This window comes from Glycine soja, chromosome 19 (genome assembly GCF_004193775.1).
Source record: "Glycine soja cultivar W05 chromosome 19, ASM419377v2, whole genome shotgun sequence".
Lineage (NCBI taxonomy): Eukaryota > Viridiplantae > Streptophyta > Magnoliopsida > Fabales > Fabaceae > Glycine > Glycine soja.
The window spans coordinates 28,235,227-28,307,315 of NC_041020.1; the positions used below are offsets into that span (position 1 = coordinate 28,235,227).

The 72,089-nt window shown below is 38.6% G+C and overlaps 2 protein-coding genes and 1 non-coding gene across 3 annotated transcripts; 2 read left to right on the top strand and 1 right to left on the bottom strand.

The window, feature by feature from the left end:
• The first annotated feature begins 7,357 nt into the window (after positions 1 to 7,357).
• LOC114400992 lies at positions 7,358 to 7,464 on the top strand. The gene has a single exon (XR_003664109.1). It is a non-coding gene; the product is annotated as a small nucleolar RNA R71 (small nucleolar RNA).
• A 33,087-nt stretch (positions 7,465 to 40,551) lies between these two features.
• On the bottom strand, positions 40,552 to 41,783 carry LOC114398686. The gene is made up of 3 exons (XM_028360854.1): positions 41,438 to 41,783; positions 40,960 to 41,291; positions 40,552 to 40,863 (listed from the first exon to the last, which is right to left on the bottom strand). Exons 1-3 carry the CDS (start codon positions 41,781 to 41,783, stop codon positions 40,552 to 40,554), a joined length of 990 nt encoding a protein of 329 aa, XP_028216655.1.
• Positions 41,784 to 55,720: 13,937 nt separating this feature from the next.
• On the top strand, positions 55,721 to 56,663 carry LOC114399580. The gene has a single exon (XM_028361778.1). It carries the CDS (start codon positions 55,924 to 55,926, stop codon positions 56,302 to 56,304), a length of 381 nt encoding a protein of 126 aa, XP_028217579.1. The 5' UTR covers positions 55,721 to 55,923; the 3' UTR covers positions 56,305 to 56,663.
• Positions 56,664 to 72,089: the final 15,426 nt, after the last annotated feature.

A 72,089-nucleotide genomic window follows, 5' to 3' on the forward strand; every position in this document is an offset into this window, starting at 1 on the left:
AACTTAGATGGTGATTGTTAACAACTTATCATTTAATTATGAAGAGTCTAGTTGACAATACTAATATGAAATTCCCGGGTGATTGGATGAGTTTGTGGAAACTCAAGATCCCTAAAAAATAAAGCACTTTATGTGGAAGGTGCTTCATGGTTGTCTATCTTGCTGGGAATGTTTACAACATAAAGGTGTCCAATGTCCAATAACGTGTGCTTATGTCCCTTCAATATTGTACAATGTTCATGACATTCTTTGTGATTTTGATTTCGATTTGATTTTTTTTTTTTTGGAAAACACAAATTGATTGTTTAAGATGTGATAACTCATGCAACCTCATCCTATTTTTTTGCAAATCTCATTGGGGACTCCCTTAGAGTGTATGTTCTGTTTGATTTAGTCACTTTCCAATTTTGGAGTGACGGCGATGGAGCCATTTGACATTTAATCAATCAATTGAAATATTAATCCTAGGGTTTTCCCCCTCTTTTCTTTTTTGTTTAAAACATCGATTACTCTACACAACAAGAGAAATATAAGGTTTTGGGACCAATCGCTTTCCCCATTGAGTGATGGCAATGGATTGTTACACTTTGGTATATGACCAAGTGAAACTTTCTTGATTTAGGGTCATAGAGTAATGCCATGGGTCTGTTGGCTCCACTGAAACTTGATGACATAAGTTGATCTTGAAAGAATTTATCTAGTGAAGGCTACCCTTGGATTCCAAAGAAATCCCAAAGGAGTCTGCATGAGAGACTAACATCATATACACCCTATTATTATAACTGTCCTTGGGCTTTTCCCATGAGCTTTTGGTTGAATGAGTTTTCTTCTCAAATGTGTAAGTGCGAACCTCAGGGGATTCTCCTTTTCTTTATATATATTGGGCTTGATCCACATGAGCTATATTGGGCTTGTAACGTGGTCAGGGGTAAGAGGGCTATGAAAGAAAGGATTAGACAGGCTCAAAGAATGTTTGAGGGTTATATTGAGTAAGAACCTTGAGAGCATTGCTTGTACCTTTGGGTTGGGCTCTATTCCTTTTGTCTTATTCATTAATTTCCCATTGCACTTTCGTGCCTTTCTTACAAAATTTGGAGATCAGCTCAAGAATGAAAAGTGATAAAGCCTCACAAGATATACACTTTATCTCTCAAGTGTCTGGGCTACTATTTACCCTCAAAGCACCCATGAAAACAAACACTACATAAACTTGGCAAGATTCTAAAATTGACAATCAACCCATAAACACAAGCACATGAGGATCAAAAGGTCTTTTAAGGTTGTAATGGGGCCAAGGATAAGGTATGGAAAAATATGGAATAAGTGGCTAAATCCCAAAGGAATAGAGGAGCAATGGGGAATAAGTGCATAATAAGAAAAAAAAAATAAGAAAATAAAAAGAAGTAAAGATAAAATTTAAACATAAAGAGTAGAACCAAGAGTCTCATCATTCTTTTGCCATTTAAGATCTTATTCACTCAACTTTATTGCTTTTCTTTTTCATTTTCGAATTTTTTTTTTTTTTTACTTTATATCCTTTGAGAAACAGCATTTCATTCTGCATGTCCAACATTTAACCAATATACAATGTACATCAAGTATGGCCCAAAATACATCATGAAGTATAGCCAACAAAACAAGTTATCCAATGAAACAAAAACCCCCCCACACTTATTCCCAAAACAATTCCAAAGCTCCAAAATTCCTTAAGGATATGGTGATATCATGGTTTTTCACTTAAGGCTTGTAGTGAGCTTCAAAACAAGGAAAGGGAAACAAGGCTCAAAAGGGCTATCAAAGGAATTAATTCAAGGTAAGTCCATTTGGCTAGAAGCTTATAAGAACAAAATTTCCTCAATCATTTCCAAATATGCATGTGAATTAGGACGCATCAACAAGAATCAAGCCAAGGCTATTGTGCAAGCAATCAATGGGGCAAAACACACCAAATGATTATGATGATGGATGGCTCAAATTCTCACAAAGGTAAACTCATCACTTTCAAATTGAGCTTTCAAAACTATCATGACATGTAGAGGAGAATCAAGGATTTCAAGTCACAAAATGTCAAAAACTTTTATTTTCAAAACAATTACCCATTTCTTGAACATATCCTATAATTCAAAGAAAAAACATGCAAAGTCGTACATGCACACAAAATTGACCCAAAATATTAAACTAACAATCCGACGAAACTAACAACATTAACAAATTATCAAAACCAACAAAACTAGCAAAACCAAAGAACACTCCCCCCCCCCCCATACTTAAACAACACATTGTACTCAATGTAGCACAATTAAAAAGATTAAAAATAATTAAATCATCAAATAGAATCGGACAAGTGTAGTAAAAGCAAAGAAGGAGATAGGAAAAGAAAAACTCCCTAAGTCATGGTGGAGGAAGAGTAGGGTGGAGTAAGGAAGTCTCTTCCACCACTACGTCCACTAGAGAAGGGTTCGTGAGGAATGGCTTAAGTCGATGTCCGTTGACCTTGAAGCTCTTGTTTGTGGAGTCACTTTTGATCTCAACTGTACCATAAGGAAAAACATTAGTAACAACAAAAGGACCAATCCACTTAGACCTCAACTTACCACTCATGAGTCCAAGCCTAGAATTATACTATAACACTTTTTGCCCAACCATGAAGTCTTTTTTAACTATCATGCTATCGTGGAACTTCTTGGTCTTTTCTTTGTAGAACTTGGCATTCTCATAGGCTTCTAGGCGGATTTCATCTAACTCACTCAGTTGCAACTTCCTTTCCTCACCAGCTTGATCCATAGAGAAGTTGCAAATCTTCACTGCCCAGTATGCTTTGTGCTCAATTTCCACTGGAAGATGACATGCCTTCCCAAAGACAACCCGATAAGGAGACATTCCTATGGGTGCTTTGTAGGCAGTCCGATGTGCCCAGAGAGCATCATCAAGCCTGGTACTCCAATCTTTCCTGCTTGGCTGCACAATCTTCTCTAGAATTCTCTTGATTTCCCTATTAGAAATTTCTACCTATCCATTGGTCTGGGGGTGGTATGGTGTGGATACCCTGTGTACCACCCCGTACTTTTTAAGCAGGGCATGCATTGTTCTGTTGCAAAAATGGGTTCCTTGATCACTAACAATTGCTTTAGGTACTCCAAACCTGCAGAACAGATTAGACCTGACAAAATCTGCAACAACTTTAGCATCATTAGTTCTAGTGGGTTTGGCTTCCACCCATTTTGAAACATAGTCAACTGCAAGGAGAATGTAAACATAACCAAAAGAGACAGGAAAAGGGCCCATGAAATCTATACCCCAGACATCAAACACCTCACAGAATAGCATAGGTTGCTGAGGCATTTGTTGTCGCCATGTAAGTGTATTTCCTGCTCTCTGACACTGCTCACAAGTGCTGCAGATCTTCCACGCATCTTTAAAGATGGTGGGCCAATAAAAACCACAATCAAGCACTTTGCGAGCTGTCCTTTGAACACCCAGATGACCTCCCGCTGCGGAAGAATGACAGAACTGTAGGACTGAGTCAGTCTCATGATCTGAAATGCACCGTCTAATGACCTGATCAATGCACAATTTCCACAAGTAGAGGTCATCCCAAATAAAATGCTTAGCATCACTTTTAATTTTATCTTTTTGGGCCTTAGATGCTAAGGGAGGAAAAACAGAAGCAACTAAATAATTGACAATGTTAGCAAACCAGGGAGTAGAAAGAGAGTCAGAAATACTATACAGTATATACAAATGATCATCCGGGAAATCATCCCGAATAGGTGAATCTGCATCAGATACGCGTTCGATCCAACTCAAATGATCAGCAACTAGATTTTGTGCTCCGCTCCTATCACGGATCTCCAAGTCAAACTCTTGGAGCCAGAGCATCCATCGGCTCAACCTAGGCTTAGAATCAGCCTTCTTCAACAAGTACTTTAGAGCTGCATGGTCAGTATAAACAATAATGCGGGTACCAAGCAAATAAGATCGAAAATTTTCAAGAGCAAAAACTATGGCTAGAAGCTCTTTCTCAGTAATAGTATAATTCGCTTGGGCAGCATCTAAAGTCCTAGAAGCATAATATATTACCCTGGGCAATTTATCAATTTTCTGAGCAAGGACAGCCCCCAATGCATAATTTGATGCATCACACATAAGCTCGAAAGGGGCTGTCCAATCGGGTGCCTGGATGATGGGGGTGGTAGTTAGCGCTCTTTTGAGGCAATCAAAAGCCTCTTTGCATCTGTCATTAAAGTCAAACTCCACCTCCTTTTGCAACAAGTTGGACAATGGAAGAGCTACTTTGCTAAAATCCCTTATAAAGCGCCTATAGAATCCTGCATGACCAAGAAAAGATCGCACCTCTCGCACACAAGAGGGGTAAGGCAATTGTGAAATAACAGAAATTTTTGCAGGATCTACTTCAATACCCTTATTGGAAATAATGTGGCCTAAAACTATACCTTGCTCAACCATAAAATGACATTTTTCAAAATTTAGAACAAGGTTAGTTTCAATGCATCTATTCAAAACTTTTTCCAAACTATTCAAACAACCATCAAAAGAGGATCCATATACAGTGAAATCATCCATAAACACCTCTATGCAATTTTCTAAAAAATCACTGAAAATACTAATCATGCACCGCTGGAAGGTACCAGGGGCATTGCACAGGCCGAAAGGCATCCTCCTATAGGCAAAAGTGCCGAAGGGGCAGGTGAATGTGGTCTTTTCCTGATCCTCAGGAGCAATAGTAATTTGCATATAACCAGAAAAACCATCAAGGAAACAGTAGTGAGATTTACCTGCCAGGCGTTCAAGCATCTGATCAATGAATGGCAGGGGAAAATGGTCCTTTTTGGTAACCTGGTTCAGCCTCATGTAGTCAATGCAGACTCTCCAACTGTTCTGCACCCGAGTAGGAATCAACTCTTCCTTCTCATTTTTTATCACTGTGAGGCCGGTCTTCTTCGGGACTACCTGGACGGGACTCACCCATTGGCTATCGGAGATAGGATAAATGATTCCAGCTTGCAAAAGCTTGGTTATCTCCTTCTTCACTACATCAAGAATCACCGGGTTGAGTCTTCTCTGTGGCTGTCTTACTGGTTTAGCTCCATCCTCTAAATTTATTCGATGCATACATGTGGATGGGCTAATACCAGGAATGTTCGCCAGGGTCCAGCCTATAGCCTTCTTATGCTTCTTGAGAACTAACAACAACTTCTCCTCTTGCTCATCAGCAAGGGAGGCAGATATAATCACTGGAAAACTCTTGCTATCATCCAAGTAAGCGTATTTTAAATTTGATGGCAGAGGCTTCAATTCTGGTGTGGTCGGCTGGACAGTGGTAGAAGGAGATGGTTTCTCAGCCTTTACCTCATAAAGAAAGTCAGAGGTATGTGTACTTCCTGAAACATGGTTAGTCCTATCTAACTTTATAAAATCAATCTCGAGAGGTAAAACACCACCACCAGACATGCAATCAATATTACTCTCATATTCACTCTCAGCATCAAATTCAGACATATGATCAAGTACAATTTCAGACTCAATGCATGAAGAGTGAGAGGCATGCAGATTAGAATAAAGATCAGTCATGTATTCATCAACAACATGGTCAATTATTTCAGCACGAAATACAGAAAGATCTTCAGATGGGTATTTCATAGCATCCAGAATATTAAAATGAACAGTTATATCACCAAACTCCATGGATAGTGTGCCTGCATAAACATCTATCTTAGTTCTAGCAGTTTTCATAAAGGGTCTGCCTAGAATGATGGGAACTGATCCTTGAGAAAATCCATCTTCCATATTCAAAATATAAAAATCAACAGGGAAAATCAGTTCACCAACTCTAACTAAGACATCTTCTATGAAACCAACAGGGTAGGCAACACTTATATTAGCTAAATGAATTACCACATCAGTTGACTGTAAGGGACCCAGAGATAGAGAATTAAAAATAGACAGAGGCATAACACTAACAGAAGCTCCTAAGTCTAGCATGGCATTGTCAAACTTACTATTCCCTATAATTCAAGGTATGCTGAATGTACCTGGATCTTTGCATTTTTCAGGAATTTGAGGAATAGATTTACCAATCAATGCGGAGACATTTCTGCCCATGCTAATCCGTTCACTTCCTTTAAGCTTCCACTTATTAGTGCACAGCTCCTTCAAGAATTTGGCATATCTTGGAATTTGCTTTATTGCATCCAACATTGGTATGTTTACCTCTACTTTTCTAAACGTTTCCAAGATCTCTTTCTCTGCCTCTTCCATTTTTTTGTTGAAAACTGCTCTTGGAGGGAATGGAAGAGGGGGAATGTGCTGCTTCTGCAAATCAGAATTACCTGTGGAAGAGGATTCACCTGCACATAAATTGTTAGGTAAATTTTTGTCATCACCTTTTTCTGGAGTAGAGTGAAGTTTGGTAGGTTCATTTGCAGATGAGGAAGGTTTTACGGGTTGAGGTCCTTGACACTGCTTTCCCGACCTCAATGAAATGGCACTGACATTTTTGGGATTTTGGACAGCTTGAGAAGGTAGCTTGTAAGAATTCTGGGACTGTTGTTGATTCAATTGGGTAGCCAATTGTCCCATCTGATTGGTTAAGCTCTGAATGGAGGCTCTGGTCTCTTGCTGAAACTGCATGTTTTGCATAGTCATTTGCCTCACAAGTTCTTCAAGGGAAGGTTGTGGAGGGGCCTCAACTGTTGGCTGTTTCTGGGGTTGTTGTTGTTGTTGGATTGGTGGAGGAATGTATGGTCTGCTTGGGCCAGCAGCATTTTGGAAGGAAGGAGCAGGCTGCTGTTGTTGTTGCTGAGGGCTGAACCATCTGAGGTTAGGGTGATTCCTCCATCCAGGGTTGTATCTGTTGCTGGAGAGGTCATAATTATTCTGCTGTGGTTGATTTTGCTGCTGAGGTTGAGGAGGTCTATTGTAAATATTTGCAGCATAAGCTTCAGGCTGCTCAATTGCTCCAGGTTGCTGCATGGAAGGGCAAAGGTCTATATGGTGGTCAGCAGAGGAGCACAAACCACAAACCCTTGCGACAGGTACAGATTTCTGATTCAAGGCCAGCTGGGTTACCAAGTTAACCAATGCATCTAGTTTTCCTTCAAGCTTCTTAGTTTCAGATGATGCAGATGGGCTTGTAGCTACCTCATGCACTCCTCTAATGACTATGGCATCATTTCTGGCGCTAAACTGTTGGGAGTTGGAAGCCATCTTCTCAATTAAATTTTTGGCTTCAGCAGGAGTCATGTCTCCAAGGGCTCCACCACTGGCAGCATCTATCATACTTCTCTCCATATTGTTGAGTCCTTCATAAAAATATTGGAGAAGAAGCTGCTCCGAAATCTGATGGTGAGGGCAACTGGCACATAGTTTCTTAAATCGCTCCCAGTACTCATACAGGCTCTCTCCACTGAGTTGTCTAATACATGAGATATCTTTCCTGATGGCTATGGTCCTGGAAGCAGGGAAAAAATTTTCTAAGAATACTCTCTTAAGGTCATCCCAGCTCGTGATGGACCTTGGAGCAAGGTAATACAGCCAGTCCTTTGCCACTCCCTCTAATGAATGAGGAAAAGCCTTCAGAAATATGTGATCCTCCTGGACATCTGGGGGTTTCATGGTGGAGCAGACAATATGAAATTCCTTCAAATGTTTGTGCGGTTCTTCACCTGCAAGGCCATGAAACTTTGGAAGCAAATGAATCAGTCTAGTTTTAAGAACATATGGGACATCCTCATCAGGGTATTGGATGCACAAGCTTTCGTAGGTGAAATCAGGTGCAGCCATTTCCCTTAGAGTCCTCTCACGGGGTGGAGGTTGTGCCATGTTCTCAGAATGTGCAAAATCAGAATGCTCAAAATTATAATGCTCAAGATCAGGATGTTCAAAATCACCAATAACAGAATGCACAGATTCACCAGTTATGGAATGCTCAGAATGATCAAAAGGTATAAAATGATGCCTAACTAATCTATGAAATGTCCTATCTATCTCAAGATCAAAGGGTTGTAAGTCAGATGGATTGCCTCTAGTCATACACTACATTCAGCATGCACACAACTAGTTGCCTTATCATGTGAATAAAGGTGTAGGTTTGAACTACAGCTACCCTCAAATGATATCCAAATGACTTGAAATTTTGTGAGAAACCTTATAAAATGATGAGAAGATAGCACAAAAAATTTCAGACAAAAATTCAAAGTCTAACTATGAAAGCTAAAAATGGTAAGTTAAGAAAAATAAGTGAATAAAACTTGAAAAATAAAAAACTTTTGACAGAATCGCTTCTTTTGGACGATGGAGACCTCAGCCGGCCTATGGCCGACTACCACGGCGTGGGAAATTTTTTTCTACCCCAAATGCATATATAATAATTGCGATTCTGATAACCGGAGCAAAAGTTATGGCCGTTTGAAGTTTTGACAAACACAAAATTTGCTAGTTTTTTGGAACTTTCAAATCTAACCAAACTAAAGGCTCTAGATATTTTTCCCACAAAATATGGATTAAAAGAAGTTACCACAAAAAAATTCAGCCAAAAATAACAACCCTAGCTACTAAAACAAAAAATCTCAAATAATTCAGCATGGGTGGTCGCTAAATTCCGTCTCTAATTGATTTCTACTACTACTCTGTTTTGCCGCAAGCACTCAAGACTAGCAAAACACCCAAGACTGAAACAGGGGAAACGCTTAATGGGAAAACTGAAACAGAACACACATTAAACAAAATACCAGGACACTAAACAACACTAACACACATACTAACACAATACTAACAATTTAAACATAAAACACGAAAGGATTAAACACACAGCACTAGCTAGCTATTATGAACCTTTGGACACTGCTCCCCGGCAATGGCGCCAAATTTGATCGAGGCCGTACCCGAATCAAATAAACATGAAAATGCAGTAACTAGGAAGTGATCCTAGGTCGTTTCCCAACGAGCAGTGACAAACCAAATGTTCATAATATACTTGTAGTAACAGTAACGATTGGGTGGGGTTTGTTTGTTTTGTGATTAAAGAGCAAAACAAGTAAACTGGAATACGAAACTACTAATATTAAAAATGGGTTGTTCCCTCTGATTCAGAAGTCATTCTCTTATCCTGGGTTATGGAGAATTTGTCCCTAACAGTCAACCACTTAATCCAACCCTATTTCAATTTACTAAGCGAAAATCAACTTAGGGTTTTCAATACGTGATTAGGCACCACATACACCAGTTAGCCCTTCGTCCATTAAGCATGAACGCAAGTTAGGCTCAGAGGCAATTAATCGAACACGAAGTGTGCACTGATTAATATTCACGAATTTGGGATAACTGGTGAAGGGAAAACCGCCAGGAAACCACATTACAAGCAAAACCTCAAAGAGAGTTGGGCTTCGTCCTCAAAAGGAAACAACACCAGAAAATCTAGCCTTCCATGGATTCAAACAGAAAATGAAAATGAAACATGAAGCAGAAACGTAAATGAATAGAAACGTAAATGAACAAAAACGTAAATGAACAGAAATGTAGATGAAACAGAAACGTAAATGAGCGTAGAAGAAGAAGCAAGAAAGAAATTGTAATTAGAAACAGAAAACGTAAAATTGCATTACGTGAACAGTAGCATTAAGTAGAAAAACGAAAACCCTAAAACAAAAGCTCTCAATAATGAATAGCATAATAGAATGCCTTGCACGAATCCCAAGGCTGCTATTTAAAAAGAGTCACTCAAAGTCACTGGGCCCTATTACAATACTCTGGCCCAAAACGAAATAAACACTGAACAACATAAAATAAAATTGCGAAATTTCCTAATTAACTAAGGTAAGCGCTGCTTAATTTGCCCTCTTCAAGTCCATAACCAAAATCCGGATTAAGCCCAATGTTTCATTAATTCCTGAAATTAGATTAAAAACATCAAATTAGCTAAATGAGCCCAAATAATAAAACTGCCTGATTAATTGACAATTAAGACCAATCAGTAATTAAAATGGTGCAAAAAGGGTTTAGAAAATAGAAGAAAATGATGGCACATCAATCCACATGAGCTATATTGGGCTTGTAATGTGGTCAGGGGTAAGAGGGCTATGAAAGAAAGGATTAGACAGGCTCAAAGAATGTTTGAGGGTTATATTGAGTAAGAACCTCGAGAGCATTGCTTGTACCTTTGGGTTGGGCTCTATTCCTTTTGTCTTATTCATTAATTTCCCATTGCACTTTCGTGCCTTTCTTACAAAATTTGGAGATCTTTCGTCTCTCTTTTTATTTCTTTACTCGCCTTTGGCGAATTTTATTTTCTTTTTCTTTACTCACCTTTACTCACTGGTTTAGCGGTGGTTCTTACTTGGGGTTCTTATTTTATTTTTGTTTTTAGAAAACAACTATGCTTTGGGTCGAAGGGGGTAGCAAAGGATAAACTAGTGTTTGGGATGTTGAAACATAGCCATGTGTCATTTCAAATCTTGACTTAGATCCTTTTCTAGTTTGGATTTTGGGACCAAACCTTAACAACACGCCCTTGATTGCTCTTTTTCTTTTTTGTATCACCCTAATTTTTGCTTAGGCTGCCCTTTCGGGTTTTCAACCTACCGGGTGAGAACTTTTGATCTGCCCCTAGGTTCTCTTGAGGCTCATGCATGGTGCCTCTCATTGCCCCAGTATAGGGCCTTGAGGTATCTATTGTTGTCTTTTGTCACGACCTTGTAGCAAGGAAAAATGAAAGAAACTATGTAGATTCTCGAAAATGAAATTTCAAGGACGAGAAGCATTTAAAGGATTTTTCAATTGACATATTAAGCCGAATGACTCTTGTTCTTGACAACTCACTTTTTTCTCAAAAAGACAAACTTTCAGGAATGATAAAATGAATGTCGGTACCTTTTTATTTGAAACATAGTCAATAAAACATTTTTTTGTTCTTTTTTTTTAACTCTTTTTTTAGTTTTGAATTTTACTTGTCATTTTACAGCACCCTCATCAAACGTGTAGAACGAGTAATTTCTGATTGAACGGTCTTAGAAGTCAAAACTCAAGAGCGCAGATCGCTTGAGCAAACAAACCAACAACGTACACTCACATTCCAGTGGAAGTCAAATAAGCAAAGATGTAATTGTGAGAGGATGAGAGACAAGGATGTCAAATTTATCCATATTATTAGAATTGTAACTGTGGTTTACAATAATGGCATAAACTTGAAAATCCTAATGAGTCATTAGAGACATCTAACAACGACCTTCAAATTTCCCCATGTATAATGTTGCTTGCCAACGTCAGAATTTACGAGTGATTCTCCTCAAATTCAGCCAGCCTGCATCAATTAGACCTTGCACCTTATGTTTTAGGGTCCTACAATGCTCAATGGAATGCCTTAGAACTCCTCCATGGTAAGCACATGTTGCATTGGAGTCGTATCCTCAGAAAAATGGAGGTTGAGGAACCTTGGCTGGGGTTATGGCTACCATTGAATTATTGAGTAGATATGGGAGCAAGTTAGCATAGGACACCGGAATTGGGGTGAATTCTACAGGCTTTTTCGCTGGAATATCCCCTCCCTGGTTGGTGTTTGGGTTTGTGTTAAGGGTGGTGTTTGGCATTGGATGTGCGGCAGACAGGCTTTGTGGTTGATTTAAGGATGGCCTTTGTGGATGGTTGGGTGTTGCATAATGAAAAGGGTTGATATTAGCTGAGTAATGACATTGTTGAGCTGGTGGGAAATTTGGCCATGTAGGAATGGCAGCCACAGCATGGGTTGCTTCCTTATTCTCATCCTCTCTATTTGCCCCAGGCTTCCCATTCATCAAAGCAGGATGATCAAATTTTCCTCTTTTCAGAACCACTTCGATCCTTTCGCCGGTGAAAACTAAATTTGCAAAGCTTGAAGGCTTATAGCCCACCATCTTTTCAAAGTAGAACACTGGTAATGTGTCTACTATCATTGTTATCATCTCCTTCTCCATCATTGGGGGCGCCACTTGAGCTGCCAGATCCCTCCACCTTTGGGCGTATTCTTTGAAAGATTCGTGTCCCTTTTTGCACATATTTTGTAGTTGTATTCTATCCGGAACCATATCAGAATTGTATTGTTACTTCCTAACGAAGGCAACCATTAGGCCCTTCCAAGAATGGACTCGGGAAGATTCCAGATTAGTGTACCAGGTGAAGGCTGCCCCAGTGAGACTTTCCTGGAAGAAATGCATGATCAGCGTTTCATCTTTTGCGATGCCCCCATTTTCCTGTAGTACACCTTTCGATGATTCTTGGGGAAATTTGTCTGATGCAATCATACCTCGCAAAGGCATTGGATAAAAGACTCCAAGTAGATTGGGTCAGAGATCCAAGGGAAGGCCCTAGGGTTGTCATGAGCCTTAGGGTAGATTTTGAGCTCATGGGCTAAGTATGAGCCCACTTATCTTTATAAATATTAGAATAAGTTTTTCCTTTGTTTGGGCCTTGTATTTTGGCCATTCTAGTAGTATAGGATTTTAGCCTTGTTTTTCAAGGCATTTTTGATGCAATCCTACCCCGCAAGGGCATTGGATAGAAAACTCCAAGTAGATTGGGCTAGAGATGCAAGAGAAGGCCCTAGGGTTCTTATGAGCCTTAGGGTAGATTTCGGGCCCATGGGCTAAGTACGAGCCCACTTATCTTTGTAAATATTAGATTAAGGTTTCATTATTTTTGGGCCTTGTATTTAGGGCTCCATAATGTAGGTAGGGTACCCTAGAAATATAGGATTTTGCAGCCCTTGTATTTTAGGGCACCTAGACTAGTTTTTGTATTAGGGGTAGCTTTGTAATTTCACATGCACTAAGTGGATGTTTGATGTGTGTGGTTGGAAATAAATTTAATTGAATTGGTAGAAGCCCAATCCAATTAAATTTTAGAGGGGGAGGTGAGCATTTGCTTACTACACCCCATTGCCACATCATATAGTCACACTTTGTGCATGTCCTTCATGCTTTTCATGCCTCATGACACCTAAGCACACTTAGTGGAGAATCTTGGAATTGATCTTGGATTAGTGGGCTGAACCATAACTAAAATTCACTAATCATAATTAGTGAAATTTTGGCTCCAAAGTTTGGCTCCACAAATTCAATTTCAAATTCAAGTGAAATTTGAATTTCCCTCCAATTTTGTGTGACACTTAGGCTATAAATAGAGGTCATGTGTGTGCATTTTTTTCAACTTTGATCATTTGAATATTAAACTTCAGATTTCAAAGCTCATTTGGAGCACAAAATTTCGTGCTCTTCTCTCCCTCTCCCTTCATTCATCTCCTTCTTCCTCCAAGCTCTTATCCATGGCCTCCTATGGTGGTGAGCTTCTTCTAGACTCATCTTCTCCTTGAAGTGGCGTCTCCTCTCTCTCTTCCTTCTCCATTCCGCTGCCATTCATCTTCCAAGAAGCAAAGGAATCCAATGAAGCTTGCATCAATTTTGAGTAGTCTTTGTAGTAGGAACTTTTTTGTTTTTTCATGTATTTTGTCATGGGGGTGAGCTTAGCTATTATAGGGGGTGTGTAGCTAAGCTCTAGCTTCTCATCTCAAGGAGGTGAGCTTAGCTATTAGAAAGTTGTGTAGCTAAGCTCTAGCTTCTTTAGGAATCTTCTCAAGGAGGTGAGCTTAGTTATGAGAGTGGTGTGTGTAGCTAAGCTCTAGCTTCCTAAGGAAGTTTTCTCAAAGAAGCTTCTCAAGGAAGTTTTCTCAAAAAAGCTTCTCAAGGAAGCTACCTAGTCTATAAATAGAAGCATGTGTAACACTTGTTGTAACTTTGATGAATGAGAGTCTTGTGAGACACAACTCAAAGTTCAACTTCTCTCCATTTTTCTTCCTTCAATTTCGTGCTCCCCCCTCTCTCTTTCACTCCCTCTTTCTTTTCCTTCATTGAATCATCTTCTCCAAGCTTCTTATCCAAGGCTCATCTTGGTGGTGAAGCTCCTTCTTCAATGGCTTATTCCCTAGTGGATGACGCCTCCTCTCACCTCTTCTCCTTTGTCTTCCGCTGCATCTCCATGGTGGAAAATCACCATTAAAGGACCTCATTGAAGCTCAAAGATCCAACCTCCATAGAAGCCCCACAAGCAAGCTTCCATCATTTTCCCTTTGTATTTATCGAAGTCCAATACCTTGAACTTCGGAGGAATGACCATGTCGAGTACTAGGCACAAATCTTCCATGTCAGCTAAAGGCATAATCTCTGCCTCCTTCAACAGCCCTTAGCCTTTCCTCTATCTGATCCAACTTTCCCTTTTTTCCGCCATAGTAGAAGGGACTCTCCCCGCCGCAAAATGCAAGGGTTGTGATTGTGGGTGAAATTGAGGGCCCTCCAAAGTGTTTGGCAGGGGTACACCACCAACTACTTGTCCCTTAGTGGCGTATCCAAGGCAAGGCTCGAAGTCGGCTAGATTGTGGTGGGGTATTTCATGTGCCTCCCTCATGGGTTGAGAGACATGTGCATGATCAAATTGAGGTTGTTGGCTTTCAACGAGTATAGGAGTGGAGTTATTGACATTCTCATCGGGAGAGTGCACCACATTTGGTGGTGTATAGTTAGGAGGCAAGCCATATGGCGAGAAAGGTGTGCTTGTTTTGAATTTGCACAAAATGGGGGCAGCCCGTAGTTCCCAATTCTTTGCCTCCCTGACCTACCATATCTGAGGTTGGATGAATTATTTAGTTAAGGCCAGATGGGGCAATCGGGTCCATTTCAGCAACGGCACTGGGAGCGGCAACTGCAGCCACATTGACCTCCATCATCTTCTTCATGCTCATCATGACCTCCATCATTGTGGCTATTTGCTCTTTCAGGGCCTCCATGTCAGTCTTCATCTGTTCTTGCACCTCATCTATTTCACCCATTACTCTAGCTCTAGCACGCGTTCGGTAAGGGTGCTGTAAAACGCATTCTTTCCTTTTGATAACAATTATTACAATTCTGATTTCAAGGAAAGAATGCAATGAGCAATGCAACCAATGAAAAACATGAATGTATGTGACTGATGCATCATCGAAGTATTGCAAATTTTATGCAGGACATAGGGTTGAATCATTTTAGATTTTCATTAAAACAACATGTTCTACCACATCTTGTCAAAGTGAAACTGGAAAGAACACATGGACATCAACATTCCTTAATTTTTGTAAATTGGCACAATTACGAGTTGGCAGTAGACAAAGAAACGGTGTAACTCGATCCATCTTTTGTCCCAACTTTCGCAATCTGATTACTTCCACACTTGACCTTGACTTGATGAACCTTTCCTTAAAAAACATGTGCTTGGTTCAACCCCATAATCCAAGGAATAGCAATTTTGATCGCCAATACTTCGACCACATCTCATAAAAATGAAAGACTCAGGCATATTTATGTTATGCATGGCAAATGCACTTATGATATTGACATGAGATACCCTAGGAACCACCATTTCCTAGTTAACCATGCATTAGGTACAACATTCACATATTTATGTTATGCATGGCAAATGCACTTATGATATTGACATGGTTGGTTTATAGCCATCATCATGGTACCCAACACATGTAACTAAGAATGTGGCATAAACTTTCATTCTTCTTTGTGCCTTTCTTTTTGTTCTTCTTTTGTTTACGTTTTTTTGTTTTGTATCTTTTTTTTTTGTAGAGGAAAATGCAAGGATCATGCATGACATGCGAATGATGGAAGTAGAATATATGTAGTTGGCCGAACAAAAGCATGCTAAATGAAAGCGTATGATAATGCAGTGATTTATGAAAATGCAATGCACGAATATGATGCAGGTATGATATGACCATTATGATGCTGTGAAGAGATGCATGGTGCAATCAAGGAATATGTCAGAGTAAGTTTGCTATGTGCCCCCTAATTGAGGAACCTAATGGAAAGGATCCAAAAGTCCACTTCTAGTGATAATTCCCAAGGGTGGTTTCATGTAACCTTACTGGCTTCTAGAGATATCATCCTTTTAAGTAATACATTGTGGTGATAGGGACTATCAGCGACAATGCATCACTAAAAAAGGAAAACTCTAGATGAGGCTTCACTGTCATCAAGCGAGTCAGAGACCCAGCATGAACACAGATCGACCTCCACTCCTTATGGCTCATATAGACCCAGGTGTAGGGCCTAACATCTCAATGTGTGTGAGAGGTGTAAGTGTCATATGTGTGTAGAAAAAGTATTTCTAGCTATGAATGTAATCGATAGACAAACACACACCAAAAAGAACAACATAGCAAAGATTATATACACATATGGACAAACAAAAGATAAAAGGGGAAAGGGAAAATAAATAAAGGAGAAGTCATGACAAAAATGTTGCACACTGATCGAAAGGCTTAACTCTCTACTGAAATGAAGAAGTTTATGAGTTAGTTTTATTTGGTTTTGGCTCATTAATCTTCAATCCTTTTTTAGAGATAACTTGCGGCACGAATGACTAGTTAAAACTTACTTTACATTGATGAAAAGAGTTTATGACACAAACAATCGGTCAAAACTTATTTAAACAGTGATTAAGTGAGATTACAACACAAACGATAGGTCAAATTTTATTTTAATGGTGATTAAACGAGATTACGGTATGAACGATCGGTCGAAACTCGCTTTAAACAAAGAAAAATATCACCGATGATCGAAGAAGGAGATGAAGATGCATAAATAAAGGGGAATCCCTAAGGGTCCATAAGTCAAGTTCAAATCCTTAAAAGCAAACACTAACTAGATGAAGAACGAAGAACGATGAAGAAAGACAGAATGGCCGAAGAACGAACGGCGAACGATGTAGGAATCGATCACAGATGCGATTCGAAAGCGTTTCGGCCTTGTTTTCTCTTCTTTTTTCCTCTTTTCTCTTCTTTCTTCTTCTTTCTGGACCTCTGAACTTCAGAGAACTTCAGGGACCCTTTACTTCAGCCTTCCAACACCTATTTATAGCTAAATGCATTTAGGCTGAAGGTAGCTCACCCAAGCGAGCTGATAACTTCATTTTGAAGCAACTTGCTCGCCCAGGCGAGATGGTTACTTCATCATGAAGTTATCTAGGTGGCTTAGGGGCTGAAAAATTCCCCTAAAGTTACCTTTTTGCCCTCCTTTTGAGTAATTTGCACATTTCCTTCTGAAACATCGAAAAATCTTACGGAATGCGCGACAATTAGTGTTAAGCAGCTCAATTCGGCTAGCAAGAATCCAAATGTTTGCAAATCATCATCCCCAGACAAAATTAGGGTATGACAGCTGGTAATTGATTACATGACTCTTGTAATTGATTACACAGATCAAAATTAAAAAAAATTTGTGCCTTTGGTTCATTAATTCAAAATTTTCAATATGCCATTTTCACAAACTCTCTGGTAATTGATTACACAAACTTGGTAATCGATTACCAATTCGAAAAGATATTTCTGAACTTATTTTAACTTTAATAAAAGAATTTTGATAGTAAAGATTTTGAGGCCAAACTATAGTAATCAAATTGAGATTCTTTTAACAAATTTACTGAGTTTTTATCTTAGATTTTCTTGATCTTGTTCTTTGACTTGATTCAATCCATGCTCATCAAGTAAACTTTTTGCATCATCAAAACCTACATGATATACATTCACATTTAAATATAATTATCTAGAATAGTATTTTTTAAAAAATAATTAATCTTTAAATGAAACCAAGTTTATCTAGATTGAATAAAATGAAAATGAAACCAAGCTTAGGTAAACATCGTCAAAAATTGTTTTCCTTAAAGGAGAAAGTGACATGTCTTCACTTATTGTGATGACTTTAGGATCACTAAGGCTTTCAAATACTATCCCTTCGTCTGATGGAATAATCTCAGCATCACAATACACAAGAACGGATACACTCTCCATGATTTAGGAAATAAGGTGAATATCAGGCAAAGGAGTTGAGTGTCATGAAACCTCTACTGCTATATATATTAGATGATCTACCGCTCTCTCGTGACTCATACCAACGACTGAGATCACATCAACAATATTAACAGTTTAGATTGAGTCTTAATTAATTACATTTGGTTTGCACAATTTGTAAAAAGCAATGTTCAGTCAAATTGTCTTGTAGAAAGCATTGTCTAATCACATCATCTCAAAACAAGCAATGTGAGATCAAATCGTATAGGGAAAAGCAATATGGGGTCAAATCATCTCGAAGAAATGAATGTTTAGTTAACTCGTATTAGAAAAATGCAGTGCTTAGTCAATTAATTAATTATTCATTCAATTAATAAGGACAAACTGAAAATCATCATAGTAGGACATAATTAACAAGGGCAAGCATTTAATGTCATCTTTGTCCACTAGTTCCACATCTGGGAGGTTTCCTATTTCTCGTCGACTATCGACGTACTCGTCCATGTTCTTGTGGTTCAAGTTGTTCATCGAGAACAATAGATTGCTTTTCCTAAACGAAGTCATTAGTGGAAGAACCGCCGACAATACTTTGGTGAAAGGATGCTAATGAAGGTATGAGCATACTTTGTATGTATGCATAAGCAAACTCTACTGTTCAAAGATTTGTACCCATGAGGTTTGTCATAAAGTCTTCTTCACCAGCACTGAAGAACTATGAATTATACCCACAATCTTCTTGATGATGATGAGGTTATGGCATGAATTCACATGATTGAGCATGTGATTGTAGTCCTTCATCATGGATGCTAGCAATGACTGTTGGGATTTATTATGGAGGATATTCTTCTGTTTCCATGTGTAAACCTAAACGAGATGTGACAACAATGTTTAGATAAGTTGCAAACTGTGTTAGATATATTTTTGAATTTGCTTGGTACCAATTCATGTAGTGACTCATATGTTCAATCTTTCTTAGAATGGGTTGGCCAATTAACACATATTTGTGTCTTTCCTTCCAAATTATAGTCCACCGTTGATGTTCCTCTGCCCAATTTGTGTCACTATGTCCTCTCATGTCAGTATGATGGACTTTGTCAAGATTATATGGTGGATTTGATATGTCTTGACAAAGTACAAATTGGAGCATGACCTTATTAGTTTGATGCCATACTTCACTGGAAAACATATTAAAGCTACACAAGCACTCTATATTTTGAAATTCTTGTTTGCATTTTCTGGTAGAAATGACTAAAAACCTCTATAAGGCATCCAATGAGACTAAAAAAATAGTAATTTTAAAAATAATATAATTGACGTTGTAATAAATAAAACAAAAACAAATGGTTTAACCTCCTTGTTACATATGGTGTCGACTTTTGACTTGTAGCCTATCACATCACCGTGTGGGATTCTAGAAAATCATAGCCCTTTGTCACTCAATCTAGTGAAATGTAACATGTTAGTGTCAAATACATTACCAAAAATGGATTTTGTTTGAGTGAAAAAATTTTGTTTACCTAGTTGCAAGTGGATATGACGGCTGGCACTCGACCATTGATTGAATAAATGATATGTGAGACCATGCCCAAGACTGTAACAACATTATACATCCTCCCATTTTTTGGATGTGAGATAAATAGCCATATACATTTCTCTATACAAATGTGCTAAACATGTCAAACCCTAGTTGTACCAGCTATCCTAATCAACATTTGCTAACAGGAGTGGATACATTAAGTGAACTTTGTTTCCTGACTTGTTTAGCATCAACAACCATAAATCAACCCTAAAATGTATGCCTTACAACGGGCTGCTAATTGTTGTGGTAAGGGTTCTGTTGGGAGAGTCAACATGTTTTCTTTTAACCATTTTAGTTTAAGCTTTGATCCCACCAATGCATTCTTTGGGGGAACAACACCTATATATTTTGCACACATTTGTTCCCAATCATAATATGTTGCACTAGTAACTAGTCTTCCATTAACGCATAAATCAAGTTGAAGAGCAACACTTTCCAAGGTGATTCTGCATTCACCAACAGGAAGATGAAACATGTGTGACTCAGGTCTCTACCTTTGAATTAAAGAATTCAATAAAGCATTGTCGATTTTAACTTGTCCAAGCTTTGCAACATTTGAAAACCCAGCTTGAACCAACAAAGATTCAATTTTGGTGCCTGGAGAAGGCATAAACTTAGCATATGATTGAATTACATTGTCTATTACCTGCAGAAATCAAAATAATAACATCATTATTTGTGAATCATAACATAATTAATATCCAACTAAACAAAATGTATTACATACCTCTCCAAACCTATGAAGGTGTTGTTTCCAAAGAAGCAAGTGTTGATTCCATGGTTTAGGCTTTGGTCCTAACGTCAAGAAGAAGTTAAAGAGGGATACATGAGAATGAGAGAAAGTGAGTCTGTGAGTTTGTGTATATGATCGCAATACATGCATTGTATTTATAGAAAAAAATCTAACAGTAACATAATTCATTTGGTGGGATCTAGGCTGTTGATTATTTCGGTAGGATCTTGACCGTTCAACGTGCGTTGCTCTAATTGGTGATATCTAGGCTGTTCATTTTGCCAGTGGGATCTTGGTCGTTCAACATGTGTTGCTCCAATCGGTGATATCTTGGTCGTTCATTTTGTCGATGGGATGTTGGCCATTCTCTTTGAAGTGTATGTGACAAGCCATTAAACATTGTAAATATGGTATGCATTGGGGTAGTTTGATCTATCACCTCAATTAGAAACATTACTGCTACCCTAAGCCCTAACCCTAAGCCTTAAACCATGACTTCATAATCAATCCATCAGATTGTGTATTATGATGGCGCCATTATAACAACTAAACATGGTTGAACATTTTTAAGCGGTTCACCAAAGATCGTTCAACTTGACAATAAAATGTCATTTGATGCCTTGAAGCAAGCTATTAGAAACAAGATTAGTCTACCAAATGGAAAAGTGGTCAAGGATATACATTTTTTATTACCTATATCATTTGTTGGTGATTGTGGCCAGTACAGGGCATGCATGCTGCATGATGATGAGGACGTAATGACTATATTTTTTATGTTTGGAGAAATCTCCAACTCACATGCCTCGACTTATATATTATCACTGCAGACACACCCACACAAACATGTACGCATCCACCACTAATTTCTACCAGCTCTTTGAATTTAGAGGGTTTGGATGAATACCTCGATTAAGCAATGAACCTTGAATCAAGTTTTGAAGAAAACCACCCAACTTATTTGATTGATATTTTATTATTTAATATTTTGTAGTCATCATGCGTGTTTTCCACTGTTCTATTTTGGAGTTGTCGTAATGTGTGTTTTAATGCCCAAAGTTTGAAGTATGGATTGAAATCTTGAAGTGTTAGTAATTTTTTCTTGTTTTTAGTCACTTCGTTAATGCGTTTAAGGGTCAAATCGAGACCCAAAAGTTGTCTTAATGGCTTCATTGACATGAAAACTATGGGAATGAAACATTATTTTAACCAAAATAGTTGATACAAATAACAATCTAAGTGCCAAAAGTTGCCCTCATGGACTGAAATCTTCAAGTCTTAGTAATTTTTTCTTGTTTTTGCCGTATTTCTCGACCTCCGTCCATATGTTTGTTGCACAAACCCTAGTATATTAATTGGACCATGGACACTAGCCCTAACCCTAACACTAGGTCAAAGGCACTTTTTCTTAAGGCAATGGATAAGAGACACTTTTGCTTTAAGATAGTGCATCATAGACATTTTTGCTTTAAGACAGTGCGTTAGAGAGACTTTTGCTTTATGCCAATATGTCAGAGAGACTTTTGCTTTACGCTAGCATGTCATAGACACTTTTGCTTTATGTTAGTGTGTCAAAGGCACTTTTTCTTTACATTAGGGAATCTAATGCTTCAAACCCTAACCCTAGCCCTAACCCTAGGTCACAAACCCTTAACTCTAACCTCGAATCTATTATTAAGAGGAGAGAAAACTTCTTTTCTATGATCTTTCTTCTTTTTTGCTTTTTCTCTCACTCACGGGTTCATAGGTTTATCCTCATTTATTCACGTTAGGGAATCCAATGCTTCAAATTCTCATTTACTCACGTATGGGAATCCAATGCTTCAAACCCTAATCCTAACCCTCAATCTAAACCCTTAACCTTAACCCCTATATATAGAAGTCATATTCACCTTCATTTGACACATCCGCACAACACTTTCTTCCAACTTTGCAAACACAAAACCTCTGTCACATTTCTTTCTCTGTTCTTTCTCTATTACATAACATGTCTTCCTCATCTGTCAAATGGTTAGTGTACTACAATGGTCGAATAATCAAAATAAATGAAGGGGATATGTTTTAATGCCCGCATCCATTGCTATTTCAAACAAAGCGAGGCCTCACACTTGATGCCTTGAAAAGAAAAATCCATGAAAGGCTTTGTTTTCATCCACTAGACCAAGTATATAATATTTCATTCCAATACCCACAAGTAGTGGGCCCAAAATGCTCAAGTTTATAGCAATAAAACTTGTTGACGACGAAGATGTCAAAGGTATGATTTTTGCTCAAGTGATATTCTTCAATGATGTAAATTGTAAGCAAACATCCAACTACATACACTTCCTACCCATTATTCACACACGTCCGCTGCAACCCTCAATATTATCCTCAGTCCCATTATTCACACACTTCCACTGTAACCTAAGACATTTTTGCTTTAACTCAACCACAACAAAATTTATTTGAACCAAACATATCTTCTTTAACTCAACTTCTTTCCACACCATTTTCCACCAATTTATTAGACTCACAAACATTTGTAAATACTGAGGATCAACCTCACCCATACTTGATTGCCCCTACAGTAGAGCCTACCTCATCAACCCAACCAAACGAGCTTGAGTTATAGCAGAGTCTGACTTACCTAACAAAGAACTTAGTCCCTTTAGTGACGATGAAGGAAAAGTTTTATACAATCAACCCCAAAAGGAAGATCATGAGGAATAAGCTAAGCTTGTTTCACCAATAACAATTGTACCAGCATACTACAAACCACCACACACGCAAAATTTTGAAGAATCTAATTTTCAAGATTTTGAATACGACCATAGCTTGTATCACAGAGAAGTCCAACATCCGGTGGGGACTCTCTTTGAAGGGATGTGTTTTATGACAAAACAAGAAGTACAACATGCTTTGCAGCAGTATCATGTCATCAAAAGAGTTAACTACAAGACACAACTATTAAACCCAACAAAGCTAATTGTCATTTGTGATGACGATAGTTGTGCTTGGAGGTGTAGGGCATCATACATCCTTGCAAGTAAGTAGTGGGAAATAAGAAAGCTCTGTGAACCCCATACATATTCAAATCCATGAATCTCACAAGATCATGCAAAACTGTCATATTTGCTCATCAGTAAAAGCATCCACAACTTGATTGAAAATGATCCATCAACTTCAGTGCCAACCTTGATAGCACAGATCAAAAGCCCTGAAGGATACACCACCACATATCGCAAAGCATGGTTGGCAAAAAAATTCCATTGGAAACATTTATGGTAACTGGGAAGATCATACCACAATTTATCGAGATTGTTGCAAGTTATGCAACAATTTCTTCCTGGTATGGTCGTGGAGAAGGAAACACTGCCAAAGCCACCACAAGGAGGTCAAGCAATAGAGGGTTTCGTGATGTTTCATCATCTTTTTTGGAGTTTCGGGCCGTGTATCAATGGTTTTCAATATTACAAGCTCGTAGTTTAGGTCGATGGAACATAGTTATACGGTAAGTACAAAGGGACCCTCCTTGTGGTAGTTGCACAAGATGACAACAATAAAATTCTTCCAATAGTCTTTGTTGTTTTTGAGACTAAAATAGTAGGAGCATAACTCTTCTTCCTCCAAAATTTAAAAAGGCATGCCACCTCAACATGGTTTGTGTTTGATTTCAGACAGACACGAATCAATAAAAAGTATCTACTCAAGACGTGATGGTGGGTGGATGACACAGAATTTTGTGCACGTTTTTTGAATTTGACACATTGCACAAAATTACATGAAGAGGTTCAATGGAAATTCCATAAAAAAATAATTATCAATATGGGTGAGTGCCAAACTTTTTTCTCTTCATATTAAATATCAATTCATTTTGTATTGTTCACAATATTGAAATTGTATGTTTATAACTACTCAACATATGCAAGGACAAAGCCTACGTTCAATCACTACTACAACATTCTGAGGGAGGAAGCAGATGATAATCAAGCAATTAATTGGCTCAACGAGATTCCACGAGAAAAATGAACTTTCACATAGGATGTTGGTTGATGATAGGGACACATGACCACCAATCTTGCTAAGTCGATTAATTCAGCACTTAAGAAATCAAGAAATTTGTCAATAAGTGTGCTAGTAAAATCAATATATCTAAGGTGTAATGCATTGTTCAACAAAAGAGAAAGAGAAGTTGCAATAATGCTTGCATTTGTCCTAGTTTATACACAAGTACTGAACAAATACATCAAAGATGCACAGAGAAAGGCAAACACACACTGTTCTTGAGTTCGACCGACACGACACATAGTTCTTGGTCCAAAAGACAATAAACTCAAGAGAGTTTCGACTCGTTGGAGATTTCATGGTCATGTTGGATGAAAGGCGGTGTGACTATGACAAATTCCAAAATTTGCACATGCCTTGTTCTCATGTTGTTGTTGCTTGTAAGCATGCTCACCATGAGTACAGGAACTACATACATCACGTGTATACATTGGAAAATGTCTCCAACGTATACAAATGATTGTTTGGAGAATTACACAACGAAGTGTATTGGTCATCGTGTCATGAGCCAATGAGCTGCCCTGACCCAGACAAGAAATTCTAAGGGTTGACTGGTCTCCTCTCGTATCCACATCAAAATGAATATCCAAGAACCGGGCCAACCAAAGCGATGTTCTATGTGTCACATCCTAGGTCGTTCAAAGAAAAATTTCCCCCACCGTGTAAGCTCAAGCCAACAACATTAAATTTATGTCACACTCTTTGTATTTAAAAGATTTGTTGTATTGTTTCAAATTTAAATATTTTAGTTCAATTCAACTTGTTGTTATATTTTTTATCTTTTATTCATTTTATTCATTCTCCTTTTCTTTTTATTATCATTTCTATTTTTTCCACTTATTTTTAATAAGCTAAATGTTTTTATTTAATTAAAATTTCAAAATAAAATAAAAATATATTTTGTCATCAACTTAAATATTTTTCTAATTTAAAAAATGACTTTTAAAATTTTATTCAATTTTATTCTCTTCTTAGTAATTCAAAACATTTGATAGGAAAAATGAACATTCATGATGATATTATTAGATATCTAGGGAGAGAGAGAAAATAATTATAAAAAATATAAGTTTGATAGGATTTATGATATGATAAAAAAAGAAACATGCCAAAAATAAAATATATTAATAAGTACGTAAAAAAATGCAAGAATTGTGTTTGGTCTATTATCTGTTATAGATTTTATTTTTAGGTTTGATTTAATCTATTTAAAAGTTTAATTGAGTCTATTAATCTATTTAAAGATCTATTTTATATTAAAGTTTTTACATAATTCTAATTTTTATTTATATTGGATAATAGACTCATCTTAAAATGCAGTAGAAATATCATTTAAAAATTATTTTTTAACAACAATTTCTTATTTTAAATCAATTTTATTTCATTTTAAACTACAAATAAGATTAAAAGAAATAACAAAAATAATACGAAGTGTTCTTAAACTACAAATTATTTTCAATTTAAACATAAACATAGATAATTAAAAAGGATAAAATAAAAACAATTTAAAAAAAAATTAAAAAATAAATAACAAAAAATAAAAAAAAAACCGCCTTATGATTTCAAAATATTATTAGAAAAAATAAATCACACAATATGAAATTGATTCTATAACAGGAAACCGATTTCTTAAGGCATAATGTAAGAAAATAAAAAATAAAACCTTTGTTTAAAAATCGATTTCTCATGAATCAATTGATTTCTAAATTAAGGCAAAAAAATTATTCATGTTAAGAAATCGATAACATGAATAGTAATTTATATCATTCAGGTAATTAATTTTTTTCTTTTTTTATTTGCATAAATAGTTATTTTATTTGTATTATTTATGTGAAAAATTTGAGATCGAGAAATTTATTACACAAGAAAATTTAGATACACTCACCAACCTTTTTCACGTTGCATTGAATACACTCAACAGCTTTTCTAGACTCACATCAGCTCGCGTGGCCAGTTCCAATCCACTACTGCGCTTTCACCCTGTCATGATCACGCTTCACATTAGAAAACCAACTACTCACAAAAGCAAATCATCCCAAAAGGGGATATTAAACAATGACACGTTATCTCTCTCATAATTCTCTTCTCTTTGGTTATGTTTTGTCCTAATGAATGGTTTTAATATGAAAACCCCACCATGTCTGCCCTCCGAATGGTTCCTCTAAGCAAGCTTCTTTTCCAAAGGCTAAGACATGAAGAGAGGTGGGATGATGAAAGGAAAAGGATGCAAAGGAACTGGTTTCAGGTTCAGAAGGGTTCCCATGAGGAGAATGTTCAGACTCAAAATCAGGGACGGATTCGGAGTATATTAAAGGAGAGGGATCGAATTTTTTTATACAGAATTATTTAAATATCTAAATTTTAATAAATAATTATTTAATAAATTAGAAGTTTAACAAAAATATTTATTATTAGTTTCATGTATAAAAGTAGATATATATGATCTATTATTAGAAAAATAAATAAATATATATATATCAACTCAAAAAATTATTTTTCTTTATTAGTATTTTTTTTTAGGGTAGGGGAAGGCCCTGCTTACCCCTGGATCCGTCACTGATCAAAATTCTAAGCTTGAGAAGAACGTGGACAAAAAGAGCCCGGAATGGTTTCTTCCGTGAGAATTTCATATTTTAAAGTGTTGAAAAGATTCAAGGATGGCCAAGTTCATTTTGGTGACCTTGTTGCTGGGAACTACTTGTTCATGCATGTTAATCCTACATCATTCAAGTGCCTTGAAAGGGATAATCCCTTTCAAAAATTTCATACAGCCATTATTATGTTATTAAATTTGGTATGTATCAATTCATTAATTGTTCATATATATGTCATATTTACCATATCAACAAGGCTCTCACTACGCTGCTATTGGGAACTTTTGTCTCTAATCTTCTAAGTGGATTAAGGAAAAAATAAATGCTAACCAATCTCTGGGTACTTGTTAAAAAATTTAAAGTATAAATATTTTTATTGAAAGACAAAAAGTTATATTACCTGTAATTTTTTACATTCTCTAGTAATTTACATAATAAATATTTTTTAAAATTTTTTTAACTAATACCTTAAGGACACTAATTAGTAAAATCCTAAGAAAAATATGTTGGATTAGGGAGTATCAAAATTATTTAAAATTGAAACAATTAGGGTCAATTTGTTTAAACTTATTTATTGAAATAAATATTTATTTTAATAAATAAAAAATTATTTTTTAGTGCGTTTGTCTAAGTTATTTATGTTTAAAAAAAATTTATATAAAAAAAAAATTATTTCAAAATTATTTTTTAAAATTTAATTAAACTCACCCTTAATCTTCAAATTCTTATGCTAGCCTGTCAATGTATGTTGATAACATCACTCAAGATGTTTGCCTCGTGATAATTGTAATTAATTGACAGATCATTAAATCTTATATACCTGTATTACTAATTATTGGAGTTAATCACTGTTGAAACATGTGGCGTATTATGATTTTGGAATGCATCAAGCTTTTCTGTTCATATTTGTTTTCGAGTGATGCAATTCAGCACGAAAATTCTCTTGCACGAATAACACTAGAGTAACATTGAACAGCTGGATTTTGTTTAAACCAAATATTAATTCAATAATTCAGAAAATAAAAAATGGAATTTCATAGAATAAACAGATCGTGTGCGTTTTACAAAAATCTTTTTGTAACTTTTAGCATTTTCCTTTGTTTTCTCTTTTAGATGTATACAGTCCTAAAATTATGTTCACCTGTTCTAGATAGACCTGATTGCAGGGGGATATTACTTTGGAGGGAAGAAAGGAAAGCATGCTCATGATAAGATATGATGCCGTTTGTACTAAGATAATCTTCTAGATAGAAACAAGGGAATCCATGAAAGTATGAATGAAATATTTTTTATTTCCTTGTAATCTATGTATATTTAGTTTTCCTTATAAAACAAAAATTTTATTAAAAATCACAAAATAATAAAAGATATGAATAACAGAATATTTTAAGATTCTCTCATATATTTTTTGTACTTACCAAGATCTACAGCTAGCACATGTCAGGGTAGACGTGGTTAAGATGAGCTCCTGGACTTCACATGTTTAACTAAGAGTGACCTTTGTTAAAAGGACAAAAGGAGAGACCTGCAAAACAAAGGACTTCAACGCTCAAGTAAGTATATGAGTTAAGAGAGTATGAATGAAATGATGTATGAATGAGTATGCAAGCTGGTGTGCATGTGTGTTCAAGTGTGTAAAGAGTACCAGGGAACCTGGTACTTATAGTGTGTAGAGGAAGTCGGAGGTCCTTTTTTGTAGGGGTTGTTATAGCCCTTGCAGATAATTACCGGCTTGTAGATAATAGACAGTAGCTTATTGTTAACTTTGGCAAGTGCACCAAATTGTCTCAAGTAGTAAAGTACTTAGAAGTCCAAGTGTCGAATCCACATGCACTTTGTTTGTACTTAGATTGATGCAAACCCAATTTACAAGCAAGAGACAAGAAATTTAAGATAGGAGATAAAGAGAGGTATGAAATAAGATAAAGATTTAAAGATAAAAAATAGAAGATAGAAAAGATAAAAGATTTAAAGATAAGAAAAGTAAAAGATAAAGGTGATGACAAGAAGATAATTTAGAATGCAAATATGATGGGGCCTAGCATGCCAAAACTACTTGTGATGCAATGTTAATGATTTTCTCTATCTAATGTTATCCCAGTTTCCACACACATCTACTATGATACTCTATCTTTGGTTTCCCGCACGAAGAGCCTAATTTATTTGTTCTTTTCTTCCAAATTTCTTTGCAAAGATAAAAATAATAAATCGCATTAAGATTAGAGATGCATGAAATAGGCTAAACGAATATCAATCTAATATCAATTTATTTCTAGCAATGATTTCATTTAGATACCGTTTCCCAATTGTTTAGAAAATAGTCATTTTTCAATGCATTATCCCTTAAACACTATATGGATGGCTAGACAGACCATAATAAATAATTAAGCACAAAAAAGAGCAATAGAAACATGATTGCATTAAATAGATAATAAGAAAGAGTTACATTACAAGAGTTGGCCTGCCAAGCTCCCAACAATGGAGTTTTAGCCTCTCATTGCTATGAGAGACATTACACTTTAGGGGCTGATGTAGATAGAAGAAGAATGATGGATAGAGGAAGAAAAGGGGATAATGGACATAGAAAGAGGGCTTCTCCTATTAAAGATGCTCAAGCTTAGGATATATTCATTAGAGAGCTTTGAGTCTCTATGTCCCGGTGTATAGGGATTGGTGTCTTTCTCTTTTGCTTCTTACTCCTTTGATAGGCCTAAGGTAGCTTAATTTCCACGCGACCTCGCTCTTAGTGCGGGCTTTTGTGCTAAGCGTGAGCTAGTCGTTAAGCGAGGAGAAGTGCTAATGAGAATCCTAAAACTGCCCAAATACAGGGACCTATGACCAGGAGTAGGACCAAATAATCAGTGGATACCCTCCAACAAATGGTATCAGGCATACTTAACAAGGCCCAAGTGGAGAAAAATGAAGGCCCAGAGGCAAAGGCACTTCCAAGAATCTTAATTGTTGTTGAAGGCCCAGACTAATTTGAAGGCACATGCCAAATATTTTTTTTGTCATTTTGGCCCAAACTAATTTGAAGGCCCATGCCTATTTCTATTTTTCGTTGTCATTTTAATTAAATAAAATTAGTGCCTTTCCAATTGCACCTCAGATACACTATATATATTGAACTCGTTTTCAATAGAAGGGACTTTTGGCATTTTGCGAATATTTTGTGAGAGCTTCTCTCTGGGTTCCTTGTTGAACCAATCTTAGACTTATCAAGGTAATTCTTGTGGTGTCTACCCTGACTTATCTCCCTCTCTGGAAGTGGCGTCCTCCAAATTATGTGACCTGTATCAAGCGATCCGCTCCTAGTAAGGATCACATCATGCGTTGGGCTTGTCTTATGCGCTAAGCGAACTGTCTCAATCTTCAACTTTTCTTCAAGGCTTTTCCTTCCAGTTTTTGCATCAATTTTCCTCCAAAGCACTTGAAATATTCTTCTTTTGAATGCTGCTAATAAAAAACAACAAAGATATTAATTTCTATATTATTTCATTACAAAAATGGTAAAGTAAGGAAATTGCAATCATTCTTAGCCAAAATTGACTATCAAATTAACTCAAATTTTACAGTTATCACTTATAGATAAGGTTAGAGATTATATATAGCTTAGAGATAAAAGCTAGTAGATAGTTCTTATTTACAGACAATGTGTGGCTTTGTAGATAATTGAATACTTGCTAAGAGATAAAGGGATGGTATTACATTCAAATAATTAGAGGTTAAAGATAACCTGCCGGTTGGGGAGCCCGGCTGCTAAGGGTTGGGTGTTTGTGCTCCTGTGCCAGGATTGACATGGAGAGTTGACGTGTGTCTCGAAGTGCCACAAAAGATGCCACGTGTATTGTGTGGATCCTGGACAGTACATAAGCCCCCCAAGCTCTAAGCTAGCTTGCAAGTGAAAGAGGTTGTCTAGTGTCAAAAGAGATTGTTTGATGTCAAGAGTGGTAGTCTTGACAAGTAGGAGGGTGACAAGTTTTTTGAGCCCCCAAGCATGGACACGTGTTGTCTGGTGTCGAGAGTGGTAACCTTGACAGGTGTGAGAATTGCAGATCTATCAAGCTTGTCAAGCCCCCGAGTCTAGACAAGTGTTTTTTGTGATTCTTCTGTCAAGTTGTCTGGGTGAACATGCTTTTGATTTTGCAGGTGAGGTCTGAGTTGTAAGGTGAGGGAAATTTCTATTTTTGACAACTCTACCCTTTTTTGATTGTTGGAGAGTGCATTGAAGACAGACATTACATTTCGTTCGTTGTTGCAGGCGTGTACGGTAGGCGCGTAGTACTATTGCGTATGTGTCACTCATGGAGTGAGCATGTACTGGGACGTGATGCATGGCTAAGTGGGGCTATGTCGTGTTGCGAAAAATTAGGGCACTACTTTAGCTCTTGCTAGTTATCGAAGAGTTCATCTCCTCAGTAAATGGTGTTTTTGTCTTCTTTCTCCTGAATATCTTTGCTTTTGTGCTTACTTCTTGTGATTTCCTTTCTTCTCCATTCATCCTCTTCTTTAATCTTCAAGGTATTCTTTCCCTGACAATGTCTTCATTTATGTCTAATTTCGCCATCGACATGGGTGGCAATGATTCTGAGGGTTCGATTCAGCAACCCCCGAGGACCATGAGGTCATTTCCATTGGTGGTTCCTCCTCAAATGATACTCACCATGGTGCTTCTGACAATGAATCCTCTTCCTCAGAGAGGTTGAGGGCTTTGTGTCATACTGGTGGAGCCACCTCTCACCTCCATGGGAGGGCGCGACCTTCCATTGCTTCCCTGACCAAGGAGCTTGTCCCGGTCATGATGATTCTCCCCCCTTTTGCTTCTGGGGAGGAAGGAGAAGTGATAGGGATGTTAGGGCATCTCCTTGCGTGCATAGTAGCCATAACGTTGGGTCATCATCGTCCCTACCTACCATTACTAGCTGTGAGTGGGTGAGGGAGATGTTTTGAAGATAGCACCCCCCGCCCCCCCCCCCCCTCAACTCTGCGGTGAGTGTCGCTGCTCTCTAACGCTAGATGAAGCTGGCAAATCTTGAGGACTCATACAAGGTAGTCGTCTACGCTTACAGGAGTGATGCTCCCTTTCTTAAGGGCAGCGTCAGGCAGTCTGCCCTTATTCTTTATGTACAAATGTCTGTTTGAGGCCTTGGGTCTTGTAATCTGCACCCCCACAATGAATCAGCATCATTCTTCAGCACTTGAACGTGACCCCTACCCAAATCCACCCGAACAGTAGGGCCATGGTGAGGGCCTTTGAGATTTTATGCCCCTACTTCAACATCCAGACTAGTGTGCCGGCATTTATGTTTTTCTTCTAGATGAAGCTGATTAGCAAGATTGGTTGGGTCTCCTTAAACAGCATGTCCAAGAAGTTGTTTGAGTTTGACTCAAACGTCTTTCGTTGCTTCAAGGATTATTTCTTCAAGGTCTTAGCTACTAATGTCGCGGCTGATGGTTTGCCACTTATGTTTAACATGGATGGGGAGCCTCGCTTCTCGTTCTATTGGTAGTCTGATCCCACCAGGTTCAAGTCATTTGACGAGGATCTGTTGACCCTTGTGGAACTGCGCCACAGTCCATTGTGTCCTCTGTTGCTGGAGAAGGGGGTCAACCTACTATTGAGGTTGGCCCTGTTGTTAGTGCTGCTGAGATTGCTTGCAGTGTCCATTCCTCTATTTTGACTGAGAGGAAGTGAGATGACGATGTTGGGATGTCAAGCCGCAAGAAGTCGAGGGCCCTAGTGAGCCTTCGTGCCCTAAGGCAAGCTGCAAGGTTGACCCCCGATGCGGGTCGCCCTTCAAGTTTGCAAGACCTGCCTCCAGCTCCGTCAGTCGTTGAGGCTCCTGCTTCTTCTATTGTTGTTGCTGCTACTCCTGCTTCTCTACCTCCTCTTGTTGTGCTTATTTAGGAGGCCACTCCTGCTGCTGAAGTTGATGCACCAGCCACTTCAACTGATCTTGTTGTGATTCCATCGCCCACCATCACTGCACCCTTATTAAGTGCGGGTGTGACAACTATAAGTGCTCCCGAGATGCCGCCTCCTCCTTCTTCAGTTCCCTAGGTTCCATCCTCTATTATGTTGGTGGCTATGTCGCCTTCCTCGTTTTCTCGCCCCCATGTCTCTTTGGATCATCCATACACCTCCGGTGATGCTGATTCATTGTGGGGTGCAGATTACAAGTCGAAGTAGAAGACCCCAACTGGCTTTGTGTCAACCTTTGATAAGAACCTTATTAGGTCAGATGGGGTGTAGAATGCTACGGATTCTGCCAAGGTCTTCCTTCAAAGGAGTTTGGCGATTCTAGGGAGAATGGACAATGACACCAAGAGGTTCTGCACAAGGAGGCGTCCTTGGAGGCAGAGGTTGCCAAATTGAGGGTTATTGCTTGCACTGTCTGGAGAGTAGAGCACCCTATGGTAAATAGTGCCATTGTCGCCTTTGTTGTAGTTGTGAAGTCAAACCGCTAGCTGCCTTCGAAGGTTGGTGGTGCTCTTGCCAAGTTGCTACGCACCAGAATGGATGATGATGAGCTATTTGAGCACTGTAAGGGCTTGTAGCGGGAGAAAATTGACTTGGTTGGCAAGGTAGAGGGCATTGCGATAGAGAAGTACGACCTTATAGGGTGGTTGCTGACTTAAAGGATTGACTGAAAGAGTCAGAGTCCAGGATGGAGGAGTCTGAGCTACGAGCAGCTAAGGAGAAAGAGGCCAACAATGAGCTTGAAGAAGAGTTGATAATGTACAAGAAGGAGGCTGTAGAGCAGCATGAGAAAGGCTTTAACAAGGCCATTAGGCAGGTCGGATGCTTTGCCAAGGACCTTGACTTGGGTCTTTTTGACCATTTCAAGAATGTGAAGGACGGTGTTCTGCTAGACAACGAAGGTATTGCTACTAAGGAAAAGGTTGGTGAGGAGCAAGGTGCTGAGGAGCAAGGCCATGATGCCATTATTTAGGCTGCCTTTGTTTATTTTCTTCATTGTTGGATTTTGGCCGCATGGGCCTTGTAATTATGACAATTTTTTCTTCTTCTTTTGATAATGAATTTGCATTCCTTTGTCGATGAATTTTGCATAGTATGCATGTCTTGTGTGTTTGCCTTTGTCTTTGCAATGTTTCGTTACTTGTGGTAGTATGAATAGGCCATTGTGGTGAGCGTGAAATCTTTGATGACGTAGGAAGCAAGACCTTGGCAGTGTATGAAGCAAGGCCTTGGTAATGTAGGAATCAATGCCTCAATAGTCTTGTGTGGAGTAGAGAAGTATGAAATAATCTCAGGTTTGATTTCAACATGATTAAAAGTCACGTCACTCAAGCGATGGTGCTTCCTTTTGCTTTGCAGAGCTTCTCCTTTGATGCTTGTGAGGAGTTGATTTGGTTTGCACCTGGTTGAAGGTCTTGTTAATCATTTTGGTGGTAGGTCATTTAGCCTTATGGAACCCAAACCTTTGGCAATGGTCGTTGTGGTTCTTAAGGAGTGGGCTGACCAAGGGGGTGCCTTGGGTTTTATAAGAATGTATATCAAGGGTGGATCTTGAGTTTCTGATATTCTTGCAGACTTGTATTCCAGCACAGATAAAATTTAGGAGTAGAAAAGATTGCCAAGGGTAAACCTTACGTACCTTGATTTCTTGTGGAGACGGAACTTGACAGAAGAGGAGCTCACCCAAGATGAACCTAGGGTCTAAGGAGCCTGAGACCAAGGATGGGTTTTGACAAGCCTGTAGAGTTGCATTGAGGCTTACCAAGGATAGACCTTGGGTTTTGCATACCTGTGAGACTCACCAAGGGTAAACCTTGGATTTGACGAGCCTTTGGAGAACTTACCAGGGAATTATTCGTCCTAGGTTTTGGAAAGACTCACCAAAGGTGGACCTTGGGTTTGACGAGCCTGGTGTGTGCAGCGCACGCGTCGTGCTCTTGCATACATGTCACTTATGGAGTGGCACGTACTAGAGACGTAATATCGTGCTCTTGCATATGTGTGACACGTACTAGAGACGTAATATCGTGCTCTTGCATACATGTCACTTATGGAGTGGCACGTACTAGAGACGTAATATCGTGCTCTTGCATACATGTCACTTATGGAGTGGCACGTACTAGAGACGTAATATCGTGCTTTTGCATATGTGTGACACGTACTAGAGACTTAATTTCATGCTCTTGCATACGTGTCACTCATGGAGTGGCACGTACTGAAGACGTGGTGTCATGCTCTTGCATACGTGTCCCTCATGGAATGGCACTACTGGAGACGTAATATCATGCTCTTACATACGTGTCACTCTGGAGTGACACATACTGGAGACGTGGTGTTCTGCTCTTGCATTGGCGTCACTTGTGGAGTGACACGTACTAGAGATGTGGAGTGGCGTGTGCATGAGACATGGAGTTGTACTCGACTTGCCACAAGAAGTTCCTCTTTCCATAGTCCTTTAGGCTTGTTGAGTCTAGTTCAAATTGAGGATGACTCTGTTGGCTGCCTTTGTCTGTCCATTGGTCTGGGGATATTCGATAGAGGTGACAAGGTGCTTGATGCCTAGCCTCGTCAGGAAGTTTTCTTAAGTATGAGCTTTGAATTGAGTGTCGTTGTCCGTGACAATGGCGTATGGGAGGCCGTACATGCAAATGAGGTGTTTCTAGGTGAATTTCTCCACCTGGTTGGCCATGATTTCTCGTAGTGGTCTTGCTTCGATCCACTTGGTGAAGTAATCAATAGCCACAAGTAGGTACTTGACTGCTCCTGGAGCTTTTAGGAGTGGTCCCTATATGTCCATTCCCCACATGGCAAATGGCCAAAGGGACCACAGACTATGGAGATTGTTAGGAGGGGTGTGTTGATGCAATCCTATCCCGCAAGGGCATTGGATAGAAGACTCAAAGTAGATTGGTCCAAAGATCCAAGGTAAGGCCCTAGGGTTCTCATGAGCCTTAGGGTAGATTTTGAGCCCATGGGCTAAGTATGAGCCCGCTTATCTTTGTAAATATTAGAATAGGTTTTTCCCTCGTTTGGGCCTTGTATTTTGGCCATTCTAGTAGTATAGGGTTTTAGCCTTGTATTTCGAGGCATTTTAAGTAGTCTTTGTACTAGGGATTTTTTTTTTGTATTTTCGTGTATTTTTTCATGGGGGTGAGCTTAGCTATTATAGGGGGTGTGTAGCTAAGCTCTAGCTTGTCATCTCAAGGAGGTGAGCTTAGCTAAGCCCCACTACAAAGACTACTCAAAATGCCTCGAAATACAAGGCTAAAACCCTATACTACTAGAATGACCAAAAGACAAGGCCCAAATGAAGAAAAAACCTATTCTAATATTTACAAAGATAAGCGGGCTCCTACTTAGTCCATGGGCTCGAAATCTACCCTAAGGCTCATGAGAACCCTAGGGCCTTCCCTTGGATCTCTGGACCAATCTACTTGGAGTCTTCTATCCAATGCCCTTGCGGGGTAGGATTGCATCATGTGTGGAACATCTGCAAACTCTTGGCATCGTCTACACTTTTTGGTGAAGTTGAGGGTGTCGACTGTGAGTGTTGGCCAGTAGTAGCCAACTCATACCACTTTGGTAGCAATAGAGTGACCCTAGGTGTGAAGGCTGCAGATCCCTTCATGAAGTTCTCTCATGACATAATCTACTTATTGGCTGTTATAGCATTTGAGTAAGGGTGTTGTTAACCCTCTTTTGAATAACTCACCATCAAGGATGACATAGTAGCAAGCAACACCCCCTAAATTAAGAAATTCTTGTAGAGAGTCATCCAGTCTGGTTCCTTTTCTTCTCTAGCCATAACTTCTTCAGGTCTGCTCTAGTGTTGCCCTCCCTGGGTATGTAGTACTTGAGCATCACTGTTTCCTTGGTCTGGTATCTGTTGGCAACCTATCCTTGGACAAGCTACGAATCTGTGTAGCATCATAACTTCCTGGCCCAGACTTCTCTTGCTAGTATAAGACTTGCAATGAGTGCCTCGTACTCAACTTGATTGTTTGAGGTTTCAAAGTTGAGCTTGAGGGCTTGCTCTAGGGTGACATTGTTAAGGCCTTCGAGGATGATTCTTTCCCTGCTCCCCTTCACATTGGTTCTATGTGCCATCAATGTAGAGGCTCCACCAATCTAGGGTGGTTTATTCATTCCCAACAAATTTTGCCAAAACGTCTGCCATGAACTCTGAAAGTTCTACGGATCAAGCTACCATTCTGATGCAATCCTCCCAAGGAGGGGACCCATCACCAGAGCCATGACTAAGAGACTCCAAGAAGATTGGGCTAGGGATGATTCTTTCCCTGCTCCCCTTCACGTTGATTCTCATGAGCCTTAGGGTAGATTTTGGGTCCATGGGCTAAGTATGAGCCCACTTATCTTTGTACATATTAGATTTAGGTTTCATTATTTTTGGGCCTTGTATTTAGGGCTCCATAGTGTAGGGAGGGTACCCCACAAGTTTAGGGTATCCTAGTAATGTAGGATTTTTCAGCCCTTGTATTTTAGGGCACCTAGACTAGTTTTTGTATTATGGGCAATTTTGTAATTTCCCATGCCTTAAGTGCACTATTTGATGTGCATGTTGGGAGAGAAATTTAATTGAATTGGGAGAAGCCCAATCCAATTATATTTCAAACTAGCCTAAGGGGGAGGTTAGCATTTGCTTGTTGCACCCCATTTTCACATCATATAGTCACACTTTGTGCATGTCCTTCATGCTTGAGATGCTTCATGACACCTAAGCACACTTAGTGGAGAATCTTGGATTTGATCTTGGATTAATGGGATGAACCATACCTAAAATTTACTAATCATAATTAGTGAAATTTTGGCTCCAAATTTGGCACCACAAATTCAAATTCAAGTGAAGTTTGAATAGAAATTCAAATTTCCCTCCAATTTTGTGTGACACTTGGGCTATAAATAGAGGTCTTGTGTTTGCATTTGGCAACTTTGATCATTTGAGAAATTAGACTTCTCCCTTTTCTCTTTCTCAAAATTTCGTTCCCCTCTCTTCCTTTACCTCCACTCATCTTCTCCTATCTTCAAGCTCTTATCCATGGCTTCCTATGGTGGTGAGCTTCTTCTTGACTCATTTTCTCCTTGAAGTGGAATCTCTAATCACCTTTCCTCCTTCTCTATTTTTCTGCCATTGATCTTCAAGAAGCAAAGGACTCTATTGATGAAGAAGATCCAAGGCCTACAAGCTCTACATGGAGCTACATTACATTTTCCCTGCTAGTTCGGGCTTTTGTAGAACCTCTTTTGATGGGGTAGTTCATCTTAACTACCATTTGGTGACTTTGAAAATACGGTCTGAGATGTTGGGCCGAGGTGATGAGTGCTAGCTCCATCTTTTCTATCATTTGGTAGTGCTTCTCAGTGTGATGGAGTATGCAGCTAATGAAGTAGATGGGTAGCTGATGCTTCCTTTCCTCTTATATGAGGGCTTAGCTAACGGCTTTGTCCCATAGGAAGGGCTCAGCCTTTTTGAGCAGTTTGTAAAATGGCTTCGCTTTTTCGGCGAGCTTTGGGAGGAACCTGGACAGGGATGCTAGTCTTCCATTCAACCTCTAGACTTCTTGGAGGTTAGTAGGACTATGCATCTCTAATATAGTTGTGCATTTGTTGGGGTTGGCTTCTATTCCCTGGTGTGTGATCACAAAGTCTAGGAACTTGCCTCCATCGACCCTGAAGGTACATTTTTTCAGGTTGAGGCACATGTTGTATTTGTGGAGCTCTCTAATCTCCTGCTTGAAAATTTGGTCCATCAATCTTTGTTATGTAGCGCCTGCATTTTTTAGGCCAAAGGACATGACCCTGTAGCAAAAGTTGGCATCTTCAGTGATAAATGTTGTTTTCTCCTTAACTAGAGCATGCATCCTAATCTGGTTGTATCCAGAGTAAGCGTCTAGGAAGCTTAGCACCTGGAACTCAGATGCTCCATCAACTACGTTGTTAATGTTAAATAGAAGGTATGCATATTTTCTTTTCGAAGTCAGCCACACATATATATAGGCCCATTGTGTCTTTTCAAAATGGTTTGAAGAGATGTGTCTTTTCAAAAAGCTTTTCTGAAAATTTCTCACTGGTAATCGATTACACAGTTATATTTTGAAGGGTCATGACTTTTCAACGTATTTTCTGAAGTGTCATTACTGGTAATCGATTACAACCATCTGGTAATCGATAACAAGATTCAAAATTCAAATTTCAAAACCCTTTTGAATAGTTGGTAATCGATTACAACCATCTGGTAATCGATTACAAGATTCAAAATTCAAATTTTAAAACCCTTTTGAAAAGCTCATTTGAAATCTTGTCTTTGGTAATCGATTACATTGTCTGGTAATCGATTACCAGCACCTTTGAGCTGTTTGAAAATAATTTGTTGAGGCCAAAACTTATCAACCAGTGAGATGCTTTTAACAAATAAACTAAGGCCTTATCTTTTTCTTGATCTTGTTTGCTTGACCTTGAATTAATCTTGAAGCAATCTCTCTTTGCTTAACCTTGAATGTTTCTTGAAGAAATTTTGTTTGATTATACTTTGGCATAATCAAAACCTGCATGATTCACACCTGCATGAAAGGAATGCAAGAATAAATGACACGAAGGTGCACAAAAAGCTTGAAGATGCTGCTGCCAATGGAATTCCCATGAATCCTTATGTAATGGCTTTTGATTTTTTGGGGGAAGATGGGGTGAAATCTGATTTCACCCCCCCCTCCCCCTTTTTATTTTTTCGTCAGCCTCTACTCGCCCAGGCAAGTTAATCTTTTATTAAATCTTTTTTTTTGCAAAGTTATTTTGTTATTATTATTATATATATTTCCCTTTTAAGCCTTATAATTATGAACAAACTCTAGGTAAACTTACGAGATAATTCAAGAAAAGGAACAAACCAGGCTCGCAATGGAAAGCATGAAACATAAAATTAAAGAGCAAAGTTTAGAGATATTAGGTTGCCTCCTAGGAGCGCTTCTTTAACGTCTTTAGCCAAACGCGGGGTTGTGTTCGAGGCTTTGCCATCTCATCCTCCCTAACTCCCTTGATTGTGAGCAAATCTGATCATGGACCTAAAACCTGTTGGCACCTGCTCTAATGTTTTGACAAAGAAAATGTTAACATGCAAATATGAAAAAGATGCTACGAGATGCTCGTGTCACCTTTCCATTTTCCCCTAGGCTTACCCAAGTTGGCGTGGTGCTGACCATCACCCAAAACGACCCTTCATTCCTTTTCCCTGTTGCAAAATACTTTGATGGTAAGATGAAAATGCATGCATGTTTATGATTGAACGTTAAATGTAATAATTAAATGGGTGTTGTGATTTTTTTTCGTTGTCGTGTTCAATTTTACTTAACGCTTACGGCACCCCTGCTGAACATGCCGAATGGCTCCGAAATACCATTCGTGTGAATAAGCAAGAAAAATGAGAGTGTACGTTCATGCCCAACAGCAATAAAAAGAGCAAAGGATACAACACTGGAGGGGGAGATGAAAATCATTAATCCATATTTATTAATATTGTTTACAAAAATCTTAAGACTTGGAGATCCTAATGAGTCCTTGAGGAGGTCCAAACATTGAGCCTTTGAAATGCCCCAAGTATTACGCGTAATATCGTTTGTCGATGTCGGAATTCACAAGCGAAGGCAGCTCTTCATCATCCGTGTTCGTGAGCAACAACGTTGCTCCTAAGAAAGTCTTCTTTACCACAAAGGGTCCTTCATAGTTTGGGGCCCATTTCCCTCAGTGATCCTTTTGAACTTGCGACACTTTCTTCAGAACAAGATCCCCCTCGCTGAACTTACGCGGGCGCACCCTCTTGTCAAAAGTGTTTTTCACTCTGCTCTGATATAGTCGCCCATGGCTCATGGCAGCCAATCTCTTACCTTCAATAAGATTTAATTGATCAAAGTGTGTCTGGGCCCAATCTACTTCTTCCAATCCTAACTCTACTAGGATTCTTAAAGAAGGAATCTCCACCTTAAACAGGAGCACAACTTCCATCCTGTATACCAAAGAGAACGGGGTTGCCCCAGTAGCTGTGCGTACAGAAGTCTGATAACCATGCAGTGCGAAGGGAAGCATTTCGTGCCAATCCTTGTATGATACAATCATCTTCTGAATAATCTTCTTGATGTTCTTATTGGCAACCTCAATTGCCCCGTTCATCTTGGGCCTATAAGGTGTGGAATTATGGTATTGGATTTTGAAGTCCTCACACATTTCCTTCATCATCTTGTTGTTTAAATTGGTGGCATTATCGGTGATGATCTTTCTGGGTAACCCATATCTGCAAATTATCTCCTTCTTAATGAATCTAATCACCACATTTCTAGTCATGCTAGCATATGAAGCTTCTTCCACCCATTTGGTGAAGTAATCAATGGCGACTAAAATGAAGCGATGCCTGCTTGAAGCCTTGGGTTCGATGGCCCCGATCATGTCTATGCCCCACATTGAGAATGGCCACGGTGCTACAATACCTTCAATGGTACAGGTGGAGCATTAACATTATCAGTGAAGGTCTAGCATTTCCTCACATGAACGCAACAATCATTCTCCATAGTGAGCCAGTAATACCCCGCACTCAGAATCTTTCAGGCCATGGCATGTCCATCGGCATGTGTACCAAAGGATCCCTCATGCACCTCCACTAGCATTTGTTCGGCCTCTTTTGCATCAACACATCGAAGCAACACCATGTCATGGTTTCTTTTGTACAAGACATTCCCACTCAAGAGGAAATTGGTTGCCAATCTCCGAAATGTTCTTTTGTCATTGTCAGAGGCCTCAAGCGGGTATTCCTTATCTTTAATGTATTTCTTGATATCAAAGTACCAAGGTTTACCATCCTCTTCCTCTTCTATCAAACAACAATGTGCAGGCTCAACACGACATCTGAATTCGATGTATGGCAAATCTCCATGTGAGCTCACTTTGAACATGGACGATAGAGTGACAAGGGCGTCAGCCATTTAGTTTTCCTCTCTGGGAATGTGATGAAATGATATGTCATCAAAAAGTTCCATCAATTTCCTGATGTAAGCCTAGTAAGGCACCAACTTGTCGTATTTGGTCTCCTATTCACCTTTCAACTGATGAATGACCAATGTCGTATACTTTGAGCAACTTGACCCTAAGGGTGCATGCCTCGTACTCTGCTATATTGTTCATGCAGTCAAAACACAACCTAGTCGTGAAAGGTATATGTTGTTTATCCGAGGAAACCAACACCACCCCAATCCCATGGCCTAGTGCATTAGACACCCCATCAAACCACACAACCCACTTATCCATATCCTCTTCTTCAACCTCTTTTTCAAATAAGGCCATAATATCATCATTAGGAAATTCTGGATGCATAGGTTGATAATCGCTTATGGGTTGTTGAGCTAGATAATCTGCCAAGGCGCTCCCCTTTATCGTCGTCTGAGTGACAAAGACAATATCAAACTCTAACAATAGAACCTGCCACCGAGCTATCCTCCCAATGAAAGCGGGCTTTTCGAAGATGTACTTGATGGGATCCATTTTGGACACCAACCAAGTAGTGTAACTCAGCATATACTGCCTCAAATGGTAAGCTGCCCACGCCAAGGCACAACACGTCCTCTCTAGCAACGAGTAGTTCATCTCGCATGTTGTAAACTTCTTGCTCAAGTAGTAGATGGCCCGTTCCCTTTTTCCAGATTCATTGTGTTGTCCTAGCACACACCTCATCGACTCATCTAATACTGTCATGTATAGGATAAGAGGTCTTCCGGTCACCGGCGACACGAGCACAGGAGGATTCATCAAACACCATTTAATCCTTTCAAATGCCACTTGACAATCATCGTCCCACTGGACAAACTGATTTTTGCACAATAATTTGAAAAGAGGCTCGCAAGTGGCGGTTAATTGTGATATGAATATCGCTATGTAGTTCAACCTTCCCAAGAAACCTCAGACCTGTTTCTTGGTACGTGGCTCAGGCATCTCGAGGATTGCTTTTACCTTGTATGGATCCACCTCTATTCCTTTCTAGCTAACGACAAAGCCAAGCAATTTTCCAGATTTTACCCCGAACGTACACTTTGCGAGATTCAGCCTTAACCTATATTTACGCAACCACCCGAACAACTTCCGCGAATTAACTAAGTGTTCCTGCTTCGTCCTTGATTTGGTGATCATGTCATCCATGTAGACCTCGATCTCTTTATGCATCATGTCGTGGAATAATGCCACCATGGCCCACTGGTATGTTGCCCCAGTGTTCTTCAGCCCAAATGACATCATCTTGTAGCAGAAGGTTCCCTACAGAGTGATGAAGGTTGTCTTTTCCATATCCTCCAATGTCATCGTTATCTGATTGTAACGCGAAAACCCATCCATGAAAGAGAATCGGGCAAAGCTCATCATGTTATCTACGAGAACATCGATGTGCGGTAAAGGAAAGTTATCCTTTGGACTGGCCCGGTTTAGATCCCGATAGTCCACGTACATTCGCACCTTCTCATCCTTTTTGGGGACCGGCACGATATTGGCAACCCATTCTAGGTACCGAGAAATGGCCAAGAAATAGGCGTTGAATTTCTTCTTTACTTCCTCCTTTATCTTTAGGGACATCTCAGGTTTCATTCTCCTTAATTTTTGCTTTATCGGGGAGCACTCGGGATTTAGAGGTAGCTTGTGCTGCACAATTTCCGAGCTCAAACCAGGCATATCCTAGTAAGACCAAGCGAAGATGTCTTGGTAGTCTCGCAATAGAGTCATTAACTCATCTTGGATGTTCGTGGACATACAAGTGCCGACCTTGACCTCCTTTTTCTCTCCACCAATGCCTAAATTCACTACCTCTGTCACTTCTCGGTGCTGCTTCACCTTTCTTTCTTCTTACTCCACCATTCTCCTCAAATCCGAGGGAAGTTCCCAATCCTCATTTTCTTCCTTCTCGACTTGATTTACTAGTTACTCAAAGTCAACATTCGGGTCCTCGGTATCACTACTTTCACAGGACTCATTGTTGGATCAGTGTCAAATCATTTAATCACAACGAAAATAAATACACAGAAGAATGAAATGGACGAAAGTGCAAGAGGGAACATGTCAATAAAAGGGTTGTATATTTATAATTTCAGGAACATTTAAAGAAAAGGTATGCCCAATAAAAGCAAACCCTAAAGCCTAGGCCCAACAATAGGGTTCAAACTATTGGATTACATTGGATTTGACACCGAAATCTCGGGTCGCTCCATGATCTTCCAATTCTTCAATTCAAAACCTGGGGAGCACGGGTGCACCCAACTTGGCTGCTCTTGGTTGGTTCCTTCGTCTAGCACAACAACTTGATTCTCATGCATCCATCCCGCGCTGACAAAGCTTTTGCTAATGTGGCAGATAGGGACCCTCTCCATCTGTGGTCCCCGCCCTTGTAAATTGGCTAGGCTTCTTTCTTTCCTTTCTAAGGCGACCCTTTTCTTGTCAGCATGTGTAGGCTCATAACCCAAACCAAACCTCCCATGGTTTTCAATGAACTTCACAAGCTTGCCATGCCATCACCATTCCGGGCTCATACCCATCCCTTAACATGACTCATACCACCATCAAGGAGGCACCAGATAAACGTGGTTGCACCAGAGGAGCCTCCACATAAGCATTGTTCATAATTTCTAGTGCTTGCAAATATGTTTCCAATGAATCCTCCACAACTTCCACATAGGGTGTAGAGGATGGACAACTCACTAGTATATCTTCTTCACCCGACACTATAACCATTTGTCCTTCCACCACAAACATCAATTTCTGGTGCAACATTGACGGGACCACCCCAACAAAATGGATCCAAGGTCGACCTAGCAAGCAACTGTAGGCGGGGTTTATGTCCATTACTTGGAAAGTTTATCTGGCATGTGTGTGGCCTAATTTGAATCGAGAGATCCATCTCTCCTCTCACGTCACCCCGGATACCATCAAAAGCTTTTACCACCATGGAGCTTGGCCTCATGTATGACGCATCAAATAGCAGCTTATCCAATGTAGTTTTAGGCATGACATTGAGGGAAGAGTCATTGTCAATGACTACCTTGGCCACTATGTGGTCCATGCATTTGACAGACACGTGCAGAGCCTTGTTGTGTCCCATGCCCTTAACTGGTATCTCCTCATCGGCAAAAGTCAGGTAATTGTTGGTAGTGATGTTGTTGACTATTCCCCCGAAGCCCTCCACTGATATGTCTTACGCTACATGGGCTTCATTTAAAATTTTGACCAACACCGCCCGATGAGGCTCGGAATTCATGAGTAGCCCTAATAGAGAGATCTTGGCTAGAGTTTTGTTCAACTTCTCAATCACTTTGAATTCACTCTGTTGAATGATTCATAGAAATTCAGTCGCCTCCTCAGCTGATACCTCTCTCTTGCTAAAGTCGTCCCCTTCCTCTGCAATTTTTCCAATAGGGGCCTCATCATTCACGGTCGAGCCTATCTTCTCCCTCTCGCCTATATCCGCGTTCACCTTCCCCTTGTCTTTTGACCTTGCCGATAGTTCGGGAAGAGAGAAAATACGTCCACTACGAGTCATGCCACTCGTACCGGAAATGTTTGTAATCTTAGCAGATGGCATGTCATTCCCAACACGTATAACAGACGCGTCCTGCCTTTCGTCGGCCCCTGTACACCATATTTCCATGGTACCGCCTTATCACTCTTGCAAGGTAAGGGTGCTAGTGTCTTTGCTATAAAGGGATGGAAACCTCGGGGTACCTGAGTGGTAATATCCCTGGTGAAATGAAACACCAAAGGTTTAGGCATGCTTGGGTTTCTGTCCCCCGACTACATGCATACCTCTCCTTCCTCCTTCTTTGCACTGCAAATTTCAATTTTCCCTCTGCTTATCATTCCCTACAGCAGCTCCTCAGCTATTGGGCATGTTTCCACATCGTGTGACCCCCCTAGATGCATCAAGCACGAATCCCTTTGTTACCATCAAGGTCAATTACACCGACCTCACACAATGCTTCCAATATGAACTGCCTGGAAGTCGACACATCCCCTATCTACTTTAGCTCTTGAGGCTTCCATTCTTCCACTACATTCACCATCGAGCCTCCATGATTGGCAAGTGGATTAGTCCTCACATTTGGACTATCCTCTTGAAATGTCAGCCATCCAACATCAATCAAGCTTTGTACGTAGTGCTTAAAGGCTACACATTGCTCAACAGAGTGCCCCGAGACGCCGCCATGATAGGCGCATATGGCGTTAGGATTGTACCATCAACGAAATGGAGGTTGATAGACTTTTCTCGGGCTCACCACAGTCATTTGGTTGCTAAGCAAGAATGGTAGCAAGTCGACATACGACATTGGTATTGGGGTGAACTCTGTGGGTTTTCTTTCTGGGAAATTCCTCCTTGGGTTGGTGTTTGTATTGGGGTTGGGATTTACACTTGGTTTGGGCTGTGCAGGGAATGGATTTTGTGGGTGATGTTGGGGAGGTCCTTGTGGTTGATTGGGCATGCTCGATCGGATAGGTGTCGGGCAGGGGGGAGATCTGATATTGGTCAAGTAATTGTATTGGTGTGGTGGATATTGGTACATGGGGTTATGAGGGGTTTGTTGGGAATTTGGCCATGTGGGTGTTGTGGTTACGACATGGGCATCTCCCTCTTTTTTCTTTGCCCCACCTATTCCAATCCTCCTATTGCCAGCACTTGTTGAAGCGGCATAATTGAATTTTCCCCTTCTTAGGCCTACTTCGATCTTTTCGCCCATAAATACCAGGTCCACAAAACTCGAGGGCATGTATCCCACCATCTTCTCATAGTAGAACACAGGTAAAGTGTCTACTATCATTGTGATCATTTCCATCTCCATCATTGGGGGCACTACCTGAGCTGCCAGATCCTTCCACCTCTGGGCATATTCTTTGAAGGATTCATGCTCCCTTTTGCACATGTTCTGCAACTGCATTCTATTCGAAGCCATGTCAGAGATATACTAGTATTTCCTAATGAAGGCAGCCATTAGGTCTTTCCAGGAACGAATCCAGAAAGATTCCAGATTAGTGTACCATGTGATAGCTGCCCCAGCCAAACTCTCTTGAAAAATATGCATCAAGAGTTTCTCATCCTTCGTGTACGCCCCCATCTTCCAGCAGTACATCTTCAGGTGGTTCTTGGGGAAAGTGGTCCCCTTGTATTTGTCAAAGTCTGGCACTTTGAACTTTGGAGGAATGATGATGTCAGGTACTAGGTATAGTTCCGCCATGTCGGCAAAAGGGTAGTCTCCACCGCCTTCAATGGTCCTTAGCCTTTCTTCTATGTGCTCGAGATTTTCCCTTTCCACCATGGCAGGAGGCAATCTTCCCACCGAAAAATGTAAGGGTTGTAGTTGTGGTTGTGGGTGATACTGAGGGTCCCCTAAGGTGTTCAGTTGGGGTATGCCACCAAATGCTTGCCCCTCGGTGGCATATCCGAGGTAAGGCTTGAAGTCAGCCAGAGTGTGGTCTCGGGGTACTTCATGCGTCTCCCCCATGGGTTAAGCGACATGCGCATGCCCAGACTGAGGTTGTTGGCTCTCGAGGGGTATAGGAGTGGAGTGGTCAACATTCTCATCATGCCCATGTACAACATTGGATGGTGCATAGTTGGGAGGCAGGCCATATTGTGGGAAAGGATGCTTGCTCTGGACCTACACAAAATGGGGGCCGCCCGTATTTCCCAATGCTTCGCCTCCCTGACCTACCATGTCTGGGACTGGACGACTTACTTGATTCATACCAGATGGGTGAGTCGGATCTACCTCAATGGCGGAACTTGTAGCGATGACACAACCACGTTGACCTCCATCATTTTCCTCATGCTCATCATGGCCTCCATCATGGTGGTCATTTGGTCTTTCATGGCCTCCATGTTGGCCTTTATCTATTCATGAACTTCCTCTATCTCGCTCATGATTCTAGCCTTGGCACGTGTTTAGTAAGGGTGTCGTAAAGCGCGTTCGTCCTTTTTGGTTACTATTATTACTTTTTTATGATGACTATGACTGCTAAAAACAAAATGCAATGAGTAATGCAACAACTGAATAAACGTGAATGCATGACAATGATAAGTCGCTGAAATATTGAATTCACACAGGACATTCCGTAGAACATAGGGTCAAATCAAATCCTATTTTCATTAAAACAACATGGTTCATCACATCTTGTTAGAGTCAAAGTATAAATACAACACAGACGCCTCAACGATTCCTAATAATGTAGGTCATTAGTTCGACCATATGTTGGCAGTAATCAAAAAGACCGTGAAGTTCATCGGGAGCAGAGTACGTGTCAGCCACTGCCTTGGCTCTGGCTAACAACCTTGGAAGCTCTTGACTTTCATTTAGAGTGAGAGCAAATCTATTCATCCATTTCATGGCTTCCTTGTGCAATAGCTCTATCACCCCTTCTCTCGCTTCCTTTTCAATCTACAAAGCCAATACCTTTGCCTGTTCATCCTCCAGTATTTGCCCGTGACTAGCAGCTAGGTTCACCTTCTCCTTATATTGATAAATGATTATCAACATATTCTCTTCTATTTTGCTCAACTGCTCTGTCAAACTTCTCTTCGACCTCTGACAACTCTTCAATTTATCCTCTAACACCATGCTTTCCATCCTTGATTTGTCCCTCTCGGCCTTTCTAAGTTTGAGCTCATTACTGCTGCCCCACAAAGCCCATCGGAACTTGTTCCTACTCCACTCTTCCTTTTGGGCCTTTTTTGTTTTTCGCTCTAGCGCTTCAGCCGTGGTCATGTTGATATCTTTCAGCTCATCACATTCTTTCCTGACCCTAGTGACCGCCACCTTTAGCTTCTCTATTACTATTCTCGTTCTTTCGAGCTCAGCTTTCAAAGCTCGCACTTCTTCACTCTTCTCAGGAATTTCAGCCTCTTCCCCACTCAAGCCTTTTAGCTTTGGGAGCCAAGTTATCCCTTGCGTTCTAGACTTCAACCATTTTGATAGCCGCCTATGATTCCATTGCTACCTCCCCTAAGCTCCTTATCTTTTCTTTCCACTTTATTCCACGCTTTACGGACTCTCTGAAGTATCTTCGCATTAGTTTCACTGAAACCTCGCACAATGATTTCCTCCGATGGCGCACCTCTCATAGGGTAGCCTAACTATCTTATGGTCAGCACGAGATTATAATTAATACAACCTCATGTCCCTATCAAGGGGACATTCGAGAATCCTTCACATGAGCATAACACTCCTGCCCCTCCTTCTTTCCACTGTGGGAACCAACTAATGGACGTTCCCATCATGCCTGCCAAGAGTTCTTCCTAGTTTGCTTTACCCTTTTCGAAGCATATACGATGACCTTGTAGGGGACAGACATATCTACCTTCATGATGAAAAATGTGGGATACCAACCATACATAAAGATCAGACGTACAATAGATAATTCTTGCACTGCTCTTCTCGCATCTCAAGTTGAATGTATCATATGCATCCGCCAAAATTGCGATGAACGGGTTTTCCTTGCTGTGGTGATAAGCAATAAAGGCGTTAATTGCCGCTAGATCCACCAACCCGTCTATATTCGGGAATAGTACCGTCCCAATCACTAGCAGAGCTAATAAGTCGATGCTGCCTACTCTCCTCGGCTGGCCAGAGCTTCCGCCTTCTCCTCCAAGCGCTTCCTTGGTATCCCTGCCACCCCATTCCTATCTTGCTTCACTCGATCTAACTCTTGTTCCGAGATCTTGACCATTTTTTCTATTCTTGCCATAGAAGGATAAAATCTGGATAAAAGGTATGACTTCCTTCCCCCTAGCGGGCATCCTAAGATCCCTTTGAACTCCTCTATGGTTGGTGCTAACTGAAAGTCCCCAAAAGTTAAGCATCTGAGTGATTGGTCGTAGTATTGAGTGAAAGATGCGATGGCTTCAACGGACACTTCCATCATCACTAGATCCTAGATCTTCCTATATACCTTGCTGAAGGCTTGACGTTGAACTTGACCCATCCGTTGCCCCAGTTTTTGCAAGCTGGCTAGCTCTAGATTCTTGACTTTGACATGATAGAATCTCTTTTTAAAAGATGGCGCTTGGTCCGACCCCATGTTTGCGAGAATGAAAATTCTGATGACCAATACTTCAACACCCTATCATAGAGGAGATATGATGAATGCATCAGGGTATGGTTATGCTATGCATGACAAACGTATTTATCAATCGACACAATATGCCCGAAAGACTATCTTTTCTTATCCATAATGCATTGGGCATCATGGTTTGTTTGTAGTTATTACCATGGTACCCAATGCATGCAACTAAGAAAGCAGTACAGACTTTCGTGCTTTATTATGACTTTGAACACGAAAAGGAATGCAAGGCATGAGTGACTACATGGCCGAGGTATACATGAGTGAACATAGTGACTAACGACAATAGAAGATGCGGGGTTGGTAGCACAAAGAAAACATGTTAAACGAATGAGCATGATAACGTAATGACTTAATGCAAAATGCCACGTGTGAACATAATAACATGGTAAACACACGAATGATGTATACTATTACGACGTTATAAAGATATGCATGACTAAATCAAGGAAACAAGACATAGTGAGTTTGTTTCGTGTCCCTAGTTTAGGATCCTAATGGAGGGGATCAAAAGTTCTCTATCCGGTGATAACTCCCAAGGCTGGTCGTATGTAACTTTCAAAGGCTTCTAGAGATATCATCCTCTTTGGTAAAAACATTGTGGCGGTAGGGACTACCAGCGACAATGAATCATCAAAAGAGGAAAACTCTAGATAAGGCTTCACTGTTATCAAGCGAGTTGGTGACCCAGCATGACCACAGATCGACCTCCACTTCCTATGTCTCACACAGACCCGGGTATAGGGTATAATACCTCAATGTGTATGCAAAGGTGTAGGTGCCATGTGTGCATAGAACAAACAAATACTTCTAACTATGAATATAATAAATAGACAAACACACCAAACACGATATCATAGCAAAAGGTTATATACAAATATGGACAAAACAAAATATAAAAGAGAAAAGGGAACCTAAACAAGGAAAAAGTCACGATAAAAATGCACACCAATCGAATGGCTTAACTCTCTAACAAAGTCCCCAGTGGAGTCACCATCTGTCGCAACCTACCCTTCGACGGGAGGGCGAGGCGAAAAACAAAGGTGCGTCTTTCCAAAAAGAAAAAATGTGCAGGAGTTGCTACCAATGTTTATTTGAGGAAAACATTAGAAAAACCAAAAAGAGAGGTCTGCAAATTTTGAAAATAAGGGTTTGGGAGTTGTTTACGCATAGGAAAGGTATTAGCACCCCATGCGCCCGTCACAAGGGACGGCAACTTTTAATCGAGTGTGCGTAACGTGACTTCAAGATTATTTATTTCCCTTTTATATTTTTTTATTTTTTTGGGGTCGACAAGGGTGTTACCCTTGCTCCTACGTATCCTCAGGGCAATGAGGAATTCAGACCTACATAGTTCTTTAAAGTGAGAAAGTTTGTGTCAATTTTTTTTTTTATGCTTTTGAAAGGTTCACTTTTAATTAATAAGAACAAAAGATGGTTGTTAAAGCGTTGGACCTTGAACGATCTCAAGTGACTTTGATGGAGAGAAAATCAGTTATGCGTTGGTTTTATTAACTTTCAATGTCTTTAAAAGACAACTTTATGGTGCTAATGATCGGTTAAGGTTAAACTTTACAAAAAAAAATGAGATTTACTGATGATAGAAGGAGAGGATGAATACGCACAAAACAACAAGGGGTACCCCTAAGGGTGCATAGATCACATTCAAATCTTAAAAACAAAACTAACCAACGTTCACACGAAGAACACCGAATGAAGAATGATGTAGAGATTGATCACAGTCGCGATTTGGCAACGCCTCGACTTTGTTTCCTCTTCTTTCTTCTTCTTCTCTTTTATTTCTCTCAATTTCCTTCACTCCTCAATGCTGGAACCCCCTCCTCAGTCTCCCCTTCACGCCTATTTATAGAAAAAGGGGCACTTGGGACAATGGCAGCTCGCCCAGGTGAGCTAAGGCTTAGTCCTGAAGTAACTGGCTCGCCCAGGAGAGCTGGTTCCTTCACCTTGAAGTCATTTGGGGACCCAGGCGAGCCAGAGGCTAGCCTAGGCGAGCTAGGGTCCAGGAAAGTCAATGAAAAGACCCTTTTGCCCCTCCTTTTTGGTATCTTTCGCATTCTTGATCAAAACATTGAACGATCTTTCGTCTTGTGCGGTAACTAGTGTCGAACAACGCAGTTCGGCTAGAGAGAATCAAAACATCAATGAATGATAGTCCCTGAACGAAATTAGGGTCTGACACACATGTCAGGGTGGACGTTGCTAAGGTTGGCTCCTAGACTTCACACATCGGACTGAGAGTGGCCTTTGCTAGGAGGACAAGAGGGGTGACCTGCAAAACAACTGACTTTGACACTTAAGTAAGTATATGAGTTAGAAGAGTATGAATGAGATGATGTATGAACGAGTATGCAAGCTGGTGTGCATGTGTGTTTGAGGGTAGAGAGTAGGAGAGAACTTGGTACTTATAGTGTGTAGAGGAAGTTGCAGGTCCTTGTTTGTAGGGGTTGTTAAAACCCTTGCTGATAATTCCCAACTTGTAGATAATAGTCAGTCACTTATCAACAAAGTTAGAGATAGCTTAGAGATAAAAACTAGTAGATAATTGTTACTTATAGATAATGTGTAACTTTGTAGATAATTAAATATCTGCCAAGAGATAAAGGGATAAATAATTAGAGGTTAGAGATAACATGTCGGATGGGGAGCCTAGTTGCTAAGGATTGGGTGCCCGTGCTCCTGTATCAGGACTGACATGAAAGGTTGACGTGTGTCTTGAAGTGTCACATGTATTTTGTGGACCTAATTTTAAATATAAGAAGAAAAAAAACACTTGTTCTCAAATATATGAAAATTTTAATTAATTTTATCTTATTTAACATTATTATCTCTAAAATATCTTTCATTTAATTAAGATTTTAGTTCTAATAATTTTTTAATTTTATTATATCAAGTTACATGAAAAGTAAGTTGAGAAAAAAATAATTTTTAATTAAAATTAATACAATTAGATGTGATTCACTATTTTTTAGTCAACTTAATTACTTAAGTGCATGCATAAAGAAGAGGCATTAAAGGATCCAATAACCTTGTTATTTATTTTTAAATTTTTTTATATTGAGGAGGGGCAAGCCACCAAAATGACAACTTATTTTTAGCAAAAATATCTAATGTGTTTCTAGTTCTAGAACCTATAACTTTCTGCTGAAGTAATAGCATCGAGTCAGTGATAATTTTAGTACTTATACATAGTACCAAAACATTTTATTAGTACAAAACACTTGAATTCATGTGGGTGTTGTTGTTGTTCTATTGATAAATTAATAAAAAAAAATAAAAAATCTAAGTTATTGATATGAAACAGAAATAAATCCATGTCATTCGTGCGTTATGTTTATTATATTACAAAAAGTTTGTAAAAAGAATAGCAATTTTGGATTTTTTTTTTTAGTTATCTAGCAAATTATCAAATTGAAAATAGGCCATCAACCTTGAATGTTAATCAAAGTGAAATCAGACTTAGATTCTTTAAAAATGTCTTTAAGTTCAAGTTTTTTAGATACGAAAAATATAATTGTGAGAAAAAACTGTATTAAAAGTAGTCACTCAAATTTTTTTAGTGAAGATTGATAGTTAATAACCTCAATAAATACTTCACACTTATAACAACATAAAAATAAAAATAATAAATATGTATAAATGTGTTTGCCTACTAGTGTTTTTTTAATAAATAAATATTAGGTTAAATTAGTATTTTGGTTCTCTAATTTATTATTTAGGTTTAATTTGATCTTTTAATTTTTTTTTGGTTTAATGTGGTTTTTTAATTTTTAAAATTGGTTGAATTTGATCATCTACTTTTTTTTGTTTAATTTGATCCTTTAATTTTTAAAATCAATTTATTTTTTTTTTTAAAAAATGCATTTTGTTGTTGTTTTGAACCGTCACAAAATATGATTTCTTATAATTTAGACTAAAGGAGCAAATTGATTTTAAAAAAATTAAAAGATTAAATTATAAAAAAAATTAAAGGATAAAATTGAACCTAAATAATAAATTAAAGAAATAAAATACTAATTTAACCTAAATATTATATTACAAATAAATGAGCCAATAACAACTTTGAGTTTTTTTTTTCTTGGTAATAGCTGGACGATGAGGCAAATAGATTCCATATGGAAGAGATTGCAACATTAGACAATCAGATAAAAAGTTTTTTCAGAAAGGTTAGCATTGGATGTTAATTAATTAATCCGGAAGCACCTCAAGATTGTGTCATTGTTCTAGTCTCAAGGATAGTAACGTGTTTAGAGATCCTTGAATCCAATGATAGCCACTTAATACAGTCTCATTCCACACATTGTTCTGATACCTTGGTTTTGGTTGCATCATGTGCTTTGACAACTTGAATCTTTATGTTATTTTTAGAGGACTTTAATTTTTATGTTTTAATTTTTGTTCAATTTGATTTTTTACATTTTAAAATTTTTATTTTAGTTCTTAATGATTTTGAATAATTTTAAATTAGTCCTTGTCATCAATTTATCAATTTTTAAACATGATGTAACAAACACAAATATACAAATAGAGATTCTGGAGACAATAACTTTATTTATTCATATTTATTATTTAAAATCGATATTTTACTAACGTTAGAGTATTTTTCATACCTATTTTCACTCAAGAAGTCATCATGTCAAGTACTGAAGAAGGGCATATAGACACTAAAAAAAGGGAAAAAATATCCGACAATCTTTAGGCACGGATATAATCGAATTACATATTTTAAAAAAATTATACATTAAGAAATTAATTCAAACTATAAGTACTTATTATTAATTCAAACTATAATCGAATTACATATTTAAAAAAATTTATTATTAGACACATATTAAAAATTATTTATATTTTTATTAAGGTTTAATTACTTATTTAGTTTCTATAGTTTTTAAACTTATTTATTTTAGTCTCTATCGTTAATAAGTTGATTTTTTAGTTTCTAAAATCTACATTTTAATTCCCAAACAATTTCAACTGTTAAAATTATTTAACTAATGAAGTTAAAAAAATTTTAATAACATTGATATTTTAGGAATTAAAATGTAAATTGCAGGAATTAAAAAATATACTTATTAAATTTCAAAAATTAAAAAATTCACTTATTAAATATAAGAATTAAAAGGAATAAGTTTAAAAACTATAAAAACTAAATGGATAATTAAATCTTAATTAAATAACTTTTTGAATCAACATTTTCATTAAATAATAGACATGTGTCGATAATAAAAGTTAAATATAACTTATTAACGTTTATATCAAAATAGGATTGATGGGAGTGGAAAGAAGAGAGAAGAATGAACGAAAAAAAAGAAAAAGAAAAAATAAAATATGATCAGTGATATAATAAAAAGGAAAAGAGAAATAAAAAAATAGTATTTAAAAATTATATTTTTATAGCATTTTCAGTTTTAAAATAGAATGATGACATGAGCAATAGAAGAGGAGTAACACAAGAGAGGTACATTGTTAGTGACATGTTTTTTTATATTCTCTTTTTAAGATTTTTGATGTTTGATTATAATTAATTGGAAATCATTACTTTTTAGGTTTTGTTTTTCATTTAATAATTTTTTTTCATGATTATATTAAATAAAAAGTAAAACTTATCAAAATTAATAATTTTTTAATAAATTCAAAAAAAGTCTGAGTAAAATTGAGAGTAAGAACGCGAGAGAGAGTACACTGTTAGCATTTCTCGCTACATCATTGAATAGAGAGAAGTTTATTACACTAGAAAATATGGATACACTCACCAACCTGACGTTGCATTTAATTCACTCAACAGCTTCTCCAGACACTCTCCCTTCTTCCAACCCACCATTGCGCTTTCACCCTGTCAATATCATTCTTCACAATTTAGAAAACCAACTACTAAAAAAAAAGCAAACCCTCCCAAGAGAAGATAAACACCAGCTAGCACATTCTCTCTCTCATAATTCTCTTCTCTCTTTAGTTTTTGTTGTCCTAATGAGTTGTTTTACTCCTGAAAAACCCACCATGTCTACTCTCCAAATGGTTCCTCTTGGCAAGCTTCGTTACCAAAGGCTAAGGCATGAAAAAGGGTGGGATGGTGAAAGGGAAAGGAGGCCAAGGAGCTGGTTTAGGTTCAGAAGGGTTCCCATTAGGAGAAGGCTCAGACTCAAAATTTCAAGCTTGAGAAGACTTTGGAGGAAAAGGGCTAGGCTGGTTTCTTCCATGAGAATTTCATATGCCAAAGTGTTGAAAAGATTCAAGGAAGGTCAAGTCCATTTTGGTGACCTTTTTGCTGGGAACTACTTGTTCATGCATGTCAACCCTGCCTCACTCAAGTGCCTTGAAAGGGATTTGTCCCTCTCAAAAATTGCATAGAGCCTTTATTGTGTTGTTAATTTGGTATGTATCATTCATTGTTCATATATATGTGTTGTGCAAAGCAGCTAGGTAGCTAAGCCTTGTTTTTTTTTTCTATCTTATGTTTTTAGATTGCCTTGTTTACAACATCAACAGTTTTGTCTCTAATCTGCTTACCAGATTAGAAAAAATTGTTGGATTTAAGAGAAGCATGATTATTTAAAATTGGGACAATGAATCTTCTTCTCCTTATGCTAGCGGCTTTGTATATTTTGTTAACATCAAATTCTGTCAACTCAAGATGTTTGCCTCACGGTAATTATAATTAATTGGTACATTAATAATATCGTATATGTGTGTACCATTAATTATTGTAATTTTCATTGTGACGTATTATAATTTTGTAATGCATCAAGCACTTTTCTTTCTAATTTTTTCTTTCTTTCTTTCTTCAGGATATATAGTACTAGAGTTATTTTCGTTCGTTCTAGACCTGATTGCAGGGGATAAATAAGTTTATTCACTTGGGGAAAAAAAAGTCAGTTCACGATAAGATCTGACACCATTTGTTTAAACTAATGATAACCTAGAAACATGCAGATTGTGAGATTTCGTAAAGGGAATCCTGAAGGAAATATTTTCTCTTCACTTATTATATATCTCTGTATTTCTTTTTATAAAGGATGAAGAATTTTCAGTAGAAATTGTAAAATAATAAGGAACATGGATTCTAGAATATGTCTTAATGTTGATGATTTTCTCATTTACCAAATAACCGTAGTTCGTAAAATACACAGGCACACCAATCCAATTCACATAGAAAGCAAATAAAACAGAAAAACAAGCCTTGCCAGCGTCAAACATAAGTGCCTAAAGAAGATGCAATGAAGGATCTAAAATCCTTGTGATTTTCTGCAAAAATATCCAAGGCGCTTCTAGATCTGGATCAAACTAATTTCCAATGTAGGAGAATTTTAAATTGCAGTCATCGACTCATCACGAGCTTTAATGGTTTGGAAAATAATGGACAAGCGTGACTGACTAATTTGATTGCAATTGTGGAAATTTGAGATTTTTTTTTCTTCTTGTGAGTAATTATAAATGTTGTAATTGTTTTCTTCAAAAGAAGGTTTTTCTTTTAATTTATTTTTATCAATATGTAATGAGTTTGGATTTTGGATTCTTAAATAAGGTTTTGGTTACGACGTCACTTTTCGTAAGAAACTAGTTATCAACAAGATGACTAAAAAAGAGTTTCAAAGTTGCTAAATACTCGTCAATGTCAGTAAAAAAAACAAAAATCTTTAAAAAGCCGTGTACGGTAAGTCCATAGCTTACTTAAAGGGTGATTTTTATTACATAGTGATGATACCATCTAATTGATATGAACGTGTCATGGCCTTTTTGTATCAAATATCTTTTGCAATGGATATATATAAGGTAAGATTTATTGACTAAAGCAAGAGATAAAAGAATTAAAGAGTTTTTAAATATTAGTCATGGTGCTACAAAGCCAAACTAGAGCCCAAGCAAACAGGGGTGGAGCTTTTAAGGGACATGCCCCAAAGTTTTTGAAAATTATAGGCATATATGGTTCTCTTGTTCGGGGTGATAAGTGTTGAATTTTACTTTTTATTATTTTGAAGGAAGAAGCGGTGGATGATTTGATGTTGTTAACCACTGTTGATCAGAATGAGGCATCAAGTATATGTTAGAAATTGTGAGAAGATAATTTGGATTATGATAAACATCATACATAAATTTTTATGTTGAATCGTCAAGAATATATAAAAAAAAAAAATTATCGTGGAAATGTATCAATATCCATGAATGATCATAAGAGGAAGAAATAATTGGGTTTAATGATCTTCTAAGTCTCTACGCACAATCCCTTTTAATCTTCTCTAGTGATGAGATGTTAGAAAAGAAAATTGATTCATATGACTTAGGACCACCCTTTTTTATAATAGTTAAGTACTCTTTCATGAAGAGTCGTGTATTTTCATCCTTATACTCATCCACAAAGAGTTTTAACTATTAAGTATTTCTTATTTCTATTTCACCCATCATAATAACAAAAATAAGATTTATGGTATCTACACATTATATATAGTTGACCACACCAAATGAGATGTTATATATCCCAATAAATTTATCCTTATAAGATCACTTTCATAAGGACAATAAAATCTTATAGATAGCATTAATACATAATTTAATATTATATGTAGACTCACATATTAAAAATATCTAACAATCTCTCACTTAAGTCACTTGTATCTTTATTCATGTATTATAAAAATAACTTTATGAGCTCAAAATTATTATATTTACTGAATAACATCTTCAATCAATCTCATCCATTAATTATATTAATATAGGATCAAAGTGACTTTTGTTATCTTTATTAATATAACTAAGTCCATCAATGGTCACATATACAATATAACCAATTACATAGATCAAGTGTGGATGTGTAGCATGAAAATTACATGTAATGTGATCAAACATGTCTATTTACAACTAGTCCTACTTTAATTACTTTAGTGAGACCGTTACTATATTATAATCTAACAGAGTGAAGCATAATATCCGGAAACTAAATAACTTTATTTCTAATAAGCTAAATATCATAAAGCATAAGCATCTTACATTAAAACAAAACAAAATTCAAACTCCCATTATACTAAAATATCTAGAGCTGTCAAAACGGGTCCTAACCAGCAGGCCAACCCGGCCCACCACGGGTTGGGCTAGAAAAGCTAACAAATTTCACAAGTGGCTCAAAAAAGAAACCCGTCCCACCTAAGATCCGATCCACTCGAGCTGAACCTCTGGTGGGCTAGGTAGACTCACCAACCCACCTAAGTAAACCTAATTCTAAGAGTGAACAAACAATACACACAAGTTTTAGTTACATACTTAGTTACTTACACAAACACAATTATGAGTCTATGACTCCCACTTGACCATTCTCCCTCTCTATGACTCCGTCGAGGACACCTCGAACCTTAGTCCTCACACACGTGGCAGCACCAACGATACACCCACACTCGGCTACTCTCCCTCTTTGTCACTTCGCTCTCGAGCTCGACGCCTCTCGCCTCGACCCACTCTTTGTTGAGACTCGAGTCCCACTCCCTGTCGCAACCATGATCCACTATCTTTCGCAACCCACTCACAAGTCTCAAACATAGCTCACTGCCACGACCTTGTACCACTACTTTGCCACAACCCTGTGCTATCGTGACCCTACGTCACCATGACTCTGCGCTGCCATGAATGCTCACCCCCAATCTTTCCTCACTGTAAGAACCTCTATCTATCAGTGATGCAATTGCAAGATTTTTTCATGTATTTAGATTTACAGTATTAGTAGTGTTTAATTTAACCCCCAATTTTCACTTAATGGAAGCTAATAATTGTATACCATTTTAGTCTTGTTTTAAAATAATTTGGGGTTAGTAGAGGCAAAGACACATTCAAGCATATCACAATTGATTCCTATGATGTTTGTATCTGATGGTTGTTCTTAGACCTTAGAATTGTGAGTTTGAGAGAAATTCATGAAACAATTATCTGTTAAATTTGCTTGTAATGTATCATATGTTCTTCATTTTAAATTACAAGTTTTTAATTGCAACTCAACTCAATTACATTATGTTTTGATTTTCTATTTTGAAGCCAACTTTGTTTCTATTTTGGACCTTTTGGAGTTGTCATTGAAAGAATTTGGTAGTTGAGAAGTAAGCATTTAGCAGGTAACTTCATTATCACATTGTTTTTACTGATTATTTTAGATTTGTAGTTTTTGTGTAGTGATTGGTTGCCTGACTGTGTTGTGACTAGTTGTCCACTTGTCTGACTATGTTGTGACTAGTTATGTAAATTGTAATTGAAATATAACCTGATTTGGTGTTTCTATGTGTAATGTAACCTAAATTGTTGCGTAAGTGTAAAAGTAATGTAACCTTAATTTTGGTGTTGAATTCTAATATAAATTCTGAATTATATGATAACATAATGGAATATGAAATTGTTAATGAACACTACATTGATGATGAATTAAATGAACACATGCCTCCTATTCTATAAGAGATTGAGACTGAATAGTAACTGGAAACTGAATAGTAAGATTATTATTTTTTACTAAATTGAGCCCTCTACATGATGGTCATGAATTGACATATTTTTTCCGAAGTTTGGCTTAATTGGGAAATAGACAGGAAGATATTTTCTATAACCTTGGACAATGCTAGTGCCATAATACAATGGTAGATATTATAAAAAAACAATTTAATTCGCAAAATAATTTAATTTGTAATGGTGAGTACTTTCATGTGAGGTGTAATGCACATGTCTTGAATCTTATTGTTCAAGAGGGCTTAGAGGTGATTGGTGGTGCTTTGAAAAAGATAAGAGAAAGTATAAAATATGTGAGAGCATCGGAGGCAATAAAGATTGCATTCAAAAAGTGTGTTCTTCAAGTGAGGGGTATTGATACTAAGGTGGGTTTGAGAATGAATGTAGCTTGTCGCAACCTACTCTTCGACGGGAGGGCGATGCGTGACTCGCGGGTGCGTGTTACAAGAAAGGAATACGCATGGAGTCGCCACCAACGTTTATTTGAGGAAAATGTCGGAAAAACCGGAAAAGATGTGATCTACGAACTTTAAGTGAAAGGTTCAGGAGTTGTATTTACGCACGGGTAAGGTATTAGCACCCCACGCGTTCGTCACAAGAGACGGCAACCTTTAATCAAATATGCGAATATGACTTCAATTTATGTTATTTTCCCCTTTTTACGTTCTTATGTCTTTTTTATGCCTTTTTATGTTTTTATCTTTTTGTGGTCGACAAGGGTGTTTCCCTTTGCTCCTACGTATTCCTCAATTGTGATGAGAAAATCAGACCTACGTAGTTCTTTGTGAACAAAGTGTTTGGTTAAGTTGTTTTTATCCTTTTTGCAAGATAGGTTTTTATTGAATGAAAGGTCATTTAAGGCGTTGGACCATTAAACAAACTTTCGATTCTTTTTGAAAAGAGAGAAGACATTAAGGCATTGGACCATTAATGATCTTTTTATTTTTGAAAGAGGTAATAAAGTTACATGTTGATTTTAGGCCTTTAGAAATCTACACATAACCAATAAAAGCGGAAAAGACCATTTCAAGGCGTTGGACCTTTGAAAATGGCTTTTTAGGCGATGACAAAAGTTTGGTTTATGAATTGATTTTAGCCTTAGTTTCACTTTGGTTATTAGTCGATTGGATTAAGAAAGGAAAATCCCAAAGCAAAACGTCCGATTGATTGTTTTTTATTTATTTTACTAAAAGATATTTTTTTTATTATATTATTATTTTACCTCTTTTTGGTTTCCAACGTGGTTACGGCATGACCGAATGGTCAGATTTCTTTTTAACAGAAATTAACGGATATTACAATTCAAATGATCGATGAAAATTTATTTTATTTTTTGATTACGCGAGAAAATAACTTAAGTAAATGACTAAAGCACGTCAAAAGGGGGTACGGAAAGTAAATGAAATGAAAGTCAAAGCACGTGAAAGCAAATGAGGACCACTAAGGGTACATAGAATGAATTGAAAAGTTCGATTTCGGGAACTTACCGGTTGAAGACCGAAGAACGACAAAGAACGTCGAAGAATGGTTGAAAATCTTTACGAAATCACCCGCGGAAACGTTACGGAAACGTTACGGAAGCACCTCGGCTAGGATTTTCTTCACGGAACCAATTTTTTCACTAATTTCAAGTGATTCTCAAATTACCAGGAAGGCTGAACATTTTTCCTCTTCACTTCTCCCCATATTTATAGGAAAATGGGGGAGAAGCTTACCACCCAGCTCACCCAGGCGAGCTAGGTTGCTTCCTCCAGAAGCAACCGCCTTCTGGAGGAATTTACTGGAAAGCCCAAGTGGGCCTGGTTTCTATTTGCACCCCCATTTTTACTAAGTACACTCCCTGCCTTTTTTTGGTGATTCTTTTTGCATAACGTTACGAAAGTTTACGAATTTCGTAACGATGCTTGTTTTCTTTCCGTAATGTTTCGAAACCTTATGGATTACGTAATCATCCCCTTTTTGCCTTCCAGAGTGTTACAGAACTTTATGGATTGCGCACTAACACTTCCTTTTAATTTTCGGCATGTCGCGGAACTTCACGGATTGTGCTACAATGCTTTCTTTTGACTTCCGGCACGTCACAGAACTTCACGAATTGCCTAATGATGGGTGCCAAGTACCTCGAAGTGGTCAAACGAGGGTCGCATCCCAACAACGGATGGTCCCCGGACGAAATTAGGGTATGACAGTTGCCCCTCTTTACTTCTCTTTTATTGGAGATAAAAGGGAAGTAAAGATAAGACACTTATTTCGTTCGAGTAAAACACCACTCGGCCAGTGAACCTCCCTGCCAGCGGAACCTGCAAAAAATTGAAAATGATCAGTACCAACACATCATCCTGATACTGTCGAATTTGCTCCCCTTGGTTGATACAAGACGTAGAATGACTATAATTTGTCTCTGTGTTTTGTTGGACACGATCGAGCCTGGGTGGCGAGACACAGAATGACCATAATTTGTCTCTGTGTGCCACCGGACACGACCGCCTTTGGACGGCGAAAAGGTGTGCAGAATGACCATAATTTGTCTCCACCCACCTTTCAACTTGTTGTTTTTGAATGATAAAGGGCGCAGAATTTGTCTCTGTGCGTTCATCACCCAACTTGCGAAATCTGAATGACAAAGGGCGCAGAATTTGTCTCTGCGCGTTTATCACCCGCCTCGCTGCTCCTGAATGATAAAGGGCACAAAATTTGTCTCTGCGCGTTTACCCACTCAGCTTGTTGTTCCTGAATGATAATGGGCGCAAAATTCGTTTCTGCGCGTTTATCCACTCAGCTTGTTGTGCTTGAATGATAAAGGGCGCAGAGTTTGTCTCTGCGTGTTTACCCACTCAGATTGTTGTTCTTGAATGATAAAGGGCGCAGAGTCTGTCTCTGCGTGTTTACCCACTTAGCTTGTTGTTCCTGAATGATAAAGGGCACATAATCTATATCTACATGTTTACCCACTCAGCTTGTCGTGCTTGAATGATAAAGGGCGCATAATCTGTATCTACGCGTTTACCCACTCAGCTTGTGGTTCCTGAATGATAAAGGGCGTAGAATCTGTATCTACGCGTTTACCCTCTCAGCTTGCTATCATGCTTGAATGATAAAGGGCGCAGAATCTATCTCTGCGCGTTTACCCACTCAGCTTGCTATCATGCTTTGAGTCTTAGAGATAGCAAAAGAAAGTTTTTACGGATAACCACTTGGGTATCTCCGCATGTCACGTGACTCCAGTTTCAATATGACAGAATTTGTCTGCGTGGAAGATGACGTAAATCTCCGCGTGTCATCGGGCTTGTTCGCCATGATTGACAAAGGGTGTAGAAGACAACGTTAGTCTCTGCGTGCTATCATGCTTTGAGTCTTAGAGATAGCAAAAGAAATTTTTTACGGATAACCACTCGGGTATCTCTGCATGTCACGTGACTCCAGTGTCAGTATGGCAGAATTTGTCTGCACGGAAGATGACGTAAATCTTCGTGTGTCAACGGGCTCGTTGACCGCGATTGACAAAGGGTGCAGAAGACGACGTTAATCTCTGCGTGCTATCATGCTTTGAGTCTTAGAGATAGCAAAAGAAAGTTTTTACGGATAACCACTCGGGTATCTTCGCATGTCATATGACTCCAGTGTCCATATGACAGAATTTGTCTGCACGGAAGATGACGTAAATCTCCGCGTGTCAACGGGCTTGTTGGCCGCGATTGACAAAGGGTGCAGAAGACGACGTTAGTCTCTGCGTGCTATCATGCTTTGAGTCTTAGAGATAGCAAAAGAAAGTTTTTACGGATAACCACTTGGGTATCTCCGCATGTCACGTGACTCCAGTGTCAGTATGACAAAAATTGTGGGGTGCGGCCGACAAAAGTGAGGCTCTTGCTCCTACGTATCCTCAATGAGGAACTCAGACCTACGTAGTTCTGGATAACTTGTGAGCTAAAAATAGTCTCGGTGTTTTCTTCACTAAAATGTGAACATGCTTTAGTAAAGAGAGAAAACTTCCAACTAATCAGAGCAACATATGCTTTTCGGATGAAAAACAATGTGTCTACCGGGGAAGGGTAGTATGCTGATGAAATCTTCTCATAACCACAAATGAGATTTTGGATGTTAGCATTTCGTTTCTAAATGACCATTTAGAGGAAACACTGGGTTCAACAAAAATAGAAGAAAATCACTCAAAGTGTATCAATCTCACACTGGTAAGTGTTTCATCCTAAATCCGAACCATAGATATGCCATGACTTGATTTAGCAAATTATTTCCTATCAAATCAAAGATTACATGCGTGATCATGGATCAGTAGGACTTTTTCTTGGGAATGGGGTTTTTCTTGGTGGGAAATTTGGCTTTGAGTGTTTTTGGCCTTTTCCTTTTCTGTTTTTTGTTTAGTGTGAGGCGAACAAGTCCCCGACACACAGGATTTTGGTTGGCAATCAAAGGGAGAGGACCACTTCAGGTCATGGTTTCCTTTCTTGGTGACAATTCTGTATTGTTCAGATATTGTCTGGTCTAAAGACCTTTCTGCATATTTCTTCTGTTTTCTTTTGATCCTTGATCGGGAATTTTCTTTCCTTTTTTTTTTGCTTTCTCTCAATCTTTGATTGGGAATTTTCTCTTTTTTATTTCTTCTGATTCTTTGATCGAGAACTTTCTTTTCTTCTTTTCTCTTTTTTTTTTGTTTTCTTTTGAGGGAAAGGTTTATGGTGAGTTGGGATTTTGGCTCAAGGCTTGTAGAACGGCTGGACATGATATATGTCAGGGTTTGGTTTAGTTCAGGGATAAAAGGGGATGTCCCACATTATTTCCATGACACAAATGCAACAATGATGATTTGGAAATTTTATGCAAAACTAGTCGTGCATGCACCTATGTGGACACTCAAGTGTCGAAAATTTTTTGGTCATGTGATGCTAGGGCTCATAATTCATTTTCTCTATTTTAGTCAACCCAGTGTTTCCAAAATATGTTTTTTCATCAATTTGTGCATTCATCCGAGTCTATCCTAGGTGTTCGGAAAAACTTTCACAGCATTTACCCTTCAACTGTGTACACACATTTTTCAAAAACTGGTTATGATCTGTGAATTCTTTCAAAGAAAAGTTGGGAATTATCTCTTTTCACAAGCGTGTTGTTTTTTAGCTAGACAACTTTTTATTTTTTTTTCTTTTTTTCTTTTTTTCTTTTTTATCATTTGTTTATTTCTTTTTCTTATTTGTTTTTGTTTTTTCCTTTTTTTCATGAGGTATTTTGCTACCTAAACATGTGTATATTTTTGTGAGGTATTTTTGCTATATACATGCATATCCAAGGTATCTTGCTACCTAAACATACATATATATATTTTGTGAGGTATTTTTGCTATATACATGCATATCTAAGGTATCTTGCTACCTAAACATACATATATATCTTTTGTGAGGTATTTTTTGCTACATACATGCATATCCAAGGTATCTTTCTACCTAAACATACATATATATATTTTGTGAAGTATTTTTTGTTTACATACATGCATACCCAAGGTATCTTTCTACCTAAACATACATATATATATATATATATATATATATATATATATATATATATATATATATATTTTGTGAAGTATTTTTTTGTTTACATACATGCATATCTAAGGTATCTTTCTACCTAAACATACATACATATATATATATATATATATATATATATATATATATATATATATATATATATATATTTTGTGAAGTATTTTTTTTTTACATACATGCATATCTAAGGTATCTTTCTACCTAAACATACATATATATATTTTGTGAAGTATTTTTTTGTTTACATACATGCATATCTAAGGTATCTTTCTACCTAAACATACATACATACATATATATATATATATATATATATATATATATATATATATATATATATATATATATATATATTGTGAAGTATTTTTTGTTTACATACATGCATATCTAAGGTATCTTTCTACCTAAACATACATATATATATTTTGTGAAGTATTTTTTGTTTACATACATGCATATCTAAGGTATCTTTCTACCTAAACATACATATATATATATATTTTGTGAAGTGTTTTTTTTTTTGTTTACATACATGCATATCTAAGGTATCTTTCCACCTAAACATCCATATATATATTTTGTGAGGTATGACTACCTTTTGAGCTTGTGCTTGATTTATTTAAATTCCTAGGATTATGAGCAACTAGGTGTATCCTACTATGACTTGAGAAACAAAAGTGATCAAATAACAAGCAGAGATTTAAAAGGTACTAGGTTGCCTCCTAGTAGCGCTTCTTTAACGTCTTGAGCTGGACGCGTGATGACTTGTCGGTCACGGACCTAGTACTTTGCTTACCTTTGGCTTTGGACTTGATCACCTATTGGTCGGCCATGTGTCGTAGGCAATACTCTAACCTTTTTGTGGATGAGCTGAGGGGCTTTGGAGGTGGCGGCGGTGCATTTGTTGTCTGTTGCTGGCCATCCCCAGGCCGTTGTGGTGTTTCGCCTTGCGCCTGCCTAGGGGCGCAGTACCTCTTGATGAAAGCACGATTAGTAGGGGGCCTGATGACCTTGTTGGGGGTGACGGGCACTCCGTAGAACTGACAGAGGCCCGTAATCAGAGTTGGCAACTCCAAGACCCTGTTGGCTTTCTTCGAGTCCACTGGGTGCCTTGTGGGCACAATCCCTGCAAACAATAAATGACATCAGAAATCAGTTGGGAGAGGTGCATACTTACCTATGTCACGATGGCATGAACTTGCTGGGGAGATGGGCGCCCTATAGGACTGACAGAGGCCCGTAACCAGAGCTGGAAACCCCAGGGCCCTGTTGGGCTCCTTCGGGTCCACTGGGTGCTACCCCTGCAAATAGTAGATGGCATTAGAAATTAGTTAAGCCACGTGCATACTTACCTATATCGGGACGGCACAAACCAACTGATACTTCCGTAGGGGGAGATCGGCATTACGGTCGCTGGGCAGAATGTTGCTAAGTAGCAACGTCATTTATATCTGTGTAAGAGTGGTCATGTTGGTGCGCATGATCCATACTCGTCTCTTTGCAGTGGCACGGGTGAAACCTTGCCCTGGTATGCACAGTTGCTGCGAGATAGCCTTCCTCTGATTGTGCTCGCACAGTTCGCCCTCCTTTGAGATCAAGGGGTGGCCCGGGAAAAATAATGGTTGAAGGGAAATTACTGGCCCTTAACCGGGAGCCCAAGTCTTGGTTAAGCATTAAGGGCAGAGGACCTTAAATCCTCTTAAGGTGTGGATATGGAGCCAACTGAAAGTGAGGATGCATAGCCCTCAAAAGGCGAAGGAGAATGCAGCCCTCCGAAGGCGAGGACGTGTAGCCTTCTAAAAAGGGGGACGTGTAGTCCTTTGAAGGCGAGGGCGTGTAGCCCTTTGAAGACGAGGGCGTGTAGCCCTTTGATGGTGAGGGCATGTAGTCCTCTGAAGGTGAGGGCGTGTAGCCCTTTGAAGATGAGGGCGTGTAGCCCTTTGAAGGCGAGGACATGTAGTCCTCTGAAGGTGAAGGTACATGACCCTCTAAAGGCGAGGACTTGTAGTCCTCTGAAGGTGAGTGCGTGCAGCCCTCTAATGGAGAGGACGTGTAGTCCTCTGAAGGCGAAGACGTGTAGTCCTTTGAAGGTGAGGGCGTGCAGCCCTCTAAAGGCGAGGACATGTAGTCCTCTGAAGGTGAAGGTACATGACCCTCTGAAGGCGAGGACGTGTAGTCCTCTGAAGGTGAGGACTTGTAATCCTTAGACGGCGAGGACGTGTAGTCCTCTGAAGGTGAGGACGTAAAGTCCTCTGATGGTGAGGACTTGTAATCCTCTGATGGCAAGACGTGGAGTCCTCTGATGACGAGGACGTGTAGTCCTCTGAAGGCGAGGACTTGTAGTCCTCTGAAATGGAGGATGTGTAGTCCTCTGAAGTGGAGGACGTGTAATCCTGTGATGGCGAGGACATGTAGTCCTCTGAAGGTGAGGACGTGTAGTCCTTTGAAGGTGAGGACGTGTAGCCCTTTGAAGGTGAGGGCGTGCAACCCTCTGATGGCGAGGACGTGCAACCTTATGATGGCGAGGACGTGTAGTCCTCTAAAGGTGATAGGTAGTAGTACCCAAGGGTCCACCTTTATGAGAAAGCAAGAGATCGACTCATCGAGAGGGCCGGCCATCCCAAATTCAAAAGATTGGACAGTAGATGTAGGAAATCTATACAGTTAACATGAATTTTAGGGATGCAAATGCATGGAACCTTTGCCGTGAAATTTGGGTAAATGCAAACTTTATATGAAACAATGCAATGTAATGGAAAGTTGTACAATATTCATGACATTCTTTCCCTATTTTGTGATTTTGATTTTGATTTATTATTTTTTTGGAGAACACAGATTGACTGTCCTTTTGAAAGAGGCGATAATTCATGCAACCTTATCCTATCTTTGTTAATCTCTCCGGGAACTCCCTCAGAGTGTTCGTTCTGTTTGATTTAGTCACTTGACCATTTTGGAGTGACGGCATTGGAGCCGTTTGACGTTTAATCAATCCATTGAAATGCCAGGGTTTGTCCCCCCCCCCCTCTTTTTTTTGTTTAAAAATATTGACGGGTGAGAACTTTGATCTGCCCTTATGTTCACTCGATGCCCCTCATTGCCCTAGTGTAAGGCTTTGAGGTACCAATTGTTATCTTTCGTCATGACCTTGTAGCTGGGAACCTATTGGGTGAGAACTTCTAATCTGCCCCTAGGTTCGCTTCAAGTTTTTGCATGGTGCCTTTCATTGCCCCAGTGTAAGGCTTTGAGGTACCAATCGTTGTCTTTCGTCATGACCTTGTAGCAAGGAACCTATTGAGTGAGAACTTCTAATCTGCCCCTAGGTTCGTTTGAGGTTTTTGCATGGTGTTTTTCATTGCCCCAGTGTAGGGCTCTAAGGTATCCATCGTTGTTTTGTTTTCACAACCTTGTAGCAAGGGAGAATGAAAGAAGTAGTTGATTTTTGGAAAAAGAATTTTCCAAGGACGAGAAATAGCTGAAGGATTTTTTCAGTTGATGGATTAAGTCAAATGACTCCTATGTAGAAGCAAGATGTTTTGATGTTTTGATGATGCCAAAGGATCAAGTGCTTCTAATTTTTATTCAAGACAAGAATCCAAGAATCCAAGAAAATCAAGATATATGATCAAGTTGATCTCTAGAATGTTAGGAAGAAGTTTCCAAATTGAAAAAGCAAAAGGTTTGGCCAAAGAATTCTATCTAAATCATTTCAAATTGAGATTTACTCTCTGGTAATCGATTACCAGCTGCTGAAAATGTTTATAAAAGTCACTAGAAATTTGAATTCAAAATTTATAATGTGTAATTGATTACACATGGATGGTAATTGATTACCAGCAGTTTATTGAACGTTTTAAATCAAATTTTAAAGCCTGTAATCGATTACACAAGTCTTGTAATCGATTACTAGAGGAGATTTTCAGAAAATAATTTCCAAGAGTCACATCTATTCAAATGGTTTATGAATGGGCATCAAAGGTGACTTGGAAACACGAATTTAAAGAGAGTTTTCATTGCCCAAAAAGTTTTATCCTCTCAAAAGATTAAGAGTTTTTCTGAACTGAAATGTCTTATCTTCTCAGAAAGATTCCTTGGTCAACCACTTGCATACTTAATAAGGAATTTTGATTGATCTTCATTGTATAATCTATCTCTTTTAAGAGAGATTTCTTCTTCTCTTCTTATTTTTGAAAAGGGATTAAGCGACCATGGGTCTCTTGTTGTAGAGGATTCCTGAACAGAAGGGAAGGGTTGTCCCTGTGTGGTTTAGACTTTGTAAAAGGAGTTTTACAAAGAGAGTGGAAAATCTCAAGTGGGTTGCTTGAGGACTGGACGTAGGCACGGGAAGTGGCCAAACCAGTATTAATCAAGTTTGCATTCCTCTCTTCCCTTAAACTTCTTTTATTTATTGCTATTTATCTTTTGCTTTAAAGAAGTTTATTTTGAATTGTCTTTTAAGGGTGCATTGTTAATCCAAAAAGAGAGAGTGAAACTTTAATTGGGGAATAGTCTTTCTATCTTAATTCAACCCCCCCTTCTTAAGATAACTGAGGTCATTTGTCCAACATCCTATTCTTGATAACTCACTTCTCTCTAAAAAGACAAACTTTCCGGAATGATAAAATGAGGTCACATGAACGTCTATATTTTTACTTGAAAACACAATCAATCAAATGCTTTTTTTTTCTTTTTGAACTTTTCTGCTTTACTCGTTGTTTACGGCACCCCACCAACGTGCAGGACGAGTAATCTCTGATTGAACGGTCTTGGAAGTCAACACTCAGGAGCGCAGGTCGCTTTGAGCAAACAAACTAATGGCTTACACTCGCATTCTGGTGGAAGTTGAATAAGCAAAGATGTGTTTGTGAAAGGATGAGAGAGACAAGGATGTCAAATTCATCCATTTTAGCATTGTAACTGTGGTTTACAATAATGGCATAAACTTGAAAATCCTGATGAGTCATTAGAGACATCTAACGACAGCTTTTAAAATTTCCCCATGTGTGGTGTCGTTTGTCAATGTTAGGATTCACAAGCGATTCTCCTCAAACTTCAGCCAGCCCGCAGCAATTAGACTTTGCACCTTATGCTTCAGGGTCATACAATGCTCAATGGAATTCCCCGGGGTTCCTCCATGATAAGCACACATTGTGTTCGAGTCATATCCTCGGAAAAATGGAGGTTGAGGAAACCTAGCAGGGGTTATGGCTACCATTAGCATATGACACCGGAATTTGGGGTGAATCCTACAGGCTTTTCACTGCAAAATTCATTTCTTGGTTGGTGTTTTGGTTTGTGCTAAAGGTGGTGTTTAGCATTGGTTGTGTGGTAGGTGGGTTTTGTTGTTGATTTTGGGATGGCCTTTGTGGATAACTGGGTGGTGGGTAAGGAGAAGGGTTGTTATTGGCTGAGTAATGACATTGTGGGATTGGTGGGAAGTTTGGCCATGTAGGAATGGCAGTTGCAACATGGGTTTCTCCTTCATTCTCACCCTCTTCATTTGCCCTAGTTTTCTCATTCATCAAAGCAGGATGATTAAATTTGCCTCTTTTCAGACCCACTTCGATCTTTTCACTGGCGAAGACCAAATCTGTAAAACTTGAAGGTGTGTAACCCACCATTTTTCATAGTAGAACACCGGTAACATGTCTACTATCATTGTAATAATCTATTTCTCTGTTATTGGGGGCGCTACTTGAGTTTCCAAGTCTCTCCATCTTTGGACGTATTCTTTGAAGGATTCATGCTCTTTTTTGCACATGTTCTATAGTTGCATCCTATCCGAAGCCATATCAGAATTGTACTGACACTGCCTAACGAAGGCAACCATTAGGTCCTTCCAAGAATGGACTCGGGAAGGTTCCAAGTTAGTGTACCAGGTAACAGCTACCCCAGTAAGACTTTCTTGGAAGAAATGTATTAGCAGTTCCTCATATTTTGTGTATGCCCCCATCTTCCGACAATACATCTTTAGATGATTCTTGGGGCAAGTAGTCCCCTTGTACTTGTCAAAGTCCAGCACCTTGAACTTGGGAGGGGTGATGATATTGGGTACTAGGAACAACTCTTCTAGGTTAGCAAAGGCATAATCTTCACCTC

Excerpts from the sequence above, each read along its gene's own strand:
- LOC114398686 (XM_028360854.1), bottom strand. The coding sequence starts at position 41,783 with ATGGCTGACGCCCTTGTCACTCTATCGTCCATGTTCAAAGTGAGCTCA. Across the intron at positions 41,292-41,437 it reads GGTGCATGAGGGATCCTTTG|GTATTGTAGCACCGTGGCCA; the intron begins GTACACATGCCG and ends GTACCATTGAAG. Across the intron at positions 40,864-40,959 it reads AGATGAACGGGGCAATTGAG|ACTTCTGTACGCACAGCTAC; the intron begins GTTGCCAATAAG and ends CATGGTTATCAG.
- LOC114399580 (XM_028361778.1), top strand. The coding sequence starts at position 55,924 with ATGAGTTGTTTTACTCCTGAAAAACCCACCATGTCTACTCTCCAAATG.